The sequence below is a fragment of the Ursus arctos genome, unplaced genomic scaffold (genome assembly GCF_023065955.2).
Source record: "Ursus arctos isolate Adak ecotype North America unplaced genomic scaffold, UrsArc2.0 scaffold_8, whole genome shotgun sequence".
NCBI classification, from domain to species: Eukaryota; Metazoa; Chordata; class Mammalia; order Carnivora; family Ursidae; genus Ursus; species Ursus arctos.
In genome coordinates, this window is record NW_026623100.1 from 19,544,575 (window position 1) to 19,616,663 (window position 72,089).

Genomic DNA, 72,089 nt, shown 5'->3' on the forward strand with positions numbered 1-72,089 from the left:
ACAATCACCCCATCTGTACCTCATGAGGGCAAAGTGAGGCATGCTACTGATTTATTCTTTGTTCCTGCACCGGGTTGCCAGAGGTTTGGAGGGCAGTGTACGACCTACTGAAACCCTAGCATCATTTCTTATAACACCTGAATTATCACTATAGGGCTCCAACTCAAATGCTGACCTGGAATTGCTTTGGCTTTTGAGTCACACCTCAATTATACCACATTAAATGATTTGTTTGTAGAACCAGTGCTTAGAAAAGGAAATTGAAAGAGGCTAGTGCAGAGAGGGAGAGTGGAGAGTACTTGATGAGAGAAATATAAATAACAGGGATAATAACATACAAAGGCATCATCAGTTGTACAAATCACAATTTCAGGGGATTTTCAGTGACCAAGTCTAACAGCAGAAGTTTAAAGGGAAATATCAAAAGCTTGCTTCACCTCTAGCAGTTGAAACTGACCACATTAGGGAACAAAATGGATGAAGACAGACAAAATATAAAGGAGCTGGGTTTTTATATAGCATTTCAAATTACGTATCTGTAATATTACATATTTGTAATATGTAAATATTACATATTTACATACATTCAAGGAGAATTTCACTTGAAATAAAAGGCAAATTATTTATTTTACTTTTATAAGACTACACACACACACACACACACACACACACACACAGAGTGAGAAATTTACCTGTCTACCCAGAGTTTACATAATTCCAAGCCTCAGCTATTCACCTTTTTACCCTTGGAGAAAGATTTTTGATTGGAATATTTAACCATTGTATTACAGCTTTGAATAAATAGTTGCAAAATAGCTCAGACAGGAAAAGAAAAGATGAAGATTATACTGATAACACCAAGCTAAAGAACTTGGACTGGGAGTCAGTAGGTCTCTTAAACTTTTTTGTCATTACCTATAATTCAAGGACAACGATGTCTAACAAAAATGATTTATAAAGATTGTAAGAGATTAAAAAACAAAAAACATAACGTATAAAAAATTTTGCCAATCTAATGAGGAAAAATAGTGGTGTGGAAAAAACGGGAGATTTGGGCTCAACAGAAACTTTTCTTAAAAATGTATTTTTGTGACATTATTGAATCTAGCTTCCGAAGCACAGATTTTCTCTCCTATTTATCTCTGATTTATCCACTTCTCTACCTGCCAAACCAGTCCAAATCACCATCATCTGTCACTAGAGCACTGTTATTTCTTCCTTATGAGGAAAGATCCAGGTTTTGTAGAACCTGATTTATACAATTGAGAGTAGATCTTTAAGGAAATAATATACAAAATTATGAAATGAAAATATTTATTTACAATGGAACATGAATCTATAAAATACAAATTTTAAAACACTGACAAATACCACAAGATCTGTTTTTATTTTAATCAATGACATACCTGATATATCTTTAAAATATTTTCCCTCTCTTCATTTGACAAAAATTTGGTAATAATTTTCCATAAAGAAGACAGAAAGATTAATTAATCTTCCCTCTGCCATGGTTAAGAAAAATGTGGGTTTTGTTTGTTTGTTTGTATTTTACTATTGATAGTTTTGATGCCTAAAGCATATCATTTCACACCCAAATATACTGGATATTTAAATACCATAATATTGGGTCCTTCAAACACAAGAATTTTGATACATTTTAGTCTGCACAAATACCATCAAAAAAGAAAACAGACACACACACAGCACTTAAAACTCTATATGCTGCATTATCAGGAATATTCCTCCCGGGACAGAAATGTTGTTTTTCAACTTAGAATCTATAAAAAACAAAATTCCACTTATAATTTTAACCATATCATGATTGGAAGATTTTTCCAAAGATAGCTTTAAACATTGCAAGCTTTGAATCTTCTCTCCTTTGTAAGTCTGCAGGTGGGGACCAAAGAGCATATTTACATCACAATAGGACCTATGAACTTGCACCTTTTCAAGACACAGAGGAGTTGGCACAGTGAATGTTAAGGAGAGCTATAGGAAGCTGTATCTGCTTTGGATTGGTAGAAATAGGCAAACTTTACATGGTAATGATGACAAACTATATACATATATCCCACTAAACCCAAGTCAACTGTATCCACATTATAAACTCCCATTAGCTGGATCCCCAAAATGCCTACAGCCACTTCAAATGTCACCTAAGATAAGGGGAAGTGTGAATGGAAAGTCAAAGTGGAAAGTCAGAGTGGAAATAGAGGAGGTCTTCATCAATTACAGTTAAGATGGTTTATTACAGCTAATGTAAAAAGGAAAATGTGACCATGTGATTACATATCTAGAATGCTAGGATCCTTCTAGTGCCAAACTTGGCAAGTGAGGGGTCCTGAAGCTTAGTCTCCTTACCTTTCTGGTAAATCCTCCTCTGCTTCTATGTGTCTTTACAGGTATGTTATTAGCCTTTTAGGCTGAGCAATTCTTTCTTGTATAAATCATATGGTGCCTCCCAGGGCTCTTATCATCCTTGACCCTCTTGAAATTAGATACCAGCAGCACCCCCTGCCAATCATTTACCATCAAAAGATGTCTTCTTCCAAATGCAGCCTGGGGGAAGAGAAAGTATTACCCCTAGCATGATAACCATATTTCTAACCATATTTCAATAGCTTGAGTAGTTTTTAAGAACTTAGTACATTATTTGGAGCCTACATTCAGTATTAGAAAAAAAGAGATACAAATATAAAATCAAGAAAGTTAAATAAAATCTCTATAATGCTAAATTTGAATTGGAAATGCCAATATCAAATATGCATATATATTTTATAGCAGTATCACTGAAAAGGCCTAGAAGCACTAACAATAACAGTAGCAATGAACCCACTTAGGACTAGTCTCAAAAACCAGTGCTTCTTGGAGGAATGGCAGATGCCTGGTTTTGGCAACTTGTTATTTCAGAAAGCAAGTGAGCTATGTGAGACTAAGGAGAGCCATGCCAAAGGAACACAAGATCCAAATTTAAGAAGCTTCCTATTGGCCAAAGATGGGACAATTTGAATATTAAACAAGAATGATTTTTGCAATTGATTAAGACGTACTGGGTATATAAAATCACATATGTTCATAATGATAAAAAAAAAAAAAAAAAAAAAAAAGCCAGGGGCTGAGGGAAGAAGCCAAAGCACATCATCAAAAGCCATAACTCAAGCAAACAAGCTATCATACACCGTTTCGAGATAATTAGGAAAAGCTGAATAAAGATTTGACCTATGGGGTTAAACATGTGTTCTTTTAGACCCTTCTTTTTACTGCCTTTTTCTAAGACCTGACCAGACACATTACCTTTTATCTTACTAAGTCATCTTGAGCTAATCTCCTCTTTGCCCGTTTCAGCCAGAGAAAGGTCTTCAAGATCCTATAAACTGCTAAGGCCATGCTTGCTTCACAGCCTCCACCAATGCCATTCTCTCTTCTTTGCTAACAGCCACACATGACACCAAACTCAGCTACAATGTTACAGAAGATCTTTCTCTCATTTTTCAAAGCTTTTGGCTGTCATGTCTCAGATAACACACTTTGACTTCCTAGAACTTACTCCATATCACAGTAATACACTTGCTTTGCATTTATTTGTAAGAATCTGCCATCACCACTAGAATAAAAGATCTCATAGGTAGTGTGCTGTGTCTCTTTTGTTCTCTGTTATATGGTCAGTTCCTAGGACAGTGTCTGACACATAGAAGGTACCCAATAAACATTTTCTTTTTTTTTTTTTTTTAAGATTTTATTTATTTATTTGACAGAGATAGAGACAGCCGGCGAGAGAGGGAACACAAGCAGGGGGAGTTGGAGAGGAAGAAGCAGGCTCGTAGCGGAGGAGCCTGATGTGGGGCTCGATCCCAGAACGCCGGGATCACGCCCTGAGCCGAAGGCAGACGCTTAACCGCTGTGCCACCCAGGCGCCCCCCAATAAACATTTTCTGAGTGAAGAAACAAAATGCAATTTTAAATTAAATACTTATAAAACATACCTAAAAATAATAGATGGGGACCTGGGTGGCTCAGTTGGTTAGTGTCGACCTTCAGCCCAGGTCATGATCCCAGGGTCCTGGGGTCGAGCCCCATGTTGGGCTCCCTGCTCTGAGGAGAGCCTGTTTTTCCCTCTCCCTCTGCCCTCTTCCCTGCTCATTCTCTCTCTCTCTCTCAAATAAATAAATACAAATCTTTAAGAAAAGTAATATAAAAAGTAATGTATGTGATTCATACAAAACACTTTTGGAGATGAATGTATTCATTGTACCTCCTGCACTTCACTATACCCAAATAGTATGTTGACATCATCACAAAAAGCAGGCAGGTCTGATAGTATGTGGACATGTCTTCCTAAATCTGATTATTGACTAAGTTCTAACATAAAGCCTTCAATAATAAATCTTAAAAATTTTTTTTTGGCCTTACAACATATGATATTTACTCGAAACTATACAAATTTCTTCCCTTCCCTGCTTCTTTACACACGGAACACCAACATCAAATTATAAAACAAAACTTTTTTTCCAAACATATATAACTGGACTTGCCAGAAATTTAAATAAATGGAAATGAAAGAGGCTTCTCTGCTTCAGTAAGGAATGGACTAAAGACTCCCACAAACACTCTTTATTTTACTTTCATTAAATAGGTTTTTGTGAATGCAGCTTCAGCTGAGGCAAAGAATCGTTCATTTTTTCACAAAACTAGGGCTGATTTGGCAAAGATTTTTGTTATGGGCAATGGGAAGATGCTAGTTGATCTGTTTTTGAGAAACCGGATTTAGAATGTTTTCTCCAGAAATTGCCATGAGAAAAAAAATTATAGACTACCCAAATACCATCTCATAAAAAGAAAATTAAGAGTTATAGAGGAGGGAGGTGAAAATTGGAGAGGAATCCTGTCCTATAAATAATTCTTGTCTTTGCACTTTTTAAAAACTATATGATTGTCATTAGAAGGAGCAATTGCAAAAATACTGAAGCAATCTTTACAAAGACACACTTATCTTAGTTTCCTAGACAAAGGAAAACAAACATCTGAAGAAAGTTTCATATAGTATGAGGACGATAATTAACTAATTTCAGTGAGACTTATTTGTCTTCACAGTTCAAATGATCTAACTAGAACTTTCATACAGTTCAACTTCCTGGAAATAATTATATTTTCTTTTTATTGTTCTGAAAATATGGTTTAAATGTCCAAAGTGGAGCAGCATTACTTTCATGATATAATTATTCTTGTATCTGACAATGAACTCATTTTTTTTCCAGAGGTATGGTTGCATAATTTTCCTAAAACGAAATATACCCCTTTTAAACATATAGTTCACTGAATTTTAGCAAATGTACACACTCACATAACAACCACCACAATAAAAATGTAGAACAGTTTCACTATCCTCAGAAGTTTCCTCTTGACCATAGGTAATGAATTTCCTCTCATTACGCCAGCCCCGGACAACCATTAATTTGCCTCCTATCACAAAAATATTGTTATTTCTAGAATTTCATATAGCTGGAATTATATAGTATGTAATACTGTGTTTTTTGTTTTTTTTTACTTATTTCACTTAAAACAATGTTTTGGGTATTCATCCATTTTGTAACATGTATCAAGAATTTATTCTTTATTTTATGATGAATTCTGTGTGTGTGTGTGAGTGTGTGTGTGTTTGTGTGTATACATTTATCCATTTGCTAGTTGATGGATGTGTGGCTGTTTCCAATTTCGGACGATTCTGAATCATGAATGCTCCTTAAAATAATCATTAAAATGACTATGTGTGGACATAAGCTTTCTTTTCTTTTGGTATTTTCTAGGATTGGAATACCTGGGTCATATTTTATGTGTATTTAACTTTGTAATACAGGTATCTTTCTCCAAAATGGCTTTATTATTTTGCATTCACACCAGTAATACTGGCTTCATAAAATGAGCTAGGAAATATCCCTTCTTTTTGTTTTCTGTAAGAGATTTTATAGAATTGGCATTATTTCTTCCTTAAATGTTCAGTAGAACTTACCAGTGAAATCATTTGTACCCAGAGTTTTCTTTGTTGGCAGGGGGGGTGGCGAGGGTTAACTACACATTCAATTACCTATATATCTATCTATATGTGTGTATATATGTAAACAGGTTATATATAGATATTTTTTTATAATAAATAAATCTCTCTGTGAATAGATGTTTGTGTGTGTGTGTTTGTATTCTCATTAGTGATATATGATTCTCTCACCATTCAGGTATTCTATTTCTTCTTTAGTGACCTGTTGGTAGTTAGTGTCTGAATTTATAGGTGTAGGGTTTTTCATAGTATTCTCTTACTATTCTTTTAACGTCTGTAATTTCAGTTGAGATGTCCACTTTTTTTTTTGGTCTTGATTTAGTTGTTTCTTTGCCCTCCCTCTCTTCACCCCCTTGATGCATCTGTCAGAAAGTTTATCATTTTTTTAACATAATTACTTTTGATTGAAAATATTTTCTCTATTTTTTGTTGTGTTTTTTAATTCATTAACTTCTGCTCTAACATTTATTATGTACTTTTTCTACTTCCTTTCAGATGCTTCCTTTTTCTTCTTTAGCTCTTAACTGGAAGCTTTGGTTATTGACTTTAGATCTTTTCTTTTTTTTTTATTAGAAGCTTTCATGTTATAAATTTCTAAGCATTGCCTTAACTCCATCTCACCAGTTTGATAAGTTTTATCTAGTTTTGCTCAGTTCAAAGTATTTTAAAATTTCCATTCAGACTCCCTCTTCTCCTTTGTTATTTAGAAACACATTATGTAATTTCCAAGTATTTGGGGATTTCCAGTATCTTTCTTTTATGGATTTTTAGGTTATTTCCAGTAGAGCTTGAGAATATGCTTTGAATAATTTCTATTCTTATACATTTGTTAAGATATGTTTTATCTCCTGTAATTTATAATTTGCACTTGGGAAGAATGTGCATTGTGGTTGTTGACTGGAATTCAATAATCTGTAAATGAGATCAAGTTGATTGATTTTTTTCCTCCTGCATTCTATTTTTCTGTGTACTCATTCTGTCAATTAATGAAATAAAGGTGATGATTTCTCCTAATGATAATTGTGGGCTTGTCTATTTCACCTTTCAGATCAATTGTTTTTTGTCAAACGCATTTTTAAGCTCTATTGTTAAATCTGTGCATATCTAGGATTTTTATATCTTCTTAGATAATTGTCTTCTTTATCATTATGTACTACCCTGTTTATCCTTGATAATATTCCTTATTCTGAAATCCACTCTGTTTGATATTAATACAGCAACCCCATGTTTTTTTTGGTAGTGTCTACATGGCATATCTTTTCTAATTATTTTGCTTTCTTAAAAAAAATAAACCTTTCCTTCAGAATGATTTGTTATTTACATAGAGTTGCAAACATAACACAGATAATTCCCATATCTCTCTCACACAATCCCACTGATATATTTTATATTACCATGGTTCACTTTAGACACCAATATTATTACTTTTCCAGCAACATTATTTCTCTGTCCCAGGATTCAATCCAGGATATCACATTTATTTAGTCACCATGTCTCTCCATAGTCTCTTCTGGTCTGGGATGGTTTTGTAGTCTTTCCTTATTTTCACTGTAATTGAAATACTTGTAGAATGTTTCTTATTTTGGGTTTGTCTAATGTTTTCCTCTTTACTAGATTGGTGTAATAGGTTTTAGGAAACAAAACTGCAGAGATGAAGTGTCCTTCTCATCCCATCATATCAGGAAGTACATGATACAAACATGAGATATCACTGGTGATAACAATCTTGATCATTTGGGTAAGGCAATGTTTGATAGGTTTCTCTACTATAGAGTTAGATGCTTAACCAACTGAGCCACCAGGTGCCCCAATAATTATAGTTATTTTAAATTTCCTCATAGTTACAACATTTCAGTCATATGTGAGTCTAGTTATATAGATTTCTTTACCTATTCAGACTGTGTTTTCTCTTGTCTTTTTGTATCTTTGTAATTATTTCTTGAAAGCTAGACATGCTGTACTGGATCATAGATACTGAGGTCAATTTTGTTTATGCTTGGAGATGAACACACCTTTACTTCTTTTTTTTTTTTTTTTTTTTTTTTTAAGATTTTATTTATTCATTTGACACAGAGAGAGACAGCCAGCGAGAGAGGGAACACAAGCAGGGGGAGTGGGAGAGGAAGAAGCAGGCCCTCAGTGGAGGAGCCCGATGTGGGGCTCGATCCCAGAGCCTAAGGTAGACGCCTAACGACTGAGCCACCCAGGTGCCCCACTTCTTCTGAAAGGGTTTTTGGTATGGGAGGTTGTGTTATAGTCAGCAGTTGGACTAGGTGTGAAGATTTTAGTTGTTGTGGTCACCCCATTCCATCACCGGCTTTAATTTTCTCTAGTGATACCTTGTAATATGGGGAGGGCTGTATTACACTGTTATTTTTATTAAACATGTGCTAGCATGGAGGTGGGAAGGGTAGCAAAGGGAGCATTTTCTAATTTTTTGATAAAGATTCAACCTTAGGGAAGCACTATAAAGTTGTGTATTGGGATAATGAACTAATTTTTTTTTAAATCTTCACAAAAATGATATGTCAATTTTATTAAATAATGGTAACATCTTAATTGGAAAACAAGTGGAGTAAGAAGGATTGCAGGAAAGATTTAATAAGAAAGTTGCAAAACTACCATGGTAAAATTAATATATTAATCTCTGTATTTTGTTCTGGAAACACAATACAAAAGTTATTGTGTCAGGATTATCATATAGTGGTTACAAGTACAATTACTGTGTAAAGTCTTTCTACTCTATGTATACACATAAATGAATAGTTATTTATAACTAGCAGTCTCCCTGGGGGGGGGGGGGGAGAAAGGTTCTGTCTCTGAATCCTTCTTTTCCCTCTACTAACTTCTTGTCAAACTCTCTAATAACTTTAATTTGGCCAACCTTGATGATCAATACTCAATATACATTTTCATAGGTCTATCAGCTAAGTTAGACATGACAGATCACTGGTATGTTCTTCACAAACAACTGCTTCACCTCCCTAGCGACTTTACACATTTCTCTTTGCTAAACACATCTCAACGTCTAAAGGTTAAAATGTCCCCTGGATCACTCCCTAACTACTCTTTGAAAGTAGCCCCATGATAAAATCTTAGTCTTTAAACATTAAACATAAATATAGTTCTTATATGCTGATAATTTCTAAATTAATATCTACAAACTGGAGCTCTGCCTTGTATGCTACACTCCTGTATCTCCAGTTTCCCAGTCAATATCTCCATTTAAATGTCCAATTAACATATCAAACTCAACATATCCAGAAACAAATGCTTTTCCTGTACAGCCTGCTTTCTCTTAGTTTTCCTCTTAGGCAGATTAAACTCTATGATATCATCTCTCTCTACTCCTTTTCTCATACCTCATATACATCCAGTTTAAATCCCTTGGTGCAATCCTCATAGATATATACAATATGCACTCTTTTTATTCCACTGTCAACATCTTCTCTTTTCTGAATTACTGTAAGAACCTCGTAAACACTTTCTGTCCATTCTTTGCCCTTTAAACATTTACTCTTCACATGCCAACCACAGTGATTTTTTTGGAATACAAGTCATATTGTGTTGTTTCTCCTTCCAAAAACATCTGATAATGGACCATTTTACTCAGAATAAGAGCTATAGTACTTACAATCACCTATGAAACCTAGATGTTCAAGCCTCCTTTGTATCTTTATAACCTTATATACTGCCTCTCTTTTCCTCTTTCACTTCAGTCCAGCCATACTGGCCTGGCTTCACTTTTCAAATCTGCTAAACACTGCAAATTCAGGGCTTTTGCACTTGATTTTGTCTGTCTGAAGTGTTTTTCTCTCAAATAGCTGCATGAATTTCTTGCTTCTTTAATTATCAATTAAATAAATTGATTAAATAAATCAGCTATTTCTTTAATTCTTAATTCTTTTTAAATAATCTTATAAAATAGCAACACTCTATCCCCAAAACCCCTTATGCCCTCTACTGTGTTTTCAGTTACCCACAGCTCTGCCTAAAGTAGTATATATTTATTTGTTTACTGTCTATCTTCCCATTAGGATATAAGTACCTAGATGGCAAAGAAGCTGTCTACCCTATTTACTACTGTATTATCCTTGCCTAGAAGCACATTTGACCCATAGGACTGAATTGATGGTATGTATGCTGACTGAGTAAATGGACGAATAAATCCCAGGCATTTTACTGTCCCCCAGAATGTTTTCCATGGACAATTCTATATAATACAGTGTCTTTTTGACTAGAGGCTAGATCTAGACTCCTCCAGTTATTTATAAAAATATTAACCATCTTTTTATGCATTTCCCAAAGGTCATCTTCTGACAGTCACCAAGAAACACAAATAACAGATTATTGGCCTACCCAAAACTTAACCCTCAATAGCATGCAATCCACTAAGTTTACAGAGAAGCTGTTCATTTGTATATATGGCTAGTGGTTAAAGTTTGCTTTAGAGCCAAGCAAATATTTTCATCAAAGGAATTAGGACTTGGAAAAAAATCTAGTCTAAAGATTAAATCACTTATTGTAGAAGGAGATGAGATTTAAAGTGTTTTTACTATTTCTGAATTGTGTCTAAGACCGTTGGTAATCCAGGGCTATGTCTAATGAGGCTAAAATACCCAAGAGTTGTGATGTTAAAAAAAAAAAAATCCTGTAAATTTTATTTTGTTATTGTTATAAATAATATTTTATATTATCTGTAAGTCTATTCAAATAAGAAAGGATACATTTTTGGTTTTGGTTTATAGCCAAAAGAGAAATCCAGTCTTTAGTTAGCTTCTAAATCTTTATGTCACGGGTATATTCTTCAATTCAAATAAAAGAGTCCTTTTGTTAAACCTTGCATTCCATCTATCTAGCATCAAACACAGTGAAATTAGAAGGTCAAATAAAACTTCTAATTAAACACACAGGTTAAATACATAGATCTAGTGTCTGGATTTAAAAGCTAAAACTGCCTTAGAGTCAAAGCATACAGTATTACAAATTTAAGGCAAGCATATTTAAAATGCACAGTGCATACACAAAGTCCTCTCCAACAGCCGCAGATGACTATGACCCTATTCTACCACAAGTGCATGCATCAAGGAATTATACCATAAACACACCCAAGAGAAATCCTCGCTGGCTAATGATGAAGGATGTATAACCCAGACTGTATTTATCATTTTGATTTTAACACAACTATATCCCAATATTGAGACCTTCAAGATTTGTTTATGGTAATAGGGTTTCCTGAGTTCACACTGCTCTTGAAACCAGCTGCAAATATCTCCTCAGGCAATTCTGTATTACTGCCTAAAGTATCAGCGATGAATTCAGTTCAATCCCACTCAAACACTGTGATTATGTACTATAAAGAACACCAAATTATTAAGTTCATATAGTATGATTTCCCCAACTGTGGTTACGTACGGATCAGAACTGCTCCCTGCACAGCTACTGTCCTGAGAGAGCCAAAACAAAACAAAAACAAAAACCCCCCAAAACCCCATATCATGGTTTATAACAATGCATCCTTTTTCCTTTCCTTTTTCCACAGATACAACAAAATGATCAATAACTTTATTATTATATATACAAACTCGAATATCAGTAATACTGAAGAAGATACGTAGAGGAGGAGGAGGTGGTCTGCCTCAAAACTCTTCTACAATAATAAAGGTAAAAAGAATTAAAAATATTGAGATAGATGGACAGGAATAGAAGGACTTGAATTGCAAATGACTTTCTAACCTGCTTTCTTCATGATTTAAAAAGCAAGACTGACTTTGTCACAAAATAATTTGCATATACCAGGACAACTTTCTTCGAAACATCATAAAAGTTGTCAATAGTAAGTTTAGAAAAACAATCAAACAGAAATGCATTTTTAAATTTTTTCAATAATTCTTTGTTACCTAGTTTAAAATTCTTCCATCTTTTCCCAATATCCTCAGCTAACTTCATCTCCATTTCCATGATTATTATATGAGTATTCAAATATTAGCTCTCAAATTTAAAAAAATCCTCTCAAGACCCCTTATTTTTTTCCAGCAACCACCCCAGCTTCCTCTTTTCACAGTAAAATGCCTCACTGTTTAGTCATTATCTTTATTTCCCAATCTCCAATTCTCCCCTCAATCTACTTTTCCTGGGCTTCTGTCTCTGCCACTTCCACGAAGTAGTTCTTTCCAAAGCTATCGATGACAATGGAAGCTATTCTTAATTACTTCTTTTCCCATAATCCATACTCAAACCATTTTAAAGTCCTGTGGTCTTTAATTCCATAACATTACCCAAATGCCTCCAATTTTCTCCATCTATATGACAACTGCCTAAGTAAAAAATATCATTATCTTTCCCTTGGAATTTCCCTGGTTTCCTCTTTGATCTCCCTTCTATCCTCCTTTCTAATCAGACAACAACCATAATAAAATATTAATCAAATAATATTATTTAGTAGCTTTATTTCCCTGCTTATAATTCTTCAGTTGCTTTATTTTGCACTTAAAATTTAAATCTCCTATTATGTTCCATGGAGCCCTATATTTTCTGGTCCCTGTCTGTCTTTGGGCCTCTTTTACCAAAATATCTTCCGAATTCTGAAAAGCAATACTTTAATTCAGTGGACTCTATTTTGAACAGGAATTTGAGACCATCACTGAAGGTTGGGAAAATTTGAACAGGAATCTTTCTTCAGAATTCCTAAACTGACAACAGTATTTCCAGAGGGTGGACAACAATCTTCAATGACCTATAACTGACAGAAGTATATGAACCAGGGAATGTGGTCCTCCTGTCTGCTTTCTTTACTCCTTCTTTCCTACTTTCTTCCAATTTGGAACAGGTAGCCGGTTTCTCCACTCTGAACTTTTTTTTTTTTTTTTTTAATTTTAATGTTTTTTTATTATATTATGTTAGTCACCATACAGTACATCCCTGGTTTCTGATGTAAAGTTCGATGATTCATTAGTTGCGTATAACACCCAGTGCACCATGCAATACGTGCCCTCCTTACTACCCATCATCAGCCTATCCCATTCCCCCACCCCCCTCCCCTCTGAAGCCCTCAGTTTGTTTCTCAGAGTCCATAGTCTCTCATGCTTCATTCCCCCTTCTGATGCAAATCTCCACCTCTCCACAACACCAGCATCCATTCTGGGAGTCTGTTGTAAAAATCTACATTTTAATTGAGACTCATTCACATAAGAATGTTAATTTTGCTAGGTAGGTATATGTATTCTAAAAATGCTTCATATCTAATTCTTATATCATAAGTTTTACCATATAATTAAAGCTTTCTTAGAAAATACAAAAAAAGGTAAAGGAGTTGAAGTTGAGAGCAGACAAAAAGAGGAATATCATCAGAGCACTGTTTCATAAACCTAAACTCACCTTCTGACCAACCTGGCTCTGAGGGCAAATGCTTCTCTTGTTCCTATTGATTTTATGGTATGGATCTGACTTTGAGTCTCTCCCCTTCTCTTACTTTCCCTATCCTTAATTCCTTCTCTTTCTTGATATTCTCTCTGTCATGGTCTTATTCCAGGCCTTATGCAAAGCCCATCAGAGTTATAGCAATAGCCCCAAATCTTGATCTATTCTCTCTTTTATACTATAGTTAGGAAACCTTTTAAAAAGACTATGTGTGATGTTCTTAGGAAATGCAAAATGTTCAAAAAGGTCACTAACCTACTCAAAGTCCTTCAACGCCCTCCATCGCCTTCAGATTAAAATGTAAACTTTTAGATCCATCTATGGGCCATTTGGCCTGATCCACCTCAGAAGGTGTTTCTCCTGACGTTGTCCAAGTACTTAATGCTCCAGATTATGAAAATCATAATTTCCCAAAGGAACCAAATATCCCATGTCTCTATGTCAAATACACGAGTGAATACATTTTTCAGAAAAGGTTATTAGGAGGAAATAAGATCTGAAGGCAGTATGGAAGCTCGAAGCAAGAACTTGTTCCCCATACAAAACTAAATTGAAATGAATTCCCCAGAGAAGATGAAGCATACTGAAGAAAATAAATCACTGACTAGGATACATGGCTTCTAGTAATCATATTTACATGTGCCATAATAGGGGAATGATTTGATATGTTTCCTGCTCCAACAGAATGACTTGACAAAGAAGTTTAGAAGTTTTAAATAATAAAGGTACATGGGGGTGCCTGGGTGGCTCAGTAGGTTAAGCGTCTTCCTTCAGCTCGGGTCATGATCCCAGAGTCCCGGGATCAAGCCCCACATCAGGCTCCCTGCTCAGCAGGGAGTCTGCTTCTCCTTCTGCCCCTCTACCACTCTCCCCGATTGTTCTCTCTCTCCCAAATAAATAAATAAATAAAATCTTTAAAAAAATAAAGGTACATGAATTATTCTGGATCTACAACATTGGAGTAATTTAATTAGGGTGTGACCACCCTAACACTATCAGAGGTAATGGAAAATTTAGAGAAAACAGTGCTGACTTTTATGAATAGTAAAACATTGAAAAAAATGATGCTGCAGAATTTTAACGCCTTTACCCAATGATTTTAAGGACTTCACTATTCCTTCTTTGATTAAACAGCTTCTTTAATATAGCAAGCAGGTTAATACAATTAGTACTCAAATTGGTATCAATGGTCTCAAGTATAAAAACACATAAAAAAATCACAGAAATATTTTCCCAACTAAAGTAGTAACCGCACAGTCCAAGAAAAGAGATGACGACAGATGATTCATTAAATAATTAAATTTGTATTGTTTAAAATCATTGTGCAATAGGCGAGGGAATGCTTAATTATCTATTATATGTAAGTAAATTTAAATACTTTTATCATTTAATCTTGACATTACATCTACATTATAGGTACCATAACCACCATTTTACAGAAGAGGAAATTGAGACTAATGGACTTTAAATATCTTTCCGAGGAAACATGGAAGGTGAGCAGGAGAACTTGGAGTCAAGCCCAGAATTGCTACTCCTAATTCCCAAATGCAGATAATAATAAATATCTTACAATTTCTGTGATTATTAAATGAGATAGTATATTAAAACTGCCCATCACAAGGTTCAGTTGACACGGAATTTTTTTTTTTTTTTTTAAAGATTTTATTTATTTATTTGACACAGAGAGAGAGAGCCAGCGAGAGAGGGAACACAGTCAGGGGGAGTGGGAGAGGAAGAAGCAGGCTCCCAGCGGAAGAGTCTGATGTGGGGCTCGATCCCAGAACGCTGGGATCATGCCCTGAGCCGAAGGCAGACGCTTAATGACTGAGCCACCCAGGCACCCCAGTTCACACTGAATGTTAAGAGAAAGGCTCCTTCCAGTCCAGTTACAAGGGTATCTCCATAAGCAAGGATTTCGACAACTTTATAAGAAAAATATCAGCCAATTCCATACATATCATACACTTTTACTTAAATTCTCTAACCTTGGGGTTGTGAATTTCAATGCCTCATTAGAGGCAGGTCAATAACAGCAACCTGCTGGTGGGGCTTATGGAGAATTGGAAAGTGCATGCCACAGGTATGGGTATTAAATTAAAAACAAAGCAAAACACCAGCTGTTCAGGGATAAAAGCATTTTCTGACATACTAAGCCTGGGGGCAACAATTTGTGAACTTGACCCACATGCTGAGGGCAAAGCCAGACCCTTATTAGCTTGGTGTAGAATCCAGAATCAGAGAGCTGATATTATATCCCTCTCTATTTCATCCTAAAGGATAACCTCATCTTGTGCAAAGTGTCCACAACCTCTAGCATGTAGTCATAGTGATATTTTCTAATTTCCCAATGTTTAGCATCCCCAGCCAAGACTGACAGACCAAAGATAACACCCAACATGGGATCAGGCCATCATTTCTCTAGTTGAGATCCTGCTTCTTTCCTCTGAAAATGTGAACTAACGGCAGAGACTGCAATTGAACTTTGCTGAGCATTCAAGCAGAATGATAATTTAGAGTAGACTTGAGTTATAAAGGCATTCCTAGTTCACAAGGAAGCTAACTATATAGGAAAGCAAGAACAACAAATAAGTAGGAGCTGACAGCAAAAAAAGTGAGCTGAAAAGAGAAGACTCACATTGGGAAGGAGAGATGACAGACAGAGAAGGAGACAGACGATGTAGCTTTTCTGGGTTACATAAATAATTCCAGTTCCAACCTTTCTGGGTCTTTCTTGAGGTCTGGCTGTACCGTAGCACCCAAATTACATTTCCATGTAATTTCCACTACATATCCACAATTTTACAATATATCACCCATTTCATATGAATAGATTTGAGTTCGTTTTTAGAGCTTGGAGCTTAAGGGAACTTGGCAAAAACGAACATATCAATTTCTCCATTAGATGCATTTTTTGTTGTTTTTTTTTCTTTTTGTTGTTTTTGCAATCCTACTTTACACGATGTGTAAATTCCCTCTTCTCAGGAATCTGCATTACATCTATGTCAATGCTTAGAATATCTTGCTATTTTTTTAAGTTTCCTAAATTCCCATATAATGCTGAGACAAGAAACTGGGGACCAGTGGGTAGGGTACTAAGAATACCTCTGAGAGCCACAGGTCTCTAGAGATGTATAATTGCTTCATTTTTATAGATATTCCCAAGTCTTTCCAAAAGCACAGGCACTAATGATCAATATAATACTATAGCGGTTTTATTGCAATATTGTTGGCATTGAAAATTTATTTTAATTACATGACAGTACTAACATATAATAACGCACAAATAAAGTACTGCTGATGCGGTTTTTGTTTGTTTTGTTTTGGTGCGGTAGCAAGAACATGAATGAGAAAGATATAGCTTGGGTACTCCTGAAAGAGGACACTCTTGAGTATTTTTAGAGAGGACAACATGATATAGGAAAAAAAAAAAAAGAATATGAGAAAAATACTGAGGTCTTGATCTTAGTCTTGAGGCTAGCCAGCATGTTATTTGGAAAAGGCACGTACACTTTTTGCTTTATACAACGGCCACATCATTTGTAAAACATCAATTTGTTTACCAAACGTGTGTATTTGCTATGTGTTTAGACTGGTCTAAGTTATGTGATATAGAGATGAATTATGGGTGAGGGGATGGGTTAAATAGATGATGGGGATTAAGGAGCGCACTTGTGATGAGCACCAAGTATTGTACATAAGTGCTGAATCATTATATTGTACACTTGAAACTAATATTACACTGTATGTTAACCAAAACATAAATAAAAACACAAAAAAATTAGAACATTCTCTGCTCTAGAGATAGAACATTCAGGCCAATTCTCCTGATAACAATAACTAGAAAATATGAAAAAAAATTAAAAAATCTATTTGAAATTATCAGAGCCTCAAAAGTGCTGAATAATTATTAGGGCACATTCCAGGGAGAATAGATAATATGACATGAGAGAACAGAAAATGTGAGATCAAATTGGGATTGAAGGGGGTGTTATTCCTCTAGAGATACATGCCAGTGCTAGAAGACATTAGACCTGAGAAGCTAAACAGTTCTGAGAGACTCATGCATTGGGTGACAAACATTGGAGTTCAGAGCCTACCAAGATGAGAAAAGAAGCAGATAACTCCCCTAGGTTTTCAGTATATGTGCTGCCGAAGCGAGCACTCTCCCCTAGGTTTTCAGCTGGAATCACAAAGCATTGTACCCTAAATATGAGGATGAATCAGAAATAGAATTATTCTCTAAAGGATTAAAGCCTAGGTGTTTTTTTTTTTTTTTTTTCCCAGTTTTACTGAGATATAATTGACATATAATACCATGTAAGTTTAAGTCGTACAACATGATGATATCATACACTTATATGATTACTGCAGTAGGATTTGTTAGCACTTCCATCACCTCGCATAATTATCATTTCTTTTTTGTGATGAGAATATTTAAGATGTATTCTCTTAGCAACTTTCAAGTATATGTTAGATCCCCAGAATTTATTCATCTTATAACTGGAAGTTTTTACCCTTTGACCAGTATCTCCCCATTTCACCCATTCCCACCCCCCGACAACCTCCATGCTGCTTTCTATTTCCATGAGTTAGGCTTTTATACATTCCACATATAAATAAGGTCATACATATTTATTTTTTTCTAATTTATTTCACTAAGTATAATGCCTTCAAGGTCATTCATGTTGTTGAAAATGTCAGAATTTCCTTCTTTTTCATGGCTAAATGACATTACATTATACACACACACACAATGCCTACATACATGCCATTTTCTTTCTCTATTTATCCATAAATGGACACTTCAGTTGTTTCTTTATCTTCACTATTGTGAATAATGCCACAATCTACATGTGGTGGGGGTAAAAATATCATTTTGAGATCCTGATTTTATTTCCTTTGGATATATAACCCAAAGGTAGTTCTATTTTTAATTTTTTGAGGAAACTCCACAATCTTTTCCATAATGATTATATCAATTTACATTCTCAGCAAGACCACACAAGGGTCCTGTTTTCCGCTCATCCTCACCAACACTTGTTATCTCTTGTCTTTTTGTTAATAGCCATTCTAAAGGTATGAGGTGATAATCTCACTGTGGTTCTGATTTGCATCTCCCTGATGATTAGTCACCCTGAGCATCTTTTCACGTATCTATTGGCCATCTGTATGTCTTCTTTGGAAAAATGTCTATTTAGGTCCTCTGCCCATTTTTCAATTGGATTGTTTGTTTTTTGCTATTGAGATATATGAGGTAGTTATATAGTTTAGATATTAACTCCTAATCAGATACATGGCTTGCAAAGAGAATCTCCCATTCCATAAGTTGCCTTTTTATTTTGCTGTACAGAAGCTTTTGCAGTTGATGCAGTTCCCCTTTTTTTATTTTTGCTTTTGTTGTCACTCTTCTGGTGTCATACGCAAAAAACTGTTGCCAAGACTAACATTAAGGAGGTTTTTTTCCTGTAGTTTTCTCCAGGACTTTTATGGTTTCAGGTCTTATGTTTAAGTCTTTAATCCATTTTGAGTTAATTTTTGTGAGTGGTTTAAACTGGAGTCCAATTCAATTTTTCTGCATGTGATTTTCTAATTTTCCCAGAAACATCTATTGAACAGTTATTGATTTCTCACCGCAACAATGAAACAACTTCTCAATGAAACATTGCCCTTTTGTCTTGGAAGACAATGGAATATCTTCAAATTTTGAAAGTGGGATCAGGGATATTCTTTTTTAAAAGTCTTTATGCAATCAAATTGTTTTCAAAGTGAGAATAAAAGAAAGAAATTTTAGACCAAAAAAAAAAAAAAAAAAGGAGAGAATTTGTCATAATCAGACCTGCATTTAAGAAAATACTAATGCATCAGGTGTAAGGAAAACGATCTCAAATGCTAGCCATAACATGGAGACAGAATGACAAAGAAGTTAGAATGGATATTTGTAGCAGAAAGCAACAATAATACCAACAAGTCTCATAGACTTGGGATTTACCACTTTTCAGGTCAGTCTTAAATATTCAGAAGCCCGACTGTGTTTTTGTTTTTGTTTTAAACTAGAAAACTACTTATTCGCTTTAACTGTTCGAGTTAGTTCATTTACTTGGAGCCCAGCCAGTGGGTTGAATATTCTCTTCCAGGAGGCTCCTTTATTATTATTATTGAGATACAACTGACATACAATGTTATATTAGTTTCAGGCGTATGATGTATCAATTGAACAATTCTAGACATTACTCAGTGCTTACCATGATAAATATAGTCACTGTCTATCACTCTAGAGCATTATTACAATATTATTGACTATATTCCCTATGCTGTACTTTTCACCTCCACAACTTATTTATTTTATAACTGGAAGTTTGCACCTTTAGTTTCATCCTTTATCTATTTCACCCATCCTCCCACCCACCTCCCCTCTGGCAACCACCAGTTTGTTCCCTGTATTTAAGAGTTTTGTTTTTTAGATCCCACAAGTAAATGAAATCATATGGCATTTGTCATTCTCTGTCTGACTTATTTCACTTAGTATAATACCATTTAGGTCCATCCATGTTGTTACAAATGACAAGATCTCATTAGAAGCCTCATTTTTGCTAGTAAAATGACAACACATTTTTCTCTCAAGGGAAGACTCCTATTCACTGAGATTGCAAGACTAATGTATAAATTCACAAAGCCAAATTATTAAATTATATGTACACCTCTCATACTAAAAATATTCACACCCATATGACAATCCCATTTTCTGCATACTATTGTATTATTTTTCTGTGAGAATTATCACTAAAAAGTGAGAGAATTTTTTGAATAACCAGACTAGTCTTTAGACAAACCTATTCAGAATACAACTACACTTCAGAATCAGGCTTGTCCACAAACATCGCATAATATGAATTCTTTGCCAAAGGGCCATCTCACCCCCAGTCCATTAGCTAAGGCCACTACTAACATATCTATGAATATGGTTTTTTGATCCATCCATGGATAATAATCACCAGTCATGTCCCTCCCCGACTTACATCTATATTTGAATAAGTTAATATGGTCAAACCAACACTAGCACTATTAAGTTTTTTGAGGTACTTTGCATATGACTATTCTACTTTATTACAGGTTGATTTTTTATTTTAAATAACAGACAGTACTCATATATCTCTTATTTTTAACACTTTGATGACTTCATCTATACACTGACAACAGAAAAATTACTGCTATTCTTAAGTAAAATAACTAAAAATACATCAAATGTACAGGTATGTGTGTTATACCACCTTGACTCTGTTAGTTATTGTTGCTCTAAAAAATATGATAAAAATTTTAACAGCTGCTTTTTCAACTTACCTGGTGAACAATGACATTTTTCACACCATTTGCAGCTTCATAAGGACTGACTGACAGGAAGTGTAGAATGTGTAAATGGCTCTCTTTGACATGTTATGGAAACTGACAATCAGTTAAAACTTGAGCAGTGGAGCAGTAACATACAAAACTAGAGATATGTTTAAAGTGTACTGGAAGGGGCACCTGGGTGGCGCAATTGGTTAAGCATCCGACTAGTGGTTGTGGCTCAAGTTGTGATCTCAGGGTCATGAGACTGAGCCCCATATTGGGCTCTGCACTCAGAGCAGAGTCTGCTTCAGATTCTCTCTTCCTCTCCCTCTGCTCCTCCCCACTGCACATACTCTCTTTCTTCAATAAATAAATCTTAAAAAAATTCAATGCACTGGAAAAAATGAACACCACTTCAAGATTCTGGACCAAAAAATTGAGAATCTAGACAATTAGAAATTAACAGGAAAACGTTACAGCAGCCCCTTCTGTCCCAGAAGATTGATTTACTGTAGTTATATGGAAGGAAGGTTTTTGTATATATCATTGTCCTAAAGCACTAAGGAAATTGTTAATAGTAGATAATGCATATGGTAGGTAGGAATGACTAAATAGGTGGAAGATGTGAATGATGACATTGGAATATTGAATTAAAGCCTTTCTATCCTTTGGGGACTTAGGGAGAATGTGCTAGGTTTTATTCTTTACTTAGGCACTGCCAATTAATGAATTATAACTGTAGGCTAATAGCTCTGCTTGAGTAAGGTCTTTCAAGGGAATGCCTTATTAGCAATAATGAGGCTCCCCAGACAAGGAGAAGGAAAATCCAATCATTTTACAGATGAGGAAACTGAAGATCAATGAAACTATCTAAGTTTTTAAGATTTATGTAAACATTTATGCTTAGATAAATAAACTAGTTAAAAATAAACAAGATAAGTAAGATAAAGCCTTAAAAGCAAAATGTTTAACAAAGACTAGTGGTATTACATAACAAGTTTCACTAAAAATTATGAAGTGATCATCAGATAAGTGAATGAAACATACATAATATAGAGGAATTGTATTTACAGTATATAAGACTGTATAGTTTATGAGACTTCCTCTGAACTCAGCACTATCAAACCATCTGTGTTATATCTTATCCAATTTCTAGCATGATCTCTCAAGCAGGGCTCAAGTAAACTAGAATCCATCTCCTGAAGGAGTCCATGGCTTAACAGGCAAGGAGATACTATAGGTATTATTGATAAAGAATACTTGAGTTGATTATGATAAAAGAAAACAAAACAAATTTTAGAAAAGAGCAGAAACCAGCATCTATTTATTAAAGTCAAAGACAACAAGTGAAATTGTAGGACCTGACAAAAAACAGACATAAATCAGTAATCTACTTCTTTGTGTGTTGACAGCTCTTAGATTAAAATCTGCTTGTATCCATTTTATTGGACTGATTCAATTACAGCTTTGAATATGGTTTATTGGCCTCATTCTTCAGTCCCATATTAAGATGGTTTCTTGTTAATTTCATTATTTCATAGAAGAGTCGCTAATTAAAACTGGATGAAACCTAAGTGGACAACCTAAATTGATCCATTTTAAAATAAGTAGATCACAAATTTCACTGACTAGAGATCTCCTGTTTTGAAGAAAAAAAGTCATAGATTTTATGTGAAAGGGACTTAAGCAATGCCAAATGGTAAAAAGAGCACAAGACTAGGAACCTGGTGTCTGTGGCAACATCAGTGGTTCCCAAACTTACTGGATCTTCAAAATCACACCCAGTCAGAAATTCCAACTGAGTAGTCTTGGGGTGAGTTAGTAAATTGTTAACCGGTGACCCCTCCCTCAGGTAGTTCTAACACTGCAGGTAGTTCTAACAATCAGCTAGGTTAGGGGCTCATTAAGTTAAATCATCATGTAAGAGGTTCACATGAGATGACTTTTTAAGTGACATTTGATTGCAAATTTTATGTTTCTGATACAGCCTCTTGCCTAGTCCAGGGGTTTATTCTAGAGAATGCCTGACAGATGATTCCAACCATCCCTCAGACAGAACTTGCTCTCTCTCTGGAGGCTATTCGTTCCATTGTTATGAAGCGCCCTATGCTGAACCAAAAAGTGCAACTTCCACTGATTTGACTGAGTTCTACCCTTTGAAAATATACATTCCCCTGCTGTCTGAGAGCCCTTCAAATGCTTAAAAACTTATCTTGCATTTTTCCTACATAATTTCTTTTTCAGGTCAAAAAAGACGTAAAGAGTACAGACATAAAAATATATATATGTATATTTCTTGATAAGTTACTTGAAATGCAACAACCTCTCAGAATCAATAAGATGTTGTTTTGCCAGAAAGAAAGAAAAATCAGTGAAGTAATCTGGAGTCTTGTATCAATAGTTGCAGTTAGAGGAAATCTTGCCAAGAAGAAGGCTGAGGAAAATTGTAGGAGTGATACAGCCTACCAACATATGGGGTGTGGTAATTTCCAAAGTGAGGAATGGAAGATGGAAAAGAAAAAAACAATAACAGTTACACACATTTGAAAAACTTTTAAAATTAAACTGTGTAGGCTGTAGCACATATTTTTAAAATGATTATAGTATTTAGGATAGCCTGTTTCTATCAAGGAAAAATTAATCAAATCAATGTCCAGATTATTTTTATATATAGTCATTCAAATATAATTGCATTCATATATAATAAGTGATTCAATTACACACACACAAAAGATGCAGTTTAGAAAACCAGAGGATAAAGGAGGTATGATAGAATCGTTCTTGAAAATATGAAAACATGGAACACCTGGGTGGCTCAGCCGGTTAAGCATCTGACTCTTGATTTCAGCTCAAGTCATGATCTCAGGGTCATGAGATCAAGCCCCTTGTCAGGTTCTGCTTTGGGAGTGGAGCCTGCTTAAGATTCTCTCTCTCTCCCCCCCCTCCCCCCTCCATCTCTAAAAAAAAGAAAACATGATCAAAGTAAAAATCAATTATACACCAATTCTAAGAATGATATAAATAATAGATTATGTCTAGCATACGAGAGAGGCTAATTCAGGAAAAATAAAAGTACATTCTATTTATAGTTCAGAAGAAGGACTATTAAACTTATTTCAAGTGGTGTGGTTATTAGTTACCTAAAAACATGTATGTAATCAAAGCTTCAAAACCTAGTTTTACCACTCCTCTTTCTTATAAAAAGTGTTTTTATTTCTCCTTTATTCAGTTTTTCCTTTATTTTCCACAATCTTGTTATTATCCTCCTCATTCTTCAAAACTGTTATCACACACTTTATAAAATTGTTAGGTCAAAAGTCCTTTTGTCCAACTCTGTTATGGATATTTTTGTCTTTTGACATTATTGATCAGTTTTTCTTGTTGAAATTCTCTACCTTTAAGTTCCAACAGTTAAAATGTCTTCATTTTCATTGTACTTCTGTTGGTCTTTCTGGGGATTTTCTTCTTTCATTTGTCCTTCTACGAGAAGCCAATGTATCCTTGTTTTTTTTTTTTTTTTTGTTTTTTGTTTTTAATACAAAATCAATAATAATCAGCCTTAAGATAAATCTCTACTTCTGAACTCTCAGTCAGCTTCTAATCCCTTATCTCCAGCTCTCTCCTCAATATTTTTACTTGACGTCAGGCTATTATCTCATAGAATTGAACAGTAACAGTGTTAGAGCTCCAACTGACCTGAAGATCATCTAGTCAAATCTCAAGTTTCAGATAAGGGTATAATTTGAAAGACTAACCACTCAAAGTCACTCAGCTCACAGGGGTAGGACAGAGACTAACACAGGAGTTCTGTATTCTCCAGTCCCCAGGTATCTTGTAATATAGCACCACTACCCTTTATACCACCTTAAACACAGATGCACGTAGATTAAATTTAGGTAAAATTTATAAATTATAGACCATAATTTATTAAGGTAAATTAGCATTTGGGGGCAGGATAAGATTAATATCAACAATTTTAGACCAAATATATATTTGGCAATGTTCAAGATTGACTTGCAAAAAAATTGTCGGAATAAGGATCATTTTTGAAGTTTTTGAGAACCTAAAAAATAAATTGTTTTGAGTTGGCTGGCTCAATTCATGTTGGTTGATACACCTGGTGTCTCAACTATTCCTCAAAATTTGGAATCTGCTCCAACACCTTCATTAAGAATGCCCTTACCAAATTTAGATACTTGGGATAGCAGATGAAGAGCTCTACAGACCCAGTTCCAAGGAAACACTGGTGATAACTAGTGAAAAGTATAATAAAGATAACCATTTCAAGTCTGTGAAAATGGTTCTAAAGACATAGAGAAAATTAAGAAATACTATTTCAGAAAATCTGCTAATTCTTGATAAGAATAGTGAGCATCTGTGGCACGTTGACCATGACGTGCTCCCTCAGTCCCTCATTCTCTTTTCCCCTGGACAATAAGCACAGCCCCCACCATGCTTGGTCCCTCTGCATAAATTTCTCTCACCAACAACCTCTCCAGGTGCCTCTCAAGGTTCCCTTCCATGCCCTGACCCTTGATATGGTTGTTTAGCTCTAATAAAGTAATACAGCTTGGTTGTGAATCAAAATAAATAAATACATATAAATAAATGTGTGATGACAGAAGCGCCAATCTAGGCACAGTGACCAAGAAAGCCTAGCTCCCACCCACTGAACTCGCAGTCAAGACATATGGTATTTCAATATTATGGGCAGGCTACAAGAATTTCTCTTGACCACCTCCCAGTTATAAGCTGCAGAGGCTAAATTCTTTGTAAGTGTGGTCAAGAGCGTGGGGGTTCCCTTCCTCAATTCATGTCCCACAGAGCAGAGGATCTGCCCCAGGCTGAGAATTTTCAGGCCCTTACTTCCCTTGCCCCAATTCATTTGTAAGGCAAAAGTTAAATATCTGAAGAGACGAGCTGAGAAGACTAGAGGCTACTACAGACACCCCACACCTTCATAATTGAGGAGTATCCCTTAAGGTGAAGGAAGTCATTGTCCCTCTTCTCAGCTCTAGAGCAGGAGCTCAGAAATTTTGCCTACTGGGATAGGCAGTTGATATGAATAAAGAGCTCCAAATCTCTCTTCAAAGGAACTGAAAATGACTGTGATTTGACTGCTGGTAGCACTGGATTTTCCATTTCTGAGTGGGCTCTAAACTGTCTCTGGACCCAAATTATTGTCATGTCTCTATCAAATGTCAGAATCTCTTTGATTCCAGCTCTGGACCCTGTTAGCTAGTTCTGGCAACAACAAGTCTCACTCAACCTGCCATTACAGAGATATTCTATGAATCATGCCAAGAATCTGGTCAAAGCTCTCAGGGCTTGCTCATTTTATTCTACCTAAACCTAAACCTGATTCTGAACTCCTGTATCACAAATTCAGAGCAACAGACTAGATTGAAACATTGTTTCAATCGTAACTCAGTAAAAATTGCAAGTCCTGGGGCACCTGAGTAGCTGAGTCAGTTAAGGGTCTGCCTCTGGCTCAGATCATGATCCCAGAGTCCTGGGATTGAGACCCCTTCAGGCTCCCTTCTCAGCAAGGAGTCTGCTTCGCCCACTCCCTCTGCCCCTCCCCTCTGGCTTTCTTCCCTGCGTGTGTGCTCTCTCAAATAAATAAAATCTTTTTTAAAAAGTGCAAGTCCTTTCCCAGACCAAATTACATCATATAATATTAAATTTTGTTGAAAATAAAGTGTAAAATTATGGTGCCGGTTTATTCCCCTTTAAGGACATATTGAGTACTTGATCAATTTAGATTAAAAAAAAAAAAAAAAAGCAAACTTAATAAGCATAGGAGTGTGTATAATGCAGCTAGCCATTGGCTGGATTTTAACTTTTGTTCCTCCTTTCAAATCAAAGTACTTTTCCATGAATGCTTTCTCCCACTGAAAATTCCTAACAACCACTGGTCTGCTATATATTTCCTGTTAATTTTCATACTCCTTTATAATGTCATTAAGTTTTTTCCTTATAGTACAAAATTCAGTCTTTAGATTCTCCTTCAAAACTATGTAAAAAAAAATTGAGACTGACATATTTTCAAGGACATACATAGGAAACTTTAAGGAAAATTATAAATAGTTCACAAGGATGGTAGCTAAGCATCATCCAAGACCTGTATTCCACTTTTTTGTTTTTAGTTTGAGAAATAAAAATTCACATTTCCAGACAAAAATTAAGGCTGACACATTGTTCTTCCCCTTTCTCCATGTAAGGAAATTCTTGTTATTAGTGTAAATGCCTCAGTAGGACTTAAAATACGCAAATGCCTCAGAATTTTAACTTCTCAATGTTATTAGTGATTGTTACCACTTTAAGAACAATAGGTTGCTTTTTTTTTTCCAGTCAGCAATCTGTAACAATTTTATAAATGTATAAACTGACCTCGAGGATGTGCACCTCAGACTGGAGTGGGACAGCTGAGTTGCCGCGAAGCCTGAGACATTGGCAGAGGAGGGATTCCGACCACGGGGTTCCAGGCCAGAAGCCAGCGTCAGTCACCGCCTCAGCGCGAACTGAAGCTTTCTAGAACGCTTTAGCGCGCGGCGGCTCAGCGCGTGCGCAGTTCCCCGTCCCCGCCCCGTGCGTGCCTCAGGTGGTCTCGACGCGGGCATTTAGAAATGAGCTCGATCCGCCATGCTTGTTGGCTCCTGGGCTGAGGCGCAACCTCCCTGTGACGCTGAGTTTCTGAGGGGAAGGGGACCATGAGGACTGAGGTTTACTTGATAGTTGGCGTGAACAGGACTCCTCGCGGACGAGGACGAGTCTGGGACGATGGGCCATCGGCACCGAGGAACTCAGGTAGATAAAAAAGAAAAAAATGTTTGTATGTTTAGATGACCCTGGAAGACTAGGCGTTTGGGGCACCGGACAGCTCAGCTGAAAATCCACATATAACTTTGACCCCACAAAAATTTAACTACTGATAGAATACTGTTGAATAAAAGCCTTACTGATAATATAAACTGTCAATTTATGTTATATATAATATACTGTATTATTACAATAAAATTAGCTAGAGAAAAGAAAATGTTATTAAGAAAATCATGAGGAAGAGAAGAGAAATACATTTACAATATTGTACTATATTTATCGAAAAAAATCCATGGGTAAATGGACCCAGGCAGTTCAAACTTGTTCAAGGGTCGACTGTATGTTACAAACTTTACATTTAGAAGTGGTGCATGACTTGATCATTAAGGCAATCCTTTTCAGTCCATAGTACAAATGCATATTTTTTAAAGAAATATTAACTGATTTATTTACTAATTTTTGATTTTTTAAATTGAAGAATAATTGACATAAATATTGCATTAGTTTCAGAGTTACAACATAATGATTCTATATTTATGTACATTTCGAAATGGTGACCTCAGAAAGTCCAGTTACTGGTCATCTTATACAAAGTTGTTACAGTATTATTGACTGTATTCCCTCTTCTGTATATTACATCCCAATGACTTATTTCCTTTGTACCTGCAAGATTGTACCTCTTAATCCCTCTCTCCTATTTTGCCCATTTAAGACAGCTGATTTATCGTAGAAGCTACATATTAGAGGATAATGGAAAAAATGAATAATAAATTGCGGGCTGAAAAACTAATTACATGGTGTGTGCATTTTACAAGGAGTATTGTTTACATAGATCGCTGTTCCTGGGAAGCACATTCTGATGCACAGCATCAGTAGAGGAATCCACAGTTGGCCCTGAGCAATTCTGCATGTTTTGGCTGGCTGTGCCTAGAATGTGAGGCTCTGACCACTTTTTAAACATGATATTTCTCAGGGTTGTGTACATAGAAAGGAATCTTGAGACATAACATAATGCCTCCCTCCATGAAAAAGAGCAAATTTATTCACTGCTTATTATTCCCCAGCTCGGTGTCCCTCTTCCTAAGGGAATACACTCTGTGTACGGACATCCATCTGGGCTCTTAATTTTACCACTGTTGGACTTGGGGGCCATAGGAGAACTGGTTCAATTTTTATTCTCATACTGTTTGTTTTGCCATGAGTAATGACTTCATATGCTTCTGGAGCAGAAGTCTTGTTTCTTCTGGCAGCATTCATGAGAGCATAACAGACTAACTTTTAGTTTGCAAGTAAAAGAAAGACAAATTTCAGACCCTGATAGATTTGTATGAAGAAATTTTACTGGGGAGTGCTCTCTGTGGGGGCATGAGAGAAGCAAATTAGGCAGAGGGAGAAGTTGATCTGCCATGTAGTTACACCAAAGGCCTTAACGAATGCTACAAAGAACTTGGGATCTGGGATGACCCTGAACATATGCCCCAAACTGAGGCAAGGCAGTCTGGCCTTTGTGTCCCATATCAAGCCGTCTTTGGATGTGGGCTGCCCGCAATATGATTTTGGGCAAGGTGGCTCTCCAATGACAAGGATAATAGGGAAAACCTGGCAGTGTACCTCAGCATCCACTACAACAGCAAATCAGAAATATCAGATGAATGGCTTCTGCCAAAACAATGAATTTCCTTTGGAAATAATGGCATTTCACTTTTGTCATGCAGTCACATTTGTGAGTTTAAAAAATACATTTCTGACATAAAATATGGTTTTTAAAATTCTAGTGGCATGTGTGAATAGACTCACAACGGTTATTTTGGTCAGTTTTGTGACTCCTATTTTGAAAAATCCACTTTAAAAGCAAAAAGTAATTCTGCCAGTTTAGTGTAGGGTTGATTATGGGCAAAATATTAACAACTAATCTACCATACAAACTTTTTTTCCAGTTTATTCTCCCCTCCTTCCTCATTCACCTGAACACATTGGCAATTTCTTATATAATATCTAGATATCTAAAATGTGGTGTCCAAGAACACGAATTATAGATTATGACAACGTGAATTTGAATTCTCAGTTAAACTCTTAATTTTTTGCTTTATTATGGGCATATTGCTTAAAATGTCTTTGCAACAAGTTTCTATTCAATACAGTGGGAATAGTGTATTTAGATCAAAGCGTTGTTGTTAGCATTTGAGATATTCTGCTTGGCTGTGTGTTTAGATAGGAGTGAGCTCTCATATCTTAACTACCATCATTATGCTTTGCTTTAATTATATCTAGACTCAAAAGCCCTCCCTTCCTCTTATGAAGAACATCCACACAAATATTATCTTGGGTTTACTTCATGACCTGAATCTCTCTACTATTTTTTTTAAGACATGGAAAATGTCTTATTTAACTGTGTATTTCAATGTTTATTACAGTGCCTGACGCACAAAATGAACTTTATTATTGAATTAATGAACAGATGGATTAAATAATGAATTTTCCAATGTTGCTGGTTTGATCCAGAAACATAGTGGTATGCTCAGAAACCTTCATAGCAAATGAAAATGAAAACAGGCTGTCAGTAAGTTTTGAGCAATGAATGTAGTATCTGAGGACAGGGATGGTAAATATTTGTTCAACAGGGGAAGATTGACACTTGACAACAGACTTTTTCTATTCTTTATTATGATAGTGATATAAAAACTTGTAGAGTAAGACAAATAAATATTTTCTTATTATTCAGGGTTATCCATACAATGATACATGGATTCATAAATGGTAACAAGGAAAGACACCTTCTTTCTTTGGAGGAACATCATGGAAGGGGTGGTGCCTAATGTATAACTTGAAGGGCAAGAAAAACTGAGTAAAATTAAGAGATAGGTAAAGGATGAGGTCTTGAGGGAGTATCCTAGAAAGTCATACGAGTAGTATGTGCAAAGTAGCATATGTGAGTGTGAGAACTTATTGGGAACAATAAGTAATGTAGCTCAGGTGGTAAAAATATGAGTAAGAGGTAAGATTGGAGGGAAAGTCTTTGTTTGGATTCCTCCTAAAGAAGAGCCTGAGCCAAGGACTTGGGTGCTTAAATTTTATTTGGAAGGTGATCCCAGGAAGCAAGAGTGAAAGAACTGGAAGGGTTATTCAAGCAAGAAGAAAAAGTTAAGGTAAGAATAACTACCAAGGTCCCTTCTTTGTATAATGAGGACACAATTTCATCAGGGCTTCCGAGAGAGATAAGTAATATCTCCTAGAATTTTTCTCCTAATGGAAGGAAGTCTGGAAAATTTACCTATAGGCACTTAGCCCTTGTCAACTGAGGTGGTTTTGGGCATTAATTCCTCCATATTTCCAGGATGTACCCAGGAGCTCTGCCAGCCTGGCACCACCTTCCACCCCATGAGGAGAATCACTGGGATGGAAGGCAAGTGAAAGATTTGCTGCATACACCCGAGATGGGATATTGTCATAAAGAGATGAATTGGAGAAATAAATGGTGCTCATAAACTCTCCACAGTAGCTGCCGGTGATAATAAGCTGGGCTGAGGGGATGTGATGTGAGGCACAAAAACGTCTATAATATACAGGTAAATAAAGAGGGCCAGACCATAAAGGCCTTGAACACTTTGTTAGGGAGCTTGCAATTTATGTATTTACCTTTATGAACTGAAGCATGTGGAATAAGAAAGTAGTATGACCAGATGCAGATATTTTGGGACATGGAACATCATCCTCTCCTTGACGTAAGCACATGATAGATACATTAAAATCTCAAAATCCAGTTCTTACTAATTTCAAAAGGACTTCATAGTACTTTATGCACGACCTGCCAATCTAGAGAAGAGGTTATTATTTTTTAATTGCCATTGTCCACCCAATTAAAAACTCCTCTTAAAAGGACATTTAGTATAAATTAACATGAAATAGCTCTTAACAAAAAAGTGTGTTATTGAAAAGAGATATATTTCTTTATTGGTAAGTGGTTGCTGTGTAAAAACTATTTCTATTCTGAAACATAGTGACTTAAAAAAGCAATTACTTACTGTTTACAGTATGTTCACTAGGAGCCAGCTGACCTGTGCTGGGCGTGGCTGGAGCACTTTTATTCCTCATTCTGCCAGGCCCAGTTGGCTGGCCAAGTACCTTCTTTCTGTGGGCCTGACTGAAGCATAAAGGAACAAGCAGAAATATATAAGGTTTCCGAAGACGTGGGCTTATAACTGGTTCACTGTCACATCTGCTGCATTCATTAGCCCCAAAAATCAGATAAGCAAACCAACAGTCAAGAGGCAGGGAAATAGATTTTCCCTGTTAGTGAGAAGACACATGGCAAAGTGTGTGTACATATACAGAGATGCAAAAAACTGTGGATGATAATATCTACCGTGCTGTATTAGTATCCCAGGGTTGCTGTGACAAATTGCCACAACCTTGGTGGATTAAAATAGCAGTTGTTTATTCTTTACAGTTTTAGAGGCCAGAGGTCCAAAATTAGTGTTGGAAAGATTGGTTCTTTCTAGAAGCTCTGATGAAAAGTATGTTTCAGATTTCACTCCTGGCTTCTACTGAGTGTAGACAGTCCTTGGAGTTCCTTGGCTTGTAGATGCATCAGTTCAGTCTATCTCCATATTCCATGTGATATTTCTGAGTCTCTTTGTGTCTTCTTTTCTGACTCTTATAAGAAAATTCATCATTACAGTTAGGTCTAACCTAATCTAGGGTGATTTCATCTCAATATTCTTACTTTAATAATACCAGGAAAGGCATTTATTTCTAGTAAAGTTACATTCTGGGCTTCTGGGTGGACATACCTTTTTTTGGGGGGGGGGCACTATTTAACTCACACAAACTCATTCACATATGTAGTGTTTTTAAGATTTTAACCAGGAGTACCATCACTTCCAATTTAGTGTTTAAGTTTAGTACCCTAACTGTATGTGTGTGTGTGTGTGTGTGCGCATGTGTGTGTGTGTGTGTGTGTGTGTGTGTATGCACATATATATACATTTTAATTTTATATGTATGTATATATGTAGTTATTTTAATTTCACAATAATTTGGGATTCAAATACTATAAACCTTACATTTTAAATAAACCAGATTTTGATGATTAAATATTTCATGTGTGTGGGGCACCTGGGTGGCTCAGTTGGTTAAGCAACTGCCTCTGGCTCAGGTCATGATCCTGGAATCCCAGGATGAGTCCTGCATTGGGCTCCCTGCTCAACAGGGAGTTGCTTCTCCCTCTGACCTCTCCTTCTCATGCTCTCTTTCTCTCATTCTCTCTCTGTCTCTCTCAAATAAATAAATAATCTAAAAATAAATAAGTAAATAAATATTTCATGTGTGGAAAAATACTCTACCAGTTAATATATTTTACTGTTAGAATATTGAAATATGAATTATGTGAAAAATCAATCAATTTAATATACAGGTTTGATTTAATTTAAATGTACACATGATATGAAAAATTTTACCAAAACCTTAAAGGTAATAATGGTACCATGTCGTTGCATATTTCTTAATTTTACATGTTTTCAAAGCATACCTCAGTTATGAACGCATAGATGTAGTACAAATCAATCAGATATGCCATAGGTCACCAACTGGTGATTTGGTACAAGCTTCCAGAAAAACTTGGAGCAAAAATGACCTATGATATAATCTTTTTGGCAGTAAACATGCCAACTCAAACCTAGGAAACTCCTGAAAGTATACAAGAATTGCTAAGGAGTTAGATTGCTTGTACTTACTCTTGTCTTCCACAAATTATACAGCGAAACTATGGAATGAAGCAACATTGGAGTAAAAGATGTGGCCCAGACTGGTGCCAGTACATAAACTTTTTATTATCTTTTATTCCCAGTCCACAATGAGATAAGTACAAATTCAGAATATTTACTAACTTTTATTGAAGTTTTATGTTACTTCCATGTCCTATGGATTTTGAACTCACTTCATTGAACATAGCCTAAATCTTTCTGAGTTGCATGTGGAGTCTTAGGTACTTGTCATGCATACATATAACAGTATTTGATAATTAAGGATTTATTTTTCAGCTTTAATCCAAAAATGTATTAAACCTAGAATCCATTTCTTTCCTCAAAACGTAATTCAAATTTTTGGACCTAGCTATTGATGAAGGATTGAAGATATTTTGAGAATACAACATAACTTGAATTTCCTGAATTTGCTTTAAAATCTTTTATGCCATTCCCATCTACTTACCTCTTTAAGAAAGGTCTCTCTACTGCCATTTATCTTGAAACAAAATGTAGGACCAGTTTTGATATAGATCATCCTCTGTCACATACTAATATACATATTGTTCATTCAAAATATGTGATTATGTGTTTAAAATGGAAATCACTATTTCATTGACAACCTTTCCTTATAGTTACAATTTTTAATAACAAAGTTATAAGTTTAATAACAACTATATTAATTGCTTCTATGTACAGTTTTAATTAACTTTCAATGAGAAGCATATAAATTTTGCATTTCTTTATTCCTATATTATGCTTGTTATGATATTTATTGAAATATAATTGCATATTTAGTGGTTCTAACATAAAAAATTGAGTATATCAAAATGTCTTTATCTTTGTGTTTTTTCCTGTTTTATTTTCCTAGTAGTATATACTTATTTAGAAAATATATTGCTCCATAAAATAGTGGTATTTTAAATAAAATGGTGCAGCATGGATAGTTTGAGAAGCAATGAAGTAGATGATTTTTGGCTAGGTTTCATTAGTTATCCTGAAATTAATAGATACTAGTATGTTAATGGTATAAGTCGTATTACTTTTCAAGATCTCAAGGCAATATCCAGAATGCATAGGGATATAATAACAAACAAGTATGGGGACAATCTATTGAATAATTTATTATGATGATATTAATAATTATAAATGTAATTTGACAATTTTATATGCTCTATTGATTATTTTTTAAATCCTTGTGATTTGAGACCTGAAGTGTTCAAACCACCATATCCTAGTTGAGTACGTCCTAGAGGAAATTTGATGGTGATGTTACTACTAAAATATTGTACCAATGAAATGAGGAATTGTTTTTCTAATTATTCTTTCCATCAAAAGTTATATAGACGTATACTTCTTCCATTGGCAAATAAAATTGTATAATACAACAGCTAGCAGTGAAACACCCCCTTATAGGAAAAAAAAATCCAGAAAAGCACCTCAGTTTAGAGAGGGACGGAGTGCAGTATTTTGTATCATCCTTTTGTTTACAGGCAATAATGATAATATATAGCTACAAAATTTTTGAGCACATAAGATGTGTTAGGTATCCACTATATATGCACACACACCCATGTGCATGCACATAACCGTATATTCTCTTTCATGTTCTGAAGAGACCTGTGATTTAGATGCTGTGATGTCTTTGATGTGTGAACTTGGCTAGGCTGTAGGGACTATTATTCAGACAACATCTAAGTGTTGCTATGGAGATATTTTAAAGATGTGATATTGTTCCGTTAATAGAATTGCTGAGGCCATCCTAATGAAGAAGAATTTCCATTTGTGGACAGTAGCTATAGTCCATACCTGAGAGTTTGTCCTGTGGAATTTAAATTTGCTCAGGTACCCCACAATTGTGTGAGCCAATTCTTTGCAATAAATCTCTTAATATACATCTGGGTAAATCTTGACTGATGGAGGTTTTATTGTCTACCTGCTTACAGATTTTAAAAAGTTAAATTCTTTATCCAAGGTGCAGTTAGTTTGTGCCAGGATAAGGATCTGCACTCAGATTAGCAATGCCAGAGCTTACAACCTTAAAAATTGTGCCCTGATATTTTCAGAACAATAGTTTTCAGCTATACATGACCAACATTTAGGTTTCTGTGTAATCAACAGACTTTTCATCTAGCTCTCAACCGGTTATCTCTAAGCAGTGAAGAGGTGGACATTAATATCAGACAGAACCTGTTTCTTGCACATCTTCTAAAGTATGTTGAAAGTAAAAAATAGTTTACTGACCATAGTTTTCATTAGTGAATGTAGATTAAGACAGTCCCAACTTTTTGAGGCTAGAGTTAGGCTCTCCCAAGAAATGGTGCATATAGATATCCAGAGTGGAAAGACCCTATTCTTCTGTAACAGTCAAGATTTCTAGCAAAGGCTATGATGGGAAAGACATAGTTAGGAGCACTTTCATTCCTCTTCTCAACTCTTCATTTAGAATTCTGTCTTTTGGTTTGGATATAATCTGCATTTTTCTTTCATAAATATTTTTTTCTACTTATCTTCACAACTCTAAGAGATAATTAGAGTGGATAATTTCTTTTTATTAGCCATGAAATGTAAGACTTAAAAAGAAATAGAAAAAGACTTGCTTAAGGTCACAATCCCATAACTGGCCAAATCAGAAGTTAAAAGCAGTTTCTCCAACATCATTCTTGGTTTCATGCTCCACATTTGATTACTCTTCAAGCAGCCTTATGTACAGGGTTCCTTCCTTTTAGGTTTCTGATGGCCCAGTCTAGGAATTGAGACACAAGGGAATGCCGGGAAGAAATGTTTTACTTGTGGGTTATGCAGTAGAAATAACAGAATAAATAAGTCAGTTTATATTGTTGCATAACAAATTACCACAAGCTTAGCTGCATAAAACATCAAGCTATGAGCTCAGATTTCCATGGTTCAGAAGTCTGGCATGGCATGGTTGGTTTTTTAAGGCTGAAATCAGGATGTCAGCTACAGTAGCAGTTCTCATCTGGGTCTTGGTGTCTTCTTTCTAAATCACTAGTTGGTGGCAGAATTCAGTTCCTTCTCTTGCTTTTGACATGGCCTCCTCAATTTTCAAGCCAACAGCAGCAGGTCAAGTCTTTCTTATACTTTAATCTCCTTGATTTCCCTTCTTCTTTCTTCTTCCACTTTTAAGGGTTCTTTTGGTGAAAGAACGCTAGACCTGGGTTTCTGTCTTGGCTCTGCAACCACTAGCTGTATAACCTTGAGGGTCACATAAACTTTCATGGCTTTATTCCCTTAGATAAAGAATAAGGACACTGAAGTCTACTTTTTCTCTCAACAGATTTCTTGACGCATATTAATCACTCCAGGGTCCCTTTCAGTTCTAATTTTAAATCATCTGAACAAGCAGTTCAGTAATAAAGATGTACTTTTTGCCAAATACATAACAAGATTCCCTGATTATACTCAATAAAAGTTCATTAAATGAAAAAAAAAGTAGATGAATCTGAAAGGCACTTTTCAAGTTATCTGTATTTCACAAAGGGTAAAAATTAAGCAAGAATAATAGTGCTTCTCAGATTCCTGACCTCTCTCCAAGATTTATGAATTTTATTAACTGTTGATTCATGTGAAACCCAGTATCTGATAGCTATGAGGCATGAACAGCAATTAATTAGACTGGTGCCACTCAAAAAGAAGTAGGACCTAATGCATAACAACGTCCAATCAGTCCTGGAGAAATCCCCCACATAGATTTAATATTGAACTACCAATATAAAATAATGTTTCAAAGAAAAAAATGTGGTTATGCCTCCACTGTGCATGGCTCTATATATTATAAGCAACTATGAAGTTATTTTTTAATCATTTATTTATTTTTGCAATATGATAAGGGTACTCTTTAATCCCCATCTCCCTATCTACCTCGCCTCTGGTAATTGTCAGTTTGTTCTATATACTTATAGTGGCTATTTAAAAGTGCTTTTTATTTTTTTTTTGTTTTGTTTTTCTGCAATGGATTATGGCAACAGCACTGTCAACAGAGGGCTTTAAGTTGTTTTTGCTATACACCTGTTGATTGCAACGTCACCTTCCAAACCTGTGGCTTTGAATAAACAATAAAATACTTTAAAAAATGCCTCATTTAGCAAAATCAGTGTGCACCAAAAGCACTGTCCTCATTGGGAATGTAGGTGTTAATCAAAATGTGCAATCTCAAGGAAAAACTGAAAATAGTCTATTAAGGAAAATTTTAATGAGCTAGAGATTCTAAAAATTATAAATTTGGTATATAGATTTTTATGTAGCTGTCAGTGAAGAGGAGGAGACTCTTTACGCTGAACCTGTTTTGATGGAGCTATGGACAGAAAACAGACTTTAGAGTTGTATGGAGAAAATTTATTGGGAAATGGTCTTAGGATATACAACTTAAAGAAAATGAGGGTAGGACTGGGCAGGCTGATAGGCTGACCTGCAATTTACTCACAACTAAGGCCTTTGTAATCCCGTATCAGCTAATTGTTGGCATCGCTGGAAGGAAAAAGTCCTTGGACTAGGCAATTCCATACAACCGAGGACAGTTTCCAGTAAGAGACACATGGTATGAATCAGCAGCCACTATTCCCAGCAGCTGGGGGTTGGGTGCTGTGTTCATTTCCTGTAGCTGTACTTAAAAAGAAAAAAAAAAAAAATCAGTGGCTTAAAACAACAGACATTTATTAATCTTAAAATTCTGGAGTTCAGAAGTCTGCAGTAGGTCTCACTGGAGTAAAATCAAGGTATCAGCAGGGTCATGTTCTGTTCTGGAGGCTCTAACGAAGAAATCATTTTCTTTTCCAGCTTCTAGAGGCTGTTCTCATTCTTTGGCTTATGACCTTGTTATGTCTTCAAAGCCAGTGAAGTCAACCTCATGCTGTGTCACTTTAATGTGACATTCCTTTTGCCTTCACTTTATTAGAACCTTGTGGTTACATTGGACCCACTTGGATAATTCAGAATAATCTTCCTGTCTCAAGGTCAGCAAGGTAGCAATCTTAATTCTGTCTGGGCAACTTTGATTCCCCTTTGCCATCTGACCTAACATAGTCACAGGTTCTAGAGATTAGGAAGTAAACATGTTTGAGGGACTGTTATTCTGCATGTAACAAGTGCATTGACTCCTGAAGAAGATAAGTGAGTGCAGCACACAATATATAGTTGCCAGACTGGTAAATTGGAGATATGAACAAGGCCCCCTCTCTTTGACAGTGGCACTATTCTCTGGCACTTTCTAATGGTATGTGATATGTATTTTTTTTTTTTTATGGCTTAACTGAGTCAACATTAACATACAATAATCTTACACATAAATTTACAATTAAATGATTTTTCAGTAAATTTATGGATGTATGTAACCATCACTACAATCTAGTGTTAAAATATTTCCGCTACCCTGGTAGTTTTCTCCTGCCCATTTCCAGCAATCTCCACTCCCATGAGCCCCAGGCAACCAATTATCTGTTTTCACTTTCTATGTTTTGATTTTTCTGAACATTCATATAAATGTAATCATATGATATATAGTGCTTTGCATCTGACACATGTGATATGCATATAACACACTGTGCATATCCATTTACTGGTTGATACACATTTAGGTTGTTTCCAATTTAGGAATGTTATGAACAATGCTCATATAAATGTTCATATTACAAGTCTTTGCATGGACATATGTTTTTATATTTCCTTAGAAAATATCTAGGAATGGAAAAGGAGGGCCATATGATATATATACATGTTTTTTTTTTTTTCAACCTGCCAAACTTCTGAAATAGCTGAAGCAGTTTTATTCCCACTACCAGTGTATGAAGGTATCTATTTTTCTGCATCCTTACCAACACTTGTGTGTTTTTTTTTTTGTCTTTTCGATAATTGCAATTAGTTTACGTGTGCAGTGATATTTGAGTGTTTTTCAATTTCATTTCCCTAATTACTAAGGATATGGAACATCTTTCCATGGCATATTAGGCATTCACGTATGTTCTTTGTGAAATATTTATTCAAATCTTTTGCCTATTGTTTAATTGGAATTTTTGGCTTTTAAATATCAATTTGAAAGAGTTATTTATATATTTTGGATACAAGTTTTTTATTAGGTATATGATTTTCAAATATAGCTTATCTTTTCAGTTTTATTAATGATGTGTTTTGAAGCACAGGAGTTTTTTGTGTTGATGAGATTAAATTAAACACTGTTTTCATTTTTGAATCATATTTTGGTGTTGTACCTAATATATATAACCCAATGCCCTGAGGATTACCTCCTAGATTTTCTTCTAGAAGTTTTGTAGTATTAAATCTTACATTTGTGTGTATGACCTATTTTGGGTTAAGTTTCATATATAATAGTATGAGGTAAGGTTCTAAGTTCATTTTTTTTTTTTTACATGTAGATAATTAAATGCCCCATGACCATTTGTTGAAAAGATTGTCCTCCTCCCAATTATGTTTGTTTCTTTGCCAAAAATAAATTACCCAAATTTAATAGTTGATTTTCTGGATTCTCAGTTTTATTTCTTTAGTTTATATGCCTGTACACCAAAAAAACCTTTGTTTTGATTACTGGAACTTGATAGTAAGTTCAGAAATCAGATAATATATGCCCTCCAGTTTTATTCTTTTCCAAATTACTAATAATTGCATTTATATACTGATTTCACTAATCACCTTGTCAGTTTTTGACTATATGTTGATCAGTATTTTTTTTTGAATCTGTAAATTTGAGGAGGGTTGCCGTTATAAAAAATAGTGAGTTCTCTAATCCATAAACATGGATATTTATTTATTTAGATCTTTTGAAATCAGCAATTTTTTATAATTTTCATTGTACATGTCTTTCATTTCTTTAGTTAAATGTATTACTGAGTATTATTCTGGTTGCTATTATAGGGAATATTTTCAGTTACATTTTCATAATGTTGATTGTAAGTATATAGAAATACAATTGATTTTTGTATATTGGTCTTATGTGACTTATTAAATATGTTTATCATTTCTGTGAATGGATATTGTGTGTGTGTGTGTGTTTGTACATGCAGTTTCCTTAGGATTTCAACATAGAGAATTATGTCATATGTCACTGAATATGTACAGTTTTGCTTTTATCTTTCAAATATGAATACCTTCAGTTTATTTTTCTTGTCTGATGGCACTAGCTAGAAACTCGTATAATGATGAATAGATACCTGCTGAAAGTAGGTATCCTGTCTTTTTCCTATTTTGAGGAAAAAATTCAGTCTTTCACTATTAAGTATGGTATTATCTATAGGTTTTTATAGGTGCCCTTTATTAGTTTGAGGAAATTCTTTCTATTTCTAGTTTAATGGGTGCTTTATCAGAAATAGATGTCTAATTGAACATAATAAAAAAAGAAATGAATGTCTGATTCGTCAAACACTTTGAATTTACTGAGATGATCCTGTATTTGTTTGTTTGTTTTTGTTTGTTTAATTCTATTAATAGTAACTCTATTATAGCAGAACTTGTGCCTGGTAATATTATTGATATACTAACTTGACTTGAAGGAATGTCAGAAGATTTCCTTTTGTTTTTCCTACCATGATAACACTTATCCTGTAGATCAAAAAACCAGTGTGAGTGTTCTGCTATCAAGTTTAGCCAGCCCATTAATACATTTGGAAACCGAATGTTTCCAAACCCACTATGTGGGTCTATGAATGCAGAAGATTCACTTTGAGTTGGACTTATCCCAGGACTGCATTTATTTCTGGCCACCATCTACCTTCATTTTAACAATGGCAAAACTGTTTGGTGCTTTGGATCCTTGGATATCAATGCCAATCCAGCTCCTATATCCAATAATCTTCAGAAGGTATTGGTACTTTCTTTACCTACCACGTGGTTATCTAAGTAAAATGTTTCTAGGTCCTTATGGTGGAACAGTTTTTGATTTATAGATAAATTATGAGGATAGTACAGAGAGTTTCCAATATATTTATTTTTTCTGTAAATCTTCTTTTGCCTTTAGTCCTACCAACTTTACTCATTTTCAAAGTTATTTAGATCAACACGTTATTTGTTTATCCCGTTCATTAAGGTTGTTTTATACATTTCTAAGTACAGTAAGATTGTTTTATTTATTTTTAACGTTTCACTTTCCATCTTTGGATCCACTGAGGTTCTAAATTATTATTATTTTTAAAAGATTTTATTTATTTATTTGACAGAGATAGAGACAGCCAGCAAGAGAGGGAACACAAGCAGGGGGAGTGGGAGAGGAAGAAGCAGGCTCATAGCAGAGGAGCCTGATGTGGGGCTCGATCCCATAACGCCGGGATCATGCCCTGAGCCGAAGGCAGACGCTTAAGACTGCGCCACCCAGGCGCCCCTCTAAATTATTTTTTATGGTTATGTTTCATTAAGGTTGATTCTTCCTGCTGGAAAGTTTTATAGAGTTTGGAAAATGCATACTGTCACGTATTCACAGTTATAGTGTCATACGGAATAGTTTCATTTCCCCGAATACTCCTCTGTGCTTCATTTACTCAACACGCAACCTTTCCTGGAACTACTGATCTTTCTGTATCATGTCTATGGTTGTCTTTTTCAGAATGTCACAGAATCAGAATTATAGAGTATATGACCTTTTCAGACTAGCTTCTTTCACTTAGCATTTTAGATTCATCCATGTCTTCTCCTGGCCTAATAACTTGTTTATTGCTAAATAATATTGCTTGGTATGAATGTGGAACAGTTTGTTTATTCACATCTATTGAAGGACATCATGATTGCCTCCAGTTTTGGGTGATTATGAATACAGCTGCTATAAACATTCAGGTTTTTGTGTAGACATACATTTTCAAATTCATTGGATACATGTCTTGGAACATGATTGCTAGATCACATGGTAATGCTATGTTTAGCTTTGTAAGAACAGTCAAACTGTCTCTCAAAGTGGTTCTACCATTTTGCATTTTCATTAGCAATGAGTAAGTGTTCATCATTGTCACCAGGGATTTTTAGTTTATTTTTTAAATTTAATTTTCATTTTTTAGTTTAGCCATTCTAATTAATGAGTGGTTGTTCTCCAGGTGATTTTTGTACATGAAGATTTAAGGGGGTAGGTAAGGAAAATTGCAAGTCTTAGAGGAAAATCATTGTCAATTGTTTTCTGAGAATGCAGAGAACAGTCTTTATTAATATAGCTTCTAATAGTGGAGTATATTCTTCTGATTAATTATAGTTATTATTGAATTTTGCCTATGCTTAGGGATACATTAACCTAGAATTTTACCCTCAACTTTAAAAAAAAAAAAATTAAACAGCTTCACAATTAAAGTGGGTCACCAAAACCAAATATTCTCTGTAATGATTAGTATGATTGACCATTGCTTTCAATATGGACCTATCTTACAGGGCTAAAAGTAAAATATTTTAGCAACATGGTCATAGCATAGATAACATTTTGGTTTCTTTCCAGTTGCATTATTTGTAGACTTCTAAATGCCTAGTTTAATTTCCCATGCATTTTTTTTCAAGTGCATTTGGAAATGCTAATTATATTTAGCTAATATGTGTTTAACTTGCTCCCATACTTATATTACAGAAAATACATTTCAAATAAAATGGCCTTCTTTTATGTTATAATCTACACTGTTATTTCCAAATTGGATGATTATTAGGCCTGTATTTAATAGCTACTCTTAGGTTAAAAATACTCAATGTGACCTTTACTTTGAGAATGAAACATATAATTTTCACTATTTATCCATCTGAATTTTGCTATTTAACATGCAATTTTAAAAGCAAAGTAGATACTTTTACATTATTAACTGTCCTATATATATATTTAAACTATAGTCTCATTTTGGATTTGAAAGAATATAATTGAGTGAATATGAAAGGGTAATCTAGTTTCTGCAAATACTTTCTCTTTCAACTGGTAAAATAAAAATATAACAGGAGTCAAATACCTGCCTTCCTCCTGTTTAAAAATAAGCTAACTTAAATAGGGTTTATAACACATTTGCACATGTGTGATCCTATCAATCAGAATTAATCATAGTCCGGTGAATTACCAGATAAAGAAGGGAAAATAAAATCTCATTACATTTTTATCATCTCAGTAAAGGTCTTCAATAGAGTGAAAAATTCCACACATATATATTTTCTCTTATTTAAAACTTACTGAAAGGAAATCACCACTTCCAACAATAATGTGCTAACTTTATTCAGACCAACCTTTCCACTGAATAGAACTAAAAATTCTACATAATAATGATAATGGTAATAATAATAAGCAATGATAGTGTTTGTCTGGAAACATCAAAAAGCTACCAAAGTAGCAAGATTTTGAAGACCAATATCCCCCCAAAGAGAGAAGATTAGAAAGGTGAATATTTGGAATTACTTTTTCTTAAAGAATTTGTTGATTCAAAACCAGAGGCTTGGAAGCAAGGAGAACTTTCTTAATCTAACATAGAGTGGGGAAGGTGGGCTTTTGGTTTCGATGTCAGTGTAGAGATAGGTCCCGACATTTTCATTTGGGAGACCCAAAAGGCTAAAGGTAACAAAAGAGTAAATTAGAAATGATGATCTTTCACAGAGGTTGAAGCCTAACTTGATATCAGTTCAACCCTTGAGTAGATAAAAACACTTGACTGTGAGAAGCAAAAATGAATCCTATTTGAGGAAAGTAATACCACAAAAATGTTGTACTGTCTCTTCAGTTTTTCAACACAAATATGGCATTCAACTAACATTAGCCATAAGTAAAAAAAAAAAAAAAAATGAATCTATACACAATGACAATATTAGAATTAGTGAACGTAGACCTTCTATGATCAGTGATTAATATATAAGAAGATAAACCAAAACGTAGAGAGTTTTAGCAGTGAACTAGAAGGTATGCATTTTAAATAAGGAAATTCTAAAATTGAAAAATACAATAATTAAAAATAAGAATTCAGCAAATGGGTTTAATGTTGCATTATAGGTAATAGGAGAGAAGATTAGAGAACTGAAAGTTAGCTCATATGAAAATATCCACTTTGAAACATAAAAAGACAAAAGGTTGGAAAATATAGAAAAAGAGACATTGGGGACATAATGCATAAGTGCATAATATAAGTTGTGCATATACTTGGCCAAGGAGGGCGAAAACCCTATGGTATTGACAAATCATATTTGGATATATAATGGCTAAGAATTTCCTAAAGTTAGAAAGATAAGCCAGATTAAGGAAGTCCAAAAAACAGCAAACATGATAAATACAAAGAAATTCCCATCTTGGCTCTTTATAGTAAAACTCCTAGAAATCAAAGACAATAATATTAAAACTTGACCAAAAAAAAAAAAAAAAAAAAAAAAAAAAAAGACACATTACTTATTTTCAAACCAGCAACTAAGAGCTGATTTCTTAATAGAAGCAATGGCAACTTTAGAAAACAACAGATAATATTCTAAGTTCTGAAAGAAAGAAATACAAAAATAGAAGTCTAATCTATCACTGCCATAGCAATGCTCCTCTTAAATCCCCAACTGAAGGGGAGTATAGTTGCCTGAAGGCCCCAGCTTCTGTGCTCTGAAATCCATGCTTGAATTAATTCCCAAAGTCATTCTTTTCACAGACTGCTTAGCTAAACACTGAGTGAGGCAGGGACTGACTATGGCAGGCCCATTCCTAAGAGATTAGGGACTCTTCTGATAGGCAACTGTCCTCTGATGGGCTCCCTCACAGACTTGGCAAATTTTCCTTAGAAACATGCTGCAAAATAAAACACTTCCAACCAGTTGTTCTCTCCTTTCTCCCTCTCCCCTTCCTACATCTGTCAGAGTCTGACCTGCATTGCTGTCTGACACTTTCTTTGCCCCAGTCCTTCATTTTCTCTCACAGGCATTTCCCCTAAACAATTTATTTCATATCTAACCCTATTTTGGCACCTGTTCTTAGAATGTCCATCTACTAAAGGGAAAAACAAACAACAACTACAACAAAACCGCCCTACAAAATGAAACAGGAATAGAGATATTTTCACAATAAATAAAGCAAGTAAAAATTGGCAGAATTAACCAGTGACCATACAGCACAAACGGAAATACTAAAGATATCACTAAAGGCAGGAGGAAAATTATTGCATACAGAAGTATAGAAATACAGAAAGAAATGTGGAGAGACAGTAGATAAATCTGTAAGTATAATTAATTTTGACTGTAGAAAATGCTAGTAACCTCTTATGGAAGTTAAAAATATGTGACAACAAAAGAACAAATGGTAAAGAGAGTTACAGGGAATTAAAGTGCTCTTAGGTCCTTGCATTGCACGGGAAGTGGCCCCTTGCATTGCATAGGTGGGTCTTGTGAATATGCTGGGATTCCACTCTGAAAGGTGGCATGATGAAGAGATATACAGGTATAATAAGGTCTTTAATCTCTTGACTTTGAGTTAACCAAAAGATTATCCTGGCTGGGCTTGACTTAATCCTGTGAGCCCTTTCAAAGAGGGTCCAGACCTTTTTTGAAGGAAGACAATGAAAGCGACTCCTTGCTAGCTTTGAAGTAAAGTTGTGAAAGGTGCTCATGTCAGAGCCCTGAAAGCATCTTCCAGGAACTCAGAGTGACTCCACTCACCAGCCACTAAAAAAGCAGTAACCTCCATCTTACAGTTGCAGAGAGAGAAAGTTTTGACAATAACCAGAGAGCCTGAAAAAAGGACTCCGAGTAGCAGCTGAGATGATGGTCCTGCAAGCATGACAGTTTGAATGCAGTCATGTGAAACCTTTAGCAGTGGACCTAGGTAATCTATGCCTGGATTCCTGACCCTGGAAATTATAAGATAATAAGTATATGCTATTTCAAGATGCTCCATTTTTGGTAATTTGTTATATTGCATTAAAAAATTTCACAGCTATGATAAAAACATGTAGAGTAGACTTTTGCACTAGAGGCCTTACTAGAGATAAAGAAGAATATTTTATAACATAAAATAATTAACCCACCAAAAGACATAACAATTTTAAATATGTATGTAATTAATACAGATGTCTTAAATGTATGTAAATCAAATTAAAAATTAATAGGGGGAATAGATAAATCCACGATTATTGTGGCCAATTTTACCATACCTCTCTTTGAAACAACATATTTGTTTTTAGGTCCAATATACATTTTAGGTCCAATACATTTCAAATATATTGCTGGACCAATAATATTGTGACTTTATAGAATTTGAAAAAATAAGTTTCAAAAAATAACTTGCAAATTGAGGTGAAGAGTGATTTCAGATGGCTAGATGGATAGATTTGAAATTACCCTTTATTTTGTAAAGATTTATTCATTTATTTTAGAGAGAGCACACATGTGTTGGGGGGGTTGGGGACAGAGGGAGAGGGAGAGAGAGAACCTCAAGTAGACTCCCCACTGAGTGTGAGCCCATGCAGGGCTGGATGTCATGACCCTGAGATCATGACCTGAGCTGAAATCAAGGGTAGGATGCTTAACTGACTGAGCCACCCAGGCACCCCTGAAGTTACCCTTTAAAAAAAAAAAGTCTTGGGGCGCCTGGGTGGCACAGCGGTTAAGTTAAGCGTCTGCCTTCAGCTCAGGGCGTGATCCCAGCGTTCTGGGATCGAGTCCCACATTGGGCTCCTCCGCTATGAGCCTGCTTCTTCCTCTCCCACTCCCCCTGCTTGTGTTCCCTCTCTCGCTGGCTGTCTCTATCTCTGTCAAATAAATAAATAAAATCTTTTAATAAATAAATAAATAAATAAATAAATAAATAAATAAATAAATAAAAAGTCTTTCAAATCTATTCCTTTGTCAGTGATTTAAACCTTCAGGCTAGAAGAAACATTCATATTACTTGTTTGCATACAGTATTTTTAGAATTAAAAAGCCAGTGATATCATTAGTCTGGGTAGTGTGGCAGAATGATTCTCATTAGCTTTTTATGCCAGTATTTTGTTCAGTTCATTTCAGTGAGTAGGTAAGTACTTAATTAGTGGCTGTTTTCCAATAGGCAGTGATAACACTGAAAAGAAAACAGAAACATACAGCTTTTTAACTTTTACGAAGCTGTTTTTTATTATAATAGGCTATGTTTCAGTGTCTATAGTTTACTTTAAGATGTATCAGAATCTAATACTAAGTATGTATGTACCAGTTTATTCCACATCCTTAGGAATAGTCATTTGTTCTACTTCAAAATGTATACTTCATGGATGGTTAGGATGTCAGATATGCTACATTCTGAAGAAGGCTACTATAAACATGTTGCTTTTCCATGTCTCAACACTTCAGACTTTGTTTACTAGCATTATTATTTTTGAAATTAAAAGCATAATACTAGGTATAATTATAATTATGAATGGAATTTGATGAAATTATTGTTAAGTATTAAAATTATGGATTAGTTTAGATATTTTGGAGATGCTTCCTATCCTTGTAAGAAAGAATAAAGTTTAAGAATCTAGAGAAATGTCTTCTATGCTTCCTTAGGGATGGCATCTAAAGCTTCATCCTTAAATGATTTTGTATCCAGTCATTATTTAGGAGTGATTCTGATTCTCTGATATCAGCCAAAGGGTAAAAAAAAAAAAAAAATTCTCAGTTGAAAAATACTTGCATATGCCTGGGATAAATATTTCATATAAGGTAGTGTTTATAACACCCAAACTTTAGATAGAATTCGTTGAATTTACTGAATATGTTGTATAAAATGTGTAGTGGCTGCTTGTAATAGATACTTGTTTGTGAGTATCTGTATGTCTGGCAGAAATTGTTCTGAGATTTACTTAATTTAAAAACTTGAAATGCAATTGCAGGGAATAGCTAAAGTTCATCAACCTCATATTTAAAAATTAAAAAGTAGCCTAATAGTTGTGCATGCCCATATTTGCTTAGGTCAGTCCATCACAGAATGGTTACACAAAACAAACAGAATCAAGGCACAGAGAAAAGTAATGTAAAAGATAGAAAATGCAAACAAAGTGTTATGGCATTTCGTTAGAAGAACCCACATCTCCTGTTGCTCAAGAAAGCTGTCATAAACAAAAGAGAACAACGAAAAATGAAGAGAGTAGGGCAATACAGATTGGAAGCACCATGAGAAAAATATTGAAGAGGGAAAACACATGGAAATATTTGGGAATAGTAAACAGTGTAAGATAAAATACCCATGTGGTAGCTGCTCAATAAATATTTATTAAATGCAAAAATTAATGAATGAACAAATGAAATTAAATTGAGACTTTGGCTTCAAAATAATTTATAAATATTAATTACTTTCTTGTGAAGCAAAGTAATTAATGGTTTCTTAGGAAGTATGTAATTAAATCATGTGACTGTCCTGCTATTAAATGACTACAACTTTAGGAAGCTTATTCTGGATTGAATAATGGATAAACTGGAGTCGAAAGATATAGTGGGTAAGCAGTGAATAGAATGAGTGAAGTCAAGGGTGCATGGCTAGATCGGTGGGTGGAGCATGTGACTATTGATCTTGGGATTGTGAGTTGGAGCCTCAAGTTAGGTGTAGAGATTACTTAATAAAAACGAATGACTGAAGTCAAGAAGTCATAAAGGAAATAATTACAGAATATAGAATGAGAGTTCTCAATACATAATTGAGGTCTAGTCTAAATAGAAAAAGTGCAAGTACAATATTAAGAACATTTAAGAATTAAGAATGTAAGGGCTTACAATGTACCAGCATTATTTTAAGTGCTTTATTTGTTTTATCTCAATTACTCCTTATAGTCCTGTAAGATAGATAAAATTATTCCTTCCATTTTTCAGATATTCCACTTACAGCATAGAGACTTCAGAGAACTTGCAAGTGATGGAGCTAGAATTCATACATGTCAGTCAAATCTGGGCAGACTCTATAAATCGTGTTCTAAAACATTATGATATGTGAATCAAATGACCAACTAAAGGTCAAGTACTGAGTAGGAAAAAAGACCTCATAACAATAAGCTGATTTAAGTTTTAAGCGAGCATAAACTAGAGTGATTTTGGTGAATTAAGGATGATATGTAAGTTTGTAGTTATTTAAAGTATGCATTATGGGGTGCCTAGGTGGCTCAGTCGGTTAAGTGTCTGCCTTCTGCTCAGGTCATGATCGCAGGGTCCTGGGACGAGCCCCATGTCAGGCTCTCTGCTTGGTGGGGAGCCTACTTCTCCCTCTCCCTCTGCCTACCACTTCACCTGTTTGTGCGCAAGCTTGCTCACTCTCTCTCTCTCTGTCAAATAGATAAATAAAATCTTTAAAAGTATGCATTATCGTATGATAAAGAGAACTGGAAAGTGGAAAGAGGTACTGGACAGGTATTAGCAGGGGGAAAGTGACTTTAAATTTGGAATATATTGCTTGGAATTAGGATACAACTTACCGAGTGTTGAATATTTATCAGTATTTGCACTATACAAATAGATTTAGTGTTGATTGGAAATAGCCTGAAGAAATTTGAAGGCTAAAGTCATTTTTTTCATTTAGATGCAATACAAAAATGTATGATATTAGGAGATGAAGTTAAGGTAAGCTCTATAGAGCAATATATCAGGGACACCTGGGTGGCTTGGTTGTCAAGCCTCTGACTCTTGGTTTCAGCTCAGTTCATGATCTCAGGTTTGTGAGATCTAGCCCCATGCCAAGCTCCGTGCTCATGAGGAGTCTGCTTGAGATTTTTCCCCCTCCTGGTCCCTCCCCCTCCGCTCTTCCTCACTTGCTTATGTGCTCTCTTTAAAATTAATCAATCAATCAATCAATCTTAAAAAAAAGTAATATTTTAATCAATACCACTCTTTAAGTTTTGTTATGTATCTATTATCTTCGGGGTTTTTTACACATTTATATTATTTAATAATATATGGTGATCTTGATGACATTTGTTAGGACTTACTTTGTCCTTGGTAATATCCTGAACATGCTTCTCTTAATCACTTTTTTTACTGTAGGTTTTTACTCTATCCATAAATGTATCTTAAAAGAAATGTAAATAAAACAAAGCACGGAATTTGTCATCTAAACACTTCTGTTAGTGACATCCCATATTTTTTATTTAAAGCAGGCAGAGGTCGTATTTACTAAAACTAATTCTAGAAAATTACATTTTATGTATAACCATTGTTCAACAATACAGTCTGTAAAGTATTTTGTAGTCTCTTCAGTTTAAACAACTTATGTGTATGTAGTTTAAAATTTATTTTATAATTATCTAAATTTTAAGATGACAGAAGTGAATGAAGAGAACAGAGGAGTAGTTTCTGACATTCAGAAGCTGACTTGACGCAGCTAGGGCGTGCTATCCTATTACACATAAATAATCTCACAGAGTACTAACCTCAGAAAAGTTTGCTTGAGACCATGATAAATGAGACAAAATAAGACCACTTCCTTTTTTTTTCCCTAAGAAGAGATGAAACCAAGTTTCTCTACCACCCACAAAAATACCAAATGCCCTATCACTCAGCCAAAATGAATGATTGCTACTTCACCATTACAATTTTATCCTTGTACTAGTCTCCCCTTCCTTTAGGTAAGATTTATTGAAGTACACAATTACAGAATTTCCCTGACTTTGTGGCAGCATCCAATTTACATGAAACTCCCACTTCCTTAGACCTTCACCCAAATCACCCAACCAAAGCCCAGATCCTATAACAAATTATTTCTAACACTCTTTTATAGAGATACCCCATGTTTTCTTCTGGTGTATGTTCTCTGTAACTGCAACATATAATCTACATTACAAGTGTGTCTTTGGCTTGGGTTACTGACATACAATGATGATTAATTTTTTTTTTTTCAGAAATTCTTTCAGGACAATCGAATGCTTACTAAATGACAGGCACTGTATTAGACCCTGGGGATATGAAGACGATAAAATTCATGGTTCTTTACCGTGATGCTTGAATGACAGGAAATCTGATGCTTGAATGACAGGAAAAATGTCCACTGTAATTAGTACTACTTCTGTGAGGTATCTGATGCTTGAATGACAGGAAAAATGTCCACTGTAATTAGTACTACTTCTGTGAGGTAGTAAAGCCTTAGGTTATCTTAATAGTGGAGATGGCCTTTAATTGTGGGCGAAAAGGACAAGTAGCATTCTGCCAAGAAGACAAAGTAATGTAATATTTACTATGGTAACAAAGTGAGCCTTAGACTTATTTTTTTTAGAATCCATGTGTTTTTATAGAGAGAACTATGCTACCCTATCCATTGATGTTGTTTCATAATATTATATGCATCATTTAAAGCTGCCGTACGTTACTTTTGAAAACTATAAATTAGTAGGTAACTATTTTTGGAGCTAGGAAAAGATCAGAAAAATACTATTATATTTATACTGATATTTTATTGGGCAAAGTTGAAAACTTAATTGTGTGTCTTATTTTCTGGACAGTTTTATTAGAGTAAATAAATTGCTTAATCTTAGAAAGTAAACTGTATAGTGAATGGATTCATAATGATATAAAGTTTCTGTGCAGGATTTTCATTAGAAAAGTCAACCCCTACCAGTTCTGTAACTGAAAAGCCACCATTTCAAAGGCATTTTTCTCTACCTGAGAACTGGGGGAGAGTTGAAACAAGCCTCTTTAGAATTCCAGGTGAAAGAAGTGTCTTATGCTATTAGTAATTCAGTTATTCATATTTCACTAATCTTAGTGATTAAATATATTAAAAAGTTTTAAGTTTATATACTAGAAGTCCTACTGGAGTTGTGTATTGATGCTTGGCTAAGCTAAGAACCATCACTGATTTTTGGATTTGACTGCATTAGTCTTGCTACATTCCTTTATGCTTAGTGGATAAGTCTGGAGAAGGGGGCTAGAGAATTTCTTCATTTTCTGCTTCAATGAGAGAAAAACACTTCAGTTTTCGAATAAATCTGAAAGGTCATAGGTCTTAGAATATAAAATTCCCTATGATGTCAGTGAAGTATAATATCAATAACTTACGTTCAAAAGTAAAAGTGCATGTTGTTCTTTCAATTTTCTGCTACCGAGGGACCAATCCCTGTAAGAAGACCATACACCTAGTTCAGTTATTAGTTAAAATTTAGCCTGAAAGTCAAATCTCTTGAAAACTCAATACAGGATAAAAGCATTAGAGATAGTTTTGGATAGTTTTAAGGTTAATGAAAAGGAATAAAAAATATGAACATGCATGTATACACAAAATCACCTGCTTACACACATACACTTTTACCCTATTCTACGGAAAAGCCGTGAGACTATTCTTGATCCTGTGCCGCGTACATACCCCCCCATCTCTTAATTTTCTCTTTAAAAAATTCCATAGATAATATGGATGGGAAAAAAGTGATAAAATCTTACAGAACCACCTCCCCTCCCTGCCCAAAAGTTCACCATTTCCAGTATTTTTACTCACATTTTCTAGAAGCTTTTCTATTTAATGAGATGATTCTATACATATGGTATGTAGTTTAAATAATTATTTTATTACCATAATATGATATATTACCATTTTTTATTTAGAAATCTTTTATTGTGAGAGATTTAATATACTTTTTGTTTTTGCTGTGCTAGTAACTGTGATGAACACTGCCATACATATATGCTTATGCCTTTGTCCTGTTATTCCCATAGGAAATTAGAAAGCGAGTTACTATGCCAAAGGGCCTCCAACATTTTAAGGCTGTTACTGTATATTGTCAATTTATTTTGAATACAAGCATACCAATTTAACAGTTAACATCCATGCTGATTTATTTTTTACACGCATGGCAACATTAGATGCTATCTGGTGATATTTCTAAGATTTATGAATGTAGTGTGTATCATTTTATTGCAAGAGTGCTTTGTGATTCTGAAGAACAAATAATGTACCAAAAATAATTATTTGCTAAACTCCCTAGGCAACCAAACTTTCAAACATTCAGTTTTGCATATGATGTAAAATTTCTATTCAGATACATTGCCATATTATTGGCATATTTTGTTTATTAAATCATTATGTAAAATTAATAATTAAACAATTTGTTTCCATTAAATCTAAGTAACTTTTGTTTCATTACTTAATACGTTGTCATAAAATCATTTTAATCTCTAAGCATCCTCACTCGTATGCAATATGACCACTACCTTTTTCACTTTCAAATTATTGTTGACCTTGATTATGGCTAGTTATTGACAATTGACAATGTAACTTCATGTACAAGAAGACTCATAAACCGAAGTAAAATTCACTACTTTTAGCCAGCTTTTACAAGGGTGAAAATTAATTATTGCTAAGTTATTCACCTGGTTGAATGTTGACTTAGATAAAAGGATATTGAGATAAAAACTTGTCTAAGAAAACTACTTCTCTCCAGCTCTCAAAATTACTTATGTTTAATAATTAGAGTTGTTAGATTTTAACTAATTCAATATCGGTACAGGCTGAAAAGTAGGTTTTTTTGTTTGTTTTTGTTTTGCATAAACTTTATGTGCTAAACCGAGGAAAAGTATGGATAACCAAAGTCATAATTCAACTGTTTAATGTTATCACAGACAAAATTGTCGCTTTAAAAATGTTCTCTGGTTGGGCGCCTGGGTGGTGTAGTCGTTAAGCGTCTACCTTCGGCTCAGGGCGTGATCCTGGCGTTATGGGATCGAGCCCCACATCAGGCTCCTCTGCTGGGAGCCTGCTTCTTCCTCTCCCACTCCCCCTGCTTGTGTTCCCTCTCTCGCTGGCTGTCTCTCTCTGTCAAATAAATAAATAAAAAATCTAAAAAAAAAAAAAAATGTTCTCTGGTTAAATTTTCAGAAACGTAACATTGGATTTAATGGACTATATAATTTGGATATTAAAAGAGAAGTGTTTGTTCACTGGTGAATTCTACCAAACATTTAAAGAAGAAATTCTCATTCATATATACCCAAACTTAGGAGTAATTTAGATGCTTTTCATTAAGTAAATGGATAAAATAAATTCTGTTACTTCCAGATAATGGAGTATTATTCGGCTCTAAAAAGAGATGAACTGTGGCCTATGAAAAAAGGAGGAACCTTAAATGCATGTATTAAGTGAAAGAAGCCAATCTGAAAAGGCTGCATACTGTATGATTCCAACTGTAAGACAGTCTGGAAGAGATAGTACCCTAACGACAGCAAAAAGATCTGTGATTTTTGGAGTGGGGGTGGAGGGATGAATAGGCAGTGCACAGATTTTTAACACAGTGAAATACTCTTGATGATGCTGTAATGATGCATACATGTCATTATACATTTATCCAAACTCAGAGAATGCACAATACCACAAGTGAACCCTACAGTAAAGTATGGTCTGTGGGTGATCATAATGTGTTAATGTAGGTTCGTTCTTGGTAAAAAAAAAAAAAAAAAATGGCACCATTCTGATGAGTGATGTTGATAATGCATGTGTGGGGACAGGGAGAATATGGAAAATCACTGTACTTTGCTCTCAATTTTGTTGTAAACCTAAAACTGCTCTAAAAAATAAGCTCTTAAAAAATAGAATGTTTCTTCTAAAATAGTGAAAAAGATCAGAGCTCCTAGTAAATTATTGAATGACATCATTTTCTCTTGAACTGTGTATTGTTTTATTTCATCTGGCATTTAGTTTTTTTCAGATGATAAATCTGAAGCTAATCTGATTCTAACATTAATAAAATTAGCCTTTTCCCTCCTTGAAAACTTGAAATGTTTCTTATCTTGAAATAATACGTAACTTGCTATTTGTTTCTGCTTAATGTTTTTAGCATTCTCAGTTTAGCTTTTCAATTCCCAGTCTCATATGCAGATTCTCTTCTTTTCCACCTATGATTGCCATTTCTGTTCTGTCTGATGTCTGTTCTTTGAAAGTGACTATTATTGAAGGATTATATTTCTCTATTTCACCATTCATGTCTGTTATACAATCACACTTTCTTATCTCATTATAACTGAAGCTCCCTCATTTATCACCTATAATACAATTATCTACAAAGTTAATTCTGCATTTTGGATTTTTAAGTGACAGTAGGACTTGGTCAATTACAGTTTTTATTTAACCTGAGATTTTCTTTTTTTTTTTTTTTTTTTTAAAGATTTTATTTATTTATTTGACAGAGATAGAGACAGCCAGCGAGAGAGGGAACAGAAGCAGGGGGAGTGGGAGAGGAAGAAGCAGGCTCACATTGGAGGAGCCTGATGTGGGGCTCGATCCCGTAACGCCGGGATCACGCCCTGAGCCGAAGGCAGACGCTTAACCGCTGTGCCACCCAGGCGCCCCTAACCTGAGATTTTCTTATTTAGTTAATGTTTTAGCTATTTTCCTTTCAGTAATTTTATAGTCATTTTACAATTTATTTAAATTTGTTATCTATCCATTTCAATAGAAATATTTGTACTTTTCCCCAAAAAAAGTATGCTCCCCTTTTGTGGTTTGCACAATTTCTTCACAAGTCCTAGATCTTTTTCTCACATTTACTGTATACTGAGTTGGTTTTGATAATTGTTATCTTCGAGACACATATCCTCTATGTACCATTTGGCCTTCTGCAGCATAAAGAGATCTACAATACGCTGGATCCACAGGACAGATTATGAAGGGGCTAGCATTAGCCTTCAGTTGTTTGGCTGCTGGCAGTTTTTACCTGTGATATTATGAAGTAGATCTAGTAAAGTTGTAGGTCTACTATTCCATTTTCAGTGAGGTTAACCAAACTAAGAAGAAACTACACCTAACACTAAGGGAAAGTCTAGTCTGGTGGTTGGATTGGGGGAGGAACATAACCATTTATCTCTATAGAATTGTTAAAAAATTTGTGTTTGTTTTTGTTGAAAATTATCTCTGACTTAAATAATTTTATTATTAAAATTAGGCATTAGGATATTTCCAAGTTTCTATCGTTTCAAAGTCTCAGCACTGTGATTTTATCTTTTGAATCAGTTGGAGAATGAGACGCTGGATCAGAGTTCTATCATTGCCAAGTGTTGAGCAGTTTTATTTACCTGTTCTTCAGGTTCCACCATTCTTTCCCATTCCTTCAGTTACATGGGACTCTGGATTTTCCGATCTGTGGTTTGGTCATTGTTGTTATTGTCTGGGGAGAGTGTGAGGTGGGACTGATTGGATAGCATTTGATCCAATCTGCAGTTAATATTTCTATATTAATGCATTAGTGAGCATTTCAGCATTTCCTGATATGCATAGGTACTCCTAAGTTCTTAATGTTAATGTGGCTTAAGTTCTGAAGTTCCTTTTCTTAGTATGCTGAGAAGTTATTGTAATGTTGTTCTGCATTCTGCAAAAGCTTGATTAAATAAAAGGAGGAGAAAGTTTTCCTTGAGCTTTTCCAATGGTACATGTGAGCACGCTGGACAGATTGAAGATGACTTCTGGATGAAACACACTCTATGTATCAAAGGAACACTTTTGAACCTTATGAACACACTGAAAAAAGTTTGATTTATAGTTATGGAACATTTCTAGAGCTTCAAAGTTATAAGAAGTTATTCTTAAGTTGCAATCTCCCTAGAAATGTATAAGATAATAGATAATAAATAGTGTTTTAAAATATTGATAATGGTACAGCACAACATCAGATATATCTAAACCAGCAAAAGTGTACTACAAAAGTATGCCTAACACAGCATTGGGTTGAAGCAAACTTAAAAGGTATATCGAATGGCTACTGCCCAGAAAACTCATCACATTATAGGGGTTATTATCTATGAAAGATTAGAGATAAAAGTGAGAATGAAAACGATATAAAGATACATTTTAATGGAGATCATAAAGCATATATGAAGTAGCAAAAACAAAGTAACAAAAAAACAAATCAACACCAACCAGCCAAACGAGAAAAAAAAAAAAAAAACATTCCAAAAGGCATTAACAAGGTCTTATGATAGGTCTAGAAATAAAAGAAGCAACAGAAGAAAACGACCTTGACTCAATGTGATAGTCACCCTGTCACAGTCATTTCTCTAGAATTTTATGTTGAATTAAAGTTTGAGAGGATTCTGTTTAGACTGTGCAAGAACTCAAACACTTGATTCTTCATAGAGAAAAGTAAGTTTTCAATAGCAGCAGGAAAGAGGCAGCATCTGTCACTTTTCACTTGATGTTTCTATATGGGCCCAGAAACAGACTGAAGCTAAGAGCACCTGTGTTCCTCAGAATATGCTATAAACCATCTCTTTTTTTTTTCCATCCAAAGCCCATTGCTTTCTATTTCCAACCCATCTTCAGATCACGATTTATCATTATTACTGTCGTCATGATTACTATTATGTATCATTAGACTCTCCATCCGCAACAAGAGATCATTATGGCTTCATTTTTTCCCTAAGGCTTCAACTATTTCCCAAATGTAAATGTTTATTATTGCTTCACAAGGAGACAGCCCTGAGCTTCATTCAAGAACTTCTCTAGGCTTCGAACAGCTCTGTTTGCATTCCCTGCTGGCTGCTTTAAAGCTAAAACAGATGAACAATGCAGATTTAAATGGAAAAAAATTCCTTTTTAAGTTTTTATTTGAATGATTGAAGCAGACTTTATGCAAAATATCTCCAAAGACTATAAAATCTTGATGGAAATAGCACAAAAATGAACTGTTTAAATTCCTTATTCCAACTGGTAGAGACAGCAGGGTGTAGTGGCAGTAACCCTGGATTCAGGGTTCAGGATTCAGGTTGTAGTAGTACCTTCCAGTTTTTACGAGGACTTGGGTAAGGCACTAATTTTTCTGAGGCACTTGTAAAATGTTAATGCTTTTGATGTTGAGCTCTGAGGTTATTCTTAGTTTTAAAGTTCTTCCATTTTAGGATAAAGAATAATGCTTTATTTTAAAGGATCAAGGTAGGACAACATATGTGTTTGTGAGTAAGGATTTGACCAAATTTGATACTCTAGTCTTCTCTAGGGCATGTATGTATGGAGAATCTTTGCTTCATCTAAAAAGGACACAAAGATCTGAACTCAAGTAATTGCATTTTGAATTACAAATTGGCAGTAACCTAAAAATCTTTGAGCAATAAATGCTAATAAAATGACCAACACAGATAATTCTAGTTGTTTCCTCTTGGGGCTGTTAGAGTCACTTTTTAACTGGCCATTAGTTTAAAAAACCGAACTCAAAATCTCTAAATCTTAATCTTCTGACAGGTTGTGACCTTACTTAGCCTTTTACAGCCTATGATTTTCCTAGGTCCTGTACAGTTCAATGATTACATTAGTCTGCACCTGAGATTTCTCACATTATTTCATTCTGTCATGAAAGCATTTCAAACATTTCAAAGAAGATATGGAAGTTCCCTTTATGAGATAAAAATAAAGAACATGTATAAATTACATGCACTAAAACTATTGACAAGCTACTTTTGTATAAAAACCTTCAGTTGCAACAGCTGTTTTATATATTGCTTTTTAATTTTGTGTATTCTAATTTTGTTTCCCCAAATTAAAACATTAATAACTGTGGTAGTTTAACCACATGAACTCTTTTATGATGAGTCATCCCCATAACATGGCAAAATCTTCTTCCAGAGTGCAGAAATAGAATCTTTTTCAGGAATAAGATGGCTTTGTTTTCTTCACTATGTCCAGAATTTTTACCAGCTTTTCTTGGATAGACAGATCACATGAATGTAGGAAGACTGGAACTTAACAAGTATATCAATTCTGAAATTAATTTTATTAACAAATGTGGATATTCTAGTTGAGGTAACTTGATAATGTGGCACAATAGGAAAAAAAATACTGGACTGAAAATCAGGAAGAACTATGTGTTAGTTATTGAACTGAATTTTTTTTTTTTTTTTATATTGTGATAGTTGCTTAGTCTTCCTGAGCCTCACTTTCTTTATACACATAAAATAAGAACATGAAAGAAAAATCTTTAAGGTCCCTTTCATCTAAAATCATTGTTATTTCTCTCATTAATCACCCAAGATTGACCATTTTTATGCACTGGAATAATGGTAAAGAATTAAAAGGAGACGTAACAAAGTTCAAGTTGACATTGAAAACATTCAAGGACAATCTTTATTCAATACAGAGTGATGCTAGTAATCCAGTTATGGACCATTCTCCATGAGCAATGCATCATGCAAATAAAATACACTGTCATGCTGTTCAAGGGGACAATTGTTCCCAACATATTTTATTGTCAGTTGTCAACACATCCACACCTGCAACATTACCAAGTAGTTCCAAGTGTCTCTTTAGAATTGACCAGCTGCAATCCACATATCAGCATTAAAAGAAAAATAAAAACTGTGGTACCTTTTGGATTGCCAATCAGAAATTTCTTTAGGCAAGCTGCTTTAACTAAAATGTAAGATAAGACAATTAACACCGAGGATGCAAGGACAAACAGGCCAAATTATACATCCTATGTAAAGTGTAGAATTTATACAAAGAACTTACATAAAGTTATGATAGGATTAGAGGCCAAATAGGTGGAAATTGATCTCAACATTTATTTACAATAGAACATGAAATCAGTAAATGAAGAAAAGGACAATTGCTAACCCTCATTGAAGAGAGGCATTTTTTTTCCATGTTATATACATATCTATATTTTCATTTTATGTAATTATATGCATAATTTTATATCTACCTATCTATCTATTTCTAGAGAAGATTAGATACATAATTCTGGAAGAAAATAGAAATTGAAATTGTCCCAGGAATATAAAAGATTTACAGAGATTCAAATATCCACATTAATAACCAAGTAAAAAGAGGGTCCAACACAGTTTCAAGATGATAGGCAAGCTAAAATATTTTTTAAATTCTTTTTTGAGTATAGTTGACACACTATTACATTGGTTTTAGATACACAACATAGTAATTAAACTTCTGTACCTGCTATGCTATGCTCACCACAAATTTAACTATCTGTCACCATACAACTCTATTGCAAGATCAATGACTCTATTCCCTAGGCTGTCTTTTATTCCCATGACTTATTTATTTCATAACTGGAAGCCTGTATCTCCCATTCCCCTTCACCTATTTTGCCTATCCTCCACCCCACCTCCTTTCTGGCAACCATAAGTTTGTTCTCCATATTTACAGGTCTGATACTGCTTTTTGTTTGTTTGTTTTTTTTTTTCTTTTCCCCCAGATTTCGCATATGAGTGAAATGATGTGGTTTTTGTCTTTCTCAGTTTGACATGTTTCGCTTAGCATAATACCTGCTAGATTCATTCATGTTTTTGCAAATGGCACAATCTCATCTTTTTTGGTGCATATATCTTTTCGACTTAGGTTCTCATTTTCTTAAGGTCAGTAACCACTAGTGGATTATTGGATCATATGGTATTTCTGTTTTAATTTTTTGGGGAACCTCCATACTCTTTCAACATAGTGCACAAAGGTTTCTTTTTTTCCCCAGATCCTCACTGACACTTTTTGTTTGTTTGTTTTCTTTTTATCTTTTTTATTCTAGCTATTTTATTCTAGATGTAAGGTGATATCACAGTGTGGTTTTGATTTGCATTTCCCTGATTATTAGTGTTGTTGAGCATCTTTTCATGTGTCTGTTGGCCATCTGTATGTCTTCTTTGGAAAAACATCTTTCAAGTCCTCTGCCCATTTTTTAATCAGATCGTATCTGGCATAATAAAGAAATTGTCCATTGAGGCCAGACTTGATAAGATTGAATATGGGACCATTTACCTTATTTTGTGATTATTGGCTAAGTTTCCTTCTGGAGGATCAACAGCCACTAGTTAAAAGAAATCTAAATTCTTAAACTGCATTTAACAACTATGCATCTTTAAAAATGCTGTTGATTCAAACCAATAAAACTGAAAAAACCTTTAGATATATTTATGGCTATTTCTTTCTTTCTTTTTTTTTTTTTTTGTATCAACTCGACTCTATTATGGGGTTCCTGCATATTTGGCTAAATATTATTTCTGGGTGTGTTTTTGAGAGTTTTCCTGGATGAGATTAGCATTTGAATCGACAGACTAAAGCTGACTGCTTTCCCCAATGTGGATGAGAATCATCTTTGAGGGCCTGCATAGCACAAAAAAGTCAGAGAAAGGGAGAATTATCTCTCTCTGCCCGACTACTTGAATAAATCTTCTCCTGCCCTTGTACTGGGACTTACATCATCAGTGTTCTTGTTTTCAGACCTTTGGACTCATATTGGACCTCCATCAGGAGCTCTCCTGAGTCTTAAGCTTTCACATTTATAAATTAAACAGAATTATGGGTTTCTAACTGATATAATTATTAAAGTGTAATTAATATAAAATGTATTACACAAGTTTAAAGCGTGCAATTTAAGTTTTGAAACACATCTATTGGTGTCAGTTAGATGTTAATGTAACTCCTGGCTCCATAAAATATGGGTAATAATTTGTAGGCAAAGAATTTTTAACAGAAATTTAGGGTTTCCTAGGGAAGGCAGGGGAATAGGATTCGAATAAACCAAAGCATATTTTCTTCCACAGCTGGTATTATCCCTTCTTTTGATTTTACTTGGTGTACCCTTACTTCAGCATCTTACGCTTGCCATATGAACAGTATAAACTATATGGGCAATCATTATTCTCAGTCTTTACTAAAGCGGCAGTGTTTTTCTTCTACATCCTCGCTAAACAACATGTTTATACTTCTACTTCCCTCATGACTGTACCAGAAAGCAGTTACTGTTGGTCTTTGGCAGTCTTTGCAAATAAGAATCATGGGAGTGCCCTTAATCAGATTTTTATTTTTGTAAAAACACAGAAGCAAATAAACATAATGAAACATCCTGGTCTCACATTAGACCATCAAATCTAATGGATCCAAGGATTGTTAGTAAAATTCTTACAGGGGCATTCACGTGATATTCATTATTGGAAAAGATAATCTTTGAAACTACATTAAGAAGTGTCTGAAGTGAAGATAAATATTTTTTTGTCCTTCCCACTGCCAAAATATCTTACAGAGAGCTTTTCTACACTTCTTATTTTCTGTAGGAATAAAAATAGAAGTATAAAGGAGAAAAATGAAGGCTATTTTTGAGTTAGCACAGAGTTGATTATATGTTGCAAGCAGTAGAATTATGACTCTTTATTCTTTTCAAGGTAGCAACAGCAGTAATGACTCTAACAGTGATAACTTAGTACCCTGCACTTACATGTAGTCTTTTACCCCAGTTTTAGAACAGCAATTACACTTTACAATAGTTTCGAGTATTGTATGTTAGGATAGCCATTAAGCCCTGTATAAGGATGAACAAATAAAGATGTAGTGACTTATGCTCTTCATTCTATTTTATGACCATCTCCACTATTGAATAAAAGCAAAGCATTCAATGATCAGTGTAAACTTGTGGAATACCTAGTGGGAATTTTCTAAATTGTGTTACTTGAAAAGTTGGTTTAAAATGATAAGGAGTAAAGGTTATTTTTATAAGTATAAAATTGGACAGGATAATGTCATCTTTTTCTTTAAATTATTTCTAGAAACTCAATTTATGGTCTTTACCTGGTTCCCAGAAAACCAAGACAAAAATATATACCGTAATTTTCTTTTATGCTTAAATATTTTTTGTTGTTTTGTGTATATTTTATGATATTCTGTATCAATTTTTTGGAACAAGATGTTAAATTTATTATATAAATGATAACTGTATTCTTTAAACTATGTGTGTATTAGCTGCTTATTTGATTAGAAATTCACCAAATATTTACTGACTGTCAAAGTACTTTAAGGAATTCTAAGAAAATAAGGTAGAAAAATTACTTTGGGATTTTTTGATTAGTACACTCCATTTATTTAGCAATTTTAAAGAATGAAGGAGGCCTTTGAGTGTATGCTTTTGATATTTGAAAATATATCTTTTTAGAGCAGATCATTTGTTTGAAGGAAACCATATTTAATGGATCATAAAACCAAATCTGTTTTCCAGATTGTTAAGGGAATGGAGAATGTCCGGATAATTTGAAATGTCTTCTTTAGAAAACAAACTTTTATTTTAAAATAAACCATAGTAGATTGAACCATCAGCTATATAAACTAGACTATTTTTATGTGTGTGTTTGGTCTAAAAACTAGATGTGTCTGCTGATTTGACAAGGGAAATAAAACTGTCCAAATATCTAGTTTTGGAGTGAGTCCAGAGGTGATTACTTGGCACCAGGGAAGGCAGCAAAGGACAGGAGATGGGAAGTTCTAGTAACGAATCCTTGGCCAAACATGTGAGAGCAAGGACAAACCTTCCCAATGACAGGCTGCCAGCATCACATGTAAAAATTTGCCAAACTGAATATGAAATTATTTCTTTTCTTTGTTAATCTAATTTTAAAAATTTATTTGATCACTAATAACATTTTATTAGTAATTTTGTATTCTCTTCTGTAAGTCATTTGTGTTTTATTAAGTTCATATTATTTCTTTTGTCAGTTCTTCACTGTATATCTTATTTGGCAAAAGTTTTTCAGTTTTTGGTAAGATTTTTAATATTACTTGGTATTTCGAGTTTTAAGTAATTACATCTATTAATATTTAATTACTTTTATATTAAGAGATTATTTCCTCCTAAAATATACAAAATATAAAATGAATTAAATCTATGAAATATATAAGTAAACATTTAATCCTTTAATATATCCCAAATCTGGGGAAGTTATGGCTTGAATTGAGGCTCTAATTAAAATTATTCCTCCTTAGGAATGCCTGGTTGCACAGTTAAGTGTCTGACTCTTAGTTTTAGCTCAGGTTGTGATCTCAGGGTCATGGGATTGGGCCCCATGTTGGGGGGTCCATGCTTAGCACAAAGTCTGCCTAAACCTTTCTCTTCCTCTCCCACTGCCCCTCCCCCCAGCTCTCTCTCTCTAAAATAAATGAATAAATCTTTCAAAAATGTATTCCTCCCTAAAAGCTTATTTTCTTTATACTTTCATTGAGTAATTCCTTCATTTCTGAATGTATTTATATAATAAAATCAACATCATTGACATATTAGGGCTTGCACTGTGATCATTTTCTTTATTGGTACATTGTGTGTGTGTGTGTGTGTGTGATTACCATAAAATAAAATCAACATCACTGACATATTAGGGCTTGCACTGTGATCATTTTCTTTATTGGTACATTGTGTGTGTGTGTGATTACCATATCACACCATTTTAATATAGGTGACTTAAAAATGTGTTTTAATATTGGATGAAGCAAGCTGTATTAGTCAGGTCCCTCCAGAGAAAAACAACCAATAGGATATGCAAGAATATTTATCATGATGAATTGACTCACAAGTATGGAGACCTAAAAGTCCCACAGTCTGTCATCTGCAAACTGGAGATTTAGGAAACCTGGTGGTATAATTCAGTCTTTTTGAAGTCCTGAGAACCAGAGGAGCAGGCAGAGATGAAATGAGATTCCCAGTTCAACAGTGAGGCAAGAAGAAAGGGACAAATCCCTCCTTCCTTGGACTTTTCTATTTATGCTTTCAATGGATTGGATGATGCCCAACCACTATGGCGAGGACAATTTACTTTACTGGGTCCACCAATTTAAATGCAAATCTCATCCAGAAACACCGTCACAGAACGCCCAGAAACCATGTTTAATTTAGGCACCCTGTGGCCCACTCAAGTTGACACATACAAGTAATCATCACAAATTTCGATTAATTTACTCCTTTGTAATATTCAGTCTTCTGCCTCAAGAACATGATATATCTCTCATTTTTTTTCAATTTATCTTTAAATCTGTATTGCAAAATTTTGAAATTTCCATATTTTTATTACTTCTAGGTATGTTATTTTCATCTGCCTAATACTGATTTTTTTTTTTTTTTAAGCTTGCTATATGAATACTAGGGTCAGCATTTATGTTGCTATTCTTGTTCAGATAATGCCCCAATGTTCTTTTCAGTTCCATCTTAGTTAGAAGGTAAGGTACTCCTTCCATGTTCTTTTTTTTTTTTTTTTTTTAAGATTTTATTTATTCATTTGAGAGAGAGAGAGCACAAACAGGGGAAGAGGCAGGGAGAGAGGGAGAAACAGACTCCCCACTCATCTGGGAGCCCGACGTGAGGCTCCATCCCAGGACTCTGGGATCATGACCTGAGCTGAAGGCAGATGCTTAACCATCTGAGCCACCCAGCAACCCTCCCTCCATGTTGTTGTGAGGTTACTTATCCTCAGGTTCAGGGAAGGCTTCAGCCTTCAGCACTCTTAACAATCATAGGTTAGCCCAGAAGTCAACAGGAGGATCTTTACTCAAGGATAGCTGATCCTGACTTATCTCCCTCTTCTTTCCTTTCCTGAGCTGTCTTAATGTTGTATCCTCTCTTCATTTAGTCCTTATACTTGCAGTCAGTTTTTTCTTTTCCGTTCAAGTTGTTCACCTTCCTCTGTTAGGCCTGAGCAGGACGTGTCTTATGTAGTCAATAAGATGGCATGCTCTGAGAAGAGTTAAGTAGTAGATGGATCTTTTCTTCAGGTCTTGGTTCTGCCATAGTTAGTTCTGGGGAAGTCAAATGCCCCTCAGGGTATAAGCAAGAGAGCAGGGTTTGGTGAGAGCAAGCTGATTAGTACTTGGTTATATAGGTTTATATGAAACATACAGTTTTTGTCCAACCCACCCACAAATAATTTGTTGATTGAAGGTAGACTTCTAATGATGTTTTAATTCATTTTCTTGAACTTCCTCAGTATGTTATATACAAATGAGGATCTCTTCCCCATTTTTCCCATAACTTTTCTATTTAACTAAACTTTAATACTTGAGTTTTAATGAATTAGGATAAAATGTTAATGTGGGAAAGTCGATGTGATAAAAGAGTTAATGTGGTAAAACACTAATATTTGCTTGATGTGAAAGTTCAAAGAGTAAAAAAATATATATATATATACATGTATTTATCTGTTATGTTGTCTTAATTGTCCTTTTGTTGCCAGAGGTAACCAGTACAGCAATTTATGTGTATGCTGGTGTTGCCATCTCAGCAATGTAAATATAAACTAACTCCTATATAGTAATCTTGAATATGGTTACAGCATATTGTATTTAGAGATTTAGATATTTTCTAATTTTTGAATATTACAACATCAGTGCAGTGAGCATCCCCATAGTGGATTTGTTTTGTTACAGAGTGTGCATTTTGCTAATTTTAATAGAAACTATCAAATTGCCTCTCATATTGGTCATCCTAGTTTACACACACACACACACACACACAGAGATGAGCACTGTTTTCCCTCTTGGATGTCAATGTTGCAACTTTTATTCTTTCTGTCTTTTTAACAGTTAGGTCTCATGAACATCTCTTGCATAGCGAAAGATTAGGCAGAATACTTGATTTATGACACATTTTTTATCATTGATCACATTTTCTACTTTATTTATTTTTGAATAGTTAGTTTAATAATACAGTAAGCATCTGTGAAGTAGCTACCCAAAACATATGGCGTGACCTTGAAAATAACCTATAGTTAGTCACTATTGCAATTGTGACAAGTGAAAAATTGCCTCATTTTTAAATATTTGCACTTCCCTGACTACTAGCTTTTCTCATGAGATTGTTTTTTCTAAGAATTTTTCTTCTCTTATGAATTAGTTGTTCTCGTGCTTTACCCATTTTCCCACTAAGCTGTTGTCTTTCTATTATTTATTTGTAAAAGTTATTTTTTAAAGATTTATTTATTTTAGAGAGAGAGTGTGTGTATGCGTGCAGAGAGGAGAGGCAAAGGGAGAGGAAGAGAGAGTCTTAGGCAGACTCCCTCTGGAGTGCAGAGCCTGGTGTGAGTTCCATCTCAGGACTGTGGGTTCACAACCTGTGTGGAAACCAAGAGTCGATGTTTAAAAGACTGTGCCTCCTAGGCACCCCCTCTTTTTAAAAGATTTATTTATTTATTTTAGAGGGAGAAAGAGAGTGTAAAAGTTCTTACATATGACTAAATATTAATCCCTAAATATTAATCTATCTCCCTTTCTTATAAGTTTAATTATAATGTCTTAAGTCACAATTAAATTTTATTTCAGTGGGGTTATATTTACTCATTATGGCAGAATGACGCTAGCTATTCACCCAAACTATATTATCTTCTTACATTTTATAGTCTTTCTTATAGTTAAGTATAGGGATGTGAATAGATTCCAGTCAATGGTTATTTGTTCCAAATCTAGCTCTCCAATCAAAATGTCCTGTACGTGATCGTCTATGTTAGTGTTCCCTTACAGTTGGTCAAAATGGGTACCACCCATAGTGTGGCCTTGGGAGCCTCATGACTTAGAACATAGCTACAAAGTGAAAGGGACCTGAGACCCTGAATCAGCCCTTGGAAGAATAACAATGGATTTTTAAATTGAACAAGAAATGAATATTACTGTCTTATTCTTCTAAAACTTCGGGGTTTATTACTTTAAGTAGTGTTAGGAAGATCTCCACCTAATACATAATCTTTCCACATATAGTTAGTATTTAGTTATATCATGATTATGAATACTTTTTAAATAAAGGGAATAAACATATTTTTATATAAATTTCCTAATAATTTTTATTTCATTTTTAATCAATACAGGACTATTTCTTGCATGCTTTAAAATAGGAAGCAATCATATATCATTCTAATAGGTAAAAAAAAATTTCCCCATACTACTTATTAAATTGTCCAGTATTTACATTAATTCGAAATGCCACTCTAACATTAAATTACTGCATATATATCTAGGCTCTTTATTTTTTCTATAGATTTTATCATCTGTTCCTTTTCTGATGCCACAATATTTTCATAACTATATAGTTTTAAAAGTTTTTAAATCTAACAAGGAATTTGCTTTCTTAAATCATCTTTATAGCATAAATTGGTTACTTTACATTTATTTCTATATATGGTCAAATTCTGTTTAAAAAATACTGCTATTTTTATTAAGATTCCACTAAATTTATTTCAGTGGAGAATTGACATCTTTACAATATTTATATTTTCCATCTAAAAATATATGACCTATCCCCTTTTGTTAGTAAAATAACTAAAATTTTTATGATAAGGATAATATTTATTATTATATATGTTACGTTTTCATTTTGTCCAATTTGTATTTATTTGGGAAGAGTTGCATCTTTTATTTTTTAGGTAAACCTCAATTCAAATACACTTCATATACAATACAATGGAATGTTTTAGATTCTATAAATACTTAAAAAATTTTCTATTGTGATTTAATTTTGGTGATTACATTTGGCATTGCAGCATGGTTCAGAAATACTAGAGACTCCTCAAATATCGATGTGTTTTACATAACAATTGTACAATTATCAGAATTGACAAATTAGTATTGGTACATTAATATATTGGTACAATACACACTTTTTCCAAATTTATCAGCTTTTTCACTAATGTTAATTTTATGTTTTAGGATCCAAAATAAGATCCTACATTGCATTTTGTTATCATGTCCACTTAGTGCTTTCCATTACTGTAAGAAATCTTCAGTCTTTTCCTGTCTTTCTTAACTTTGGCATTTTTAAACAGTGCCAGTTAGTTATTTTGTAGGAAAGTTTATACTTTATGATAGAGAGTTCTGTGGGATTTGACAAATGTGTAGAGTTATATTTCCCCCACAACTCATTATACACAAAACTTTATCACTCAGAAAATTCCCTCATATTTCTCCTTTGTAGGTAACCATTCCCTTCTTTTTCCTCTGCTAACCAGTATTTGTTTTGCCTTTTCCAAAATGACATATAAATGGGATTGTGCAATGTTTGATCCCTTTTTAGTACCAAGTAGTAGTCCCGTATATGGATGTATCATAGTTTATTCACCATTTGAAAGATGTTTCACTTGTTTGAAGTCTTGATGATTATGAATAAAGCTGCTACAACCATTTGTATTTTGTGAAAACATTAATTTTTATTTCTTATGAAATCGATGAATCATTGACTTTATAAAAACCATCAAATGGTGCTTGCATCATTTTTTATTTCCATCAATAAAGACAGTTCCAGTTATTTCACTTTCTTGTAAGTATATGGTATTGTCAGTTCTAGTAACTTTAGCCATTCTAGTATGTGTGGAGATGCATCTCTCTGTGGTTTTATTTTCCATTTTCCTAGTGACTAATTTTGTTGAACTTCTTTTCATGGGCTTCTGTGCCATCTGTTTATCTTTTTGGAGTAATACTTGTTTTGATCTTTTGCCCATTTATATGCTTTGACCTAATTGCACACATATTTATTTTTCCCAGTTCTTGGCTATTATTTTGGCTGGGTAAAGAATTTAGCTTTGCAAGTCATTTTCCCTTAGCTTTTTGAAGATATTTTCCTATTTTATTATTGTAATAATTTTACTAGTGAAAATTTTCTTCTGATGCTAATCTATTTTTTATTCTTCAAAGATATTGTTTTCTTTATCTCTGGAATATTTTAGGATTCTCCATTTACTATAGACATTCTCAAATGTTATTGCTTCTTGAGTTGTGTGTATGTCTGTGTGATCCTTCAGGGCACTTAATGGTTCTTTCAGTACAGGAGGTGCTCATGGAATTCTTTTTCTTTATTTTTTTTTTTAAAGTTTTTTCTACCTCCTGGAACTCTTATGCTTTTATACAGATATAGAACTTCTGGATGTAATCTCCATGTGCCTTGATTTTTATCCTCTACTTACCATGTTATCTGATTTTGACATTCTGAGATCTTTTACACTTTATTTTCTAGTGTATTTGCATTTTATTCCATTCTGATATCCTCTCACATATATATTTTTCCTCAAGATACATATGTATGTTTCCTTGACCTTATTTTTTTAAGTACCTTCATCATCTGCTTGAGTTCTTTTATATTTTAGAAAATTGAGCTGACTTTTATACCTGATGGAGGAATTGACTGAGAATAATATTCTTACTTCCTACATTTTCCTTTAGAAATTTGTGGACTTTTATTCATGAATTTAGAATTCCAGTTATACCATGTTCTTTCTATAACTGAATTTGAACAAGAATATGTCCACCTCAAATTGACCTCAAATACCTATATATAGTGTCACATATTCTGAGAATAAATTGCAAAAGACAGAAACATCCAAGTAAATTCTGGGGTTCCGTGTGTCCATTATAGTAAATCAGTTTTGTTTCTGTCCTTAAAATATGTTGTAGGCCTATTCTTAATGATACTACAATCTTACACAGACGGAGAGGTTTGTCTGCGTCTTTCTATAAATTATCTAGAGAGAACAATGCAGGTAGAGGGAAATTACAATCCCAAAAGGATGAGGAAATTGAACAAGGTGGTTTTGGGTGAACAAGGCGTCTATAAATAGGGAAGATGGCAGCAAGATCTATTTGGTGTTAGAGAGGAAGCCTCAGGTTATTAAGATAAATGTGAAAATGAGACTAAATTAGAAACTGGAAAAAAATGTAGAGCATTAAATCTGAAATCCCAGGGCAGGCTGCCCTGGAATAAGCAGAAGCTTGATAGAAAATGTAATTTCAACAAAACTGCTTAGCCCAAAGAAAGCTTTAAATGTGATGGATACTCTTTAAAGGGAAAGTGATGAGTTACATGAGAGGTAGTATATTGTAGCAGTTCAGAGTTTGAGCATTGCTGCCAGAAACTGTACCACCAGTGTGTGAATCCGAGCTTTATGAATTACTAGCTTCTCTGGGCCTTGGGCTCCTTGTATATAAATGGTGCTAATAATATTCACCACTTCCCATTATGATTTTTGTGAAGAGTAAATTTGTTAATGCACATGAACACTTAGAGAAATGTCATAACAACTTTTAAATATCAGGCATAATAATACAGTAAATATTTAGAAAATCATTAACATTTATCCATATTTAGGTAACAGAACAATATGTTGATGATTAACTTTTGTTGATCTCATTCTGTGTTTTAAGTATGTGCCTCATCTAATTTAATCCTCAAACAACCCTGTAAATTAAGAGGTATTATTATTCCTTTGTTTGGATAAGGAACCTCTGAACTTTTGGATAGATGAGTGTTTTTCCCAAGTTTATGAACATGGTAAGTCCAAAAACTGGGAGTTTGGCTGGATCCAGAACTTTAGCACTTGCCACTATGCTAGGGTGTTGTAATTATGAAATTGTTATTTACTTATATAGGATCTCAGAGTGGGTGAATGGTTATTAATTTGACATTAACTGAGGGTTGTGTCTTTTAATTTTTAATTTATAAAATAATATGCTTTCATAATTGACAAGTTTGAACAATCCATTCTTCAGAGCTATTGAAAGAGATTTTTGCTCTTGGAGAGGCACAGCCGGGTTAAATAGGGGGGAAAGAGAGGATTCCATCCCATGAGTCGGGCTCAGTATCACATCTAAAAAGTTCCCAGAAAGATTATAACATTTGACTTCCCAAAACCTTTCTATCTAGAGTTTATTACTGTAAATAAAGTATAAGAAGGAAGAGAATATGCCCATGAGCAAGTAACCAGTCTCTGAAAATAAACTGGACATAATCAAGTAAAGAATGTACGATCTGTGGTGGCATTCTTGAAGTGTTCTTTAAATGAGAGAAATCCATCCCTCACATATTATATGCATCAGTACAGACTTTTTATAAGACAAGGATTATGATCAATTTGCAGCATGAGAAGTAATAGAAACAGGAAGACAGCAGTAGTAGCAAGGACATGTACTGAGGATTTATTTAGCCTGGTGGACATTTTTTCATGTATGTTTCTTTGTGCTGTTTATATTTTGATATCTCTTATGAAGACAAATGGTATCTAACTGTAATAAACACACACAGAAGCATTCACATAATGTACTCTTCTGCCTATGTGGTGTTTACCCCCCTTTATTTATCACATATCTTTGTATGATGATACCTAAAATCCCA